The sequence below is a fragment of the Parasteatoda tepidariorum genome, chromosome 9 (genome assembly GCF_982258835.1).
Source record: "Parasteatoda tepidariorum strain Cologne lab strain chromosome 9, Ptep-v5.0, whole genome shotgun sequence".
In the NCBI taxonomy this organism is placed as follows: Eukaryota; Metazoa; Arthropoda; class Arachnida; order Araneae; family Theridiidae; genus Parasteatoda; species Parasteatoda tepidariorum.
In genome coordinates, this window is record NC_141763.1 from 99,656,637 (window position 1) to 99,720,131 (window position 63,495).

A 63,495-nucleotide genomic window follows, 5' to 3' on the forward strand; every position below is an offset into this window, starting at 1 on the left:
TTTTTTTGCTTTTTGTTTTATTCAAGATAATTTAGAACATGCCTAATTTTCAGATTTTGCAATGATAACAATTCTTATTGCCTAGCGCTCATTTTACATACTATTTATTTATTTATTTTACATTTTATTAATTTATTTATGTTTATAATTTAACTGTAAGATGTATTTGGGTAGTGAATTATACATAGATATTTAATCTATCACATAGCAAACTTAATACGAAGTCCATAGTCCTAAACTTTAGGGCAGCGGTTCCAATTTTTTTTCCGGTTGTGTAGCCCGTTGGTAGAGCACTGGGCCCATGTCCAAGAGGCTGTGGGTTCGATCCCCGCCGGCGGAAAACTCCACGTGTAGTAAAAGGTGATTGACGCACGTTAAATCTGTCGGTTCACAAAGTCCTCCATGTTCCCATAACAAATCATGCCCCTGGGGGTACTGATCCAGGAGTTTCCTTGTCCTCTGGATTGGTTCAAATTTACAAGGCAACGGAGTTGATCATTAGTAGTCGTAAACCCAAAATTGGGCCAGCTGTTCAACGGCTGTTATAAAATTATAAAATAAAATGATGATTCAAATTGAGCCATGGTGGCTCTGGGGGTAGAGCGTTCGCCTTACATAGAGGTGAACCCACTTCCAATCCCAGCGATGGCTGCTCGATACGAATTCTGTACCTGGTTCGCGCCAACCACAGTGCTGATGTAAAAAATATCCTCAGTGGTAGACGGATCATGGGATAGATTTCCTCTGCCTTCAGGCTGCCAGGGGGAGGTTTTCGTGGTTTTCCTCTCCGTGTAACTCAAAAGCGTGTTAGTTCCATCAAAAAGTACTCCATGAAAGCAAATTTCTCCCTCTACTTGCTCTAGAAGTTCTTTTGTCTTCTGGAGTAGGTTCAAAATTACAAGGATACGGAATTCAACATCTAATAACATTGAAAGTACTCCATGAAAGCAAATTTCTCCCTCTACTTGCTCCAGGAGTTCTTTTGTCTTCTGGAGTAGGTTCAAAATTACAAGGATACGGAATTCAACATTAGTAGTCGTAAATACAAAATTGAGTCGGCTGTTCAACTACGGTTTTAAAATAAAATGATTTAAATCTTCTTAATTATTTTAATGAGGAATGAAATTGTTTTATGAATATTGATCTTAAAATAAGGTTTTATGTCAAAGAGTTGAAACCACGGGTGCGGCATTCCAGCTTTTCATTTGATTTTAAGGTATGCATAAACTGACAATGAATTAGCCAAAATATGGTTTTCGTTAAAATATATAAATGAATGAGACCGGAAATAAAAGTTGATCATGGTAAAACGTTGAGAAAAATATTTCCTCAGTGTTGAATTCGGTTATTTTTATTCGATGCGAAATACTGATGTTCCTTTTATTATGAGTTCATTATAATGTTATTAGAAAAAAGATTGTTCTGAATTTTCATAAAAATAACGGAAATATTAAATAAATAGTGGATTATTAATTGGATCTAAATTTAATTGCAGGTTTCGAAAAATCACAAGAAGTAAAAAAAAATAGCCTTCATTCTGGGAACCCCTGTGCCCCCTTCCACGGAACACTATTCAGAAACCGCTGCTTTAAGGATTAATGCAATGGGGGGGGGGGGAGAAATCGAGTTTATGGTTCAATAATAATAGAAAAAAAGCATGTTGAAATGTTGATAAATTCCATTTTTTCCAATTTCAGAAAATATGTATTACTAAACAATGATTTTGAATGAAAATCCAAATATTAATTTGAACAGCTGGAAAGAAAAACAATTTCGCGCACAGGATATCTTTTGACAAGTGCACGCAATTTTTATCAGGAAGGTCATATCAAGTGTACTTTATCAGAACATTTTAACTGATTACCTGCAGCGCCGCTACAAAATGAAATAAAAAAATAGAGAATTTTGAGATGTAATTGTTTTAGATAAACATTTTTAGTTCGTTCGCTATCTAAAATTGGAACAGCGGAATTCTAATTTTTTTTTTTTAATTTAGCTTGTATCGTTTACTCTAGATTCATAATTTCTATTGTGAGTATTTTTAAATGACATTGTTAGAAAAAAATGGCTAAATAACAATTCATTTAATTGTTATTCTACCATATTCAAACAAAAAAGTCAAATAAACATAAATAAGACGGTATTAAGACTATCATCTGCGAAAAAAATTATTTATTATTGCATTCACCCAATACTGTTAAACAACCAGAATCTTATTGCACCAACTAGGCCCGCTTAATAAAGCCACTTATACATATTGTAGCCCGAGAGGGCTATTCTGTCAATCTCATGACTGATAATACGGGAGTTTCAGTTCCAGCTTTGACGCCACAACATTTCCTTCATTCCCCTCAACACATGACGAAATTCCAGTCCCCTCAATTTGTGACCCTGGACTTATCGAGTACGATTCTCCCATTTGCGAATAGATGGCAATGTCATAAAACTGCTTAATACAAAAAAGCTTAGTAGTTCCCATCTCTTTCGATAGGTGAAACAAGCAAATTAATTAATTAAACCGTATTCCACGGTTCATTTGATAAAACACAACTCACCACAACCTTGCTCCAATCTCCAGTTAAATTTCTTTTTAGCGGTTTCAAAACCATGCTATTTGTAAATGGCTAAGAAACCGTATAGTCTTGTAATCATGAGTTTTAATTATACTAGTTAAACGGTTTCATTAAACTGTTTGAAAACCGTATAATGGTAAAAAAAAACGTTCTTTACCGTGAACATTACGGTCGATTGGACTGGCAGACTGCTGCCGGTTGTTTTACCGTAATTTGGGCATGAAAATTCTAACAATGTAGTTTATAAAGTTTGCACAACAGATAAATAAGTTCTGAACTGTAATTTGTAACTACAAAACTGTGCTGATATGTTGCATTTTGTTAAAAATTGATAAACATATTCTAGAAAGAAAAAAATTATCAAGGAACTGTACTGATTTATCGCATTTTGTTAAAAACTTGCAAACAATATCAGAAGTATAATTTTTTGTCACTAAAAATCTGTAGGTAAAAATCTGTCTACTTATACACCGGGTATAGTTAAATTTTGATAAACAAATTCTGATGGAAAATGTATTATCGAAATAACTATACTAATACACCACATTTTGATTAAAAAAAAAAAAAAAAGAAAAGAAAAGAAAACTCGTAAAAAAAAATAGCTATATATAAAAATAGAAGTATAATTTGTTACGAAAAATCTGTAGTGATCCATTGATTTTGTGTAAAATTTTTAAACTAATTCCAGGGAAAAGTTTACAACCAAAAACCGTATTTGTTGAAAAATTTACAAACAATTTCTGAAGTATAATTAATTACCAAAAATTTGCACTAATTTACCACACTTTGTTAAATTTCGTTAAGCATATTTTTGGGCTAAATTTGTTACCAAACACTGTACTGATGTACCGCGTTTTGTTAAAAAAAAAGAAAACTGACCAACCATTCCTGAAGTACAATATGCTATAAAAGGCAAAATAACGCATTAGATGAGGTTATAAGTATTGAAAGATTCCTTTGAAGATAAAATTTCATAATCACTATCAATATTGATTTATATAAAAAAAAATTTATTCTGGAGTACTTATTTTCAAAAGTATATTTTAATTGAAACCTTTGCAATGAAAAATGTTATCTTTAGTTAACGTTAGTTATCTTTAGTTAACAATTAAACGTTGTTAAACTACCAGCAATATGTTATTAGTTTTTATATCATTAAATAAACTTTATTAAAAAATATCGCGATTATTTTTAATTGCGAATATTTCAATAGACGTAAAATGTTTAAATTTTGGATCTTTGATTTTATAAACTTTACTGCTGATCGATTTTTAATTGAAAAAAATCCTTTTTATGGTATATCTTCTTTAACAAAATATTAAATTTTTTTTGCCTTCGTACCTAGATAAAAAAAATCGAATATTTTATGGCAGGTACCCTGAAAAAAAAAGTTTTAGTTATAATTCTTCATTTTGCCTAATGATTTTAAAATTGGAACAGCGTTCCGCTGTCACCTTCCCCCCAGCATTTCGTTCCGGCATGTTTCCAGCATCTTATTTCGTAAAATTTTGCATGTAAATTAAAGTTTAATATGCTACGCTGTGAGAAGAAAAAAATATTTTTAACGAACAGAAGCATGGAAGCTTGCCCACACGCAGACGATTTTTATTAATGATAAGAAAGATAATGGTAAGAAACTTTTTTAGGAAATATTTGCAGCTGTTTCTGACTTATTAACTATGATAAAGGATTTTTGGGGAAAAAATTTAAGTTCATAAATCAATTATGATTTGGGATATCTTGATTAATTCCCCTTTAAATAATTTCTGTTAATAACTTCTACTAATAAATTTCTCTGTTGTTCTCCCTTTTTATTTAAAAAGTCACTGCTCTGTTAGAATGTTATAAATATTTTTAAGACCAAAAAATTAAACGGTGACGAATAACACTCAAACACTGGCGTTATTTCTTCGTATAAAGAACTATTCTTGATTTATAGATTATTAGATATAAGTTGTAACAATTTGCTCAAGTAACAGTTTATATGAAGAAGTAAATTAAAGTTCTGAAGTAGAATTATTTATTTAACAGAAAAAAAATTCAAGCTTAACACTTAAGGAACTTAATATAGTATTTGAAATGAAAAAAAAAACAATGAAGTGACAGAGAATTAGGAAAATAAGTAAGAGCAAAACATAGGGAGATCGAAATATAAGGATTGCTGCAATTTGCTTTGGAAACCAGTTACTTATTCTCACCAAATTTTTTAAATTAGTCACAAATCTCTTCTACAAGTGGTGCTACTTACTGTATAATATATTTAAAAAACAATTTGCTGCATAATAGCTCATTCCAACTTAAGAAAGCTGTTATTTATTCTTACCAAATTTTTTATTTAAATTAATTACAAATTTCTTCAACAAATGACGCTTCTGGTTTTACAAACTATAAAGCAATCTTTTCTACTATATAATAGATTATTTCAACTGAAAAATTTGCATGGTCGTCTGTATAATTTGTCCTCAGACTTTAAGACGTTTGATCTGAAAATAATGTAACACTTTTCTTCGGTTAGAAGCGCCATCTCTTCATGAACTTTTTTACTAATTGTGAAACTTCGAAAAAGAAGTAAAATCTCGTTTCCTATACAAAATGCAGTAAAGCTTACGTTTGGATCTTTTGTCCGTTTTCCTTTAATTAATTTTTAATGTCACTGGGCAATTTGTCCAATGTATAATAGATGTCCTAAAAATGTAATTGGACAATTTTTAAGACATCTAGTTATAAGAAAATATTATTTTGCTTTTTATTTCAAGTAAAAAACAATTCGCTAACGATTTCAAACAATGTGATACATAACATCAATATAGTTAAGTCGATAGAAGCTTAAATAAATTTTTGAAATCTAATGAATAAATCAAATGGCTGGATTTAATGTGAATTTAATGAGCTTTCGGCTTATCTCTGATTGTGATCTGTTCTCATGGAGTCCATTATCTTCAGCATGTGTTTAAGAAGACAAAAAGACGTTGAATTATCAGCCATTTTTGTGATGTTCGAGCTATTTTGTGTTAACAATTATTTAGGCAACGCGAGGTATGTTTTTTCTTATCTCTGGTGTACTTTTAATTTGATAAATATTATTTTTTCGATTTTGTAATTAACTACACTTTTATTGTCACGTAAGTTAAATTTGAATTTCTTATTAAAGGAACCCAATTTTATATATTATTTGTACGTGCTATCTACCAAATCAGATTGATTCGAAAAGACAACGTAATAATTTCGATCGTTTTTAACTATAGTTATTTGATATAATTCAATTGGGTACTTGCACTTCTAAAAGAAAAAGATCTCCCATACCCACACATGCGACCGATAACGTCGGCGCCAGCTTTTCTTAATCAAAAAAATGGCGTGTTACAGATAAGCTAAGTTACTCTGCATAAGTTAAAATGTTAATTAAGGATAAGTTAATTAAATACGGAGCAGTATCGCACATCGAATGAGTTGAAATATAATTCTTTCCCGTCTACTTATTTTACTTAGATTTATTACTTGTTTATGTATTTAATCGTAACCGTGATATATTTTTGTTTTGTGTACCTGGCAACTTCGATGCATAATTTTGTCGAAATTTATAGTGAAGAATTATTTATTCGATTCATTCGAATCATTTTCTCGGAAACGGTTTCATCAAAAACGAAAGAAAATTTACGAATTTTAATTATCCGTTTTTGTTTACTGCAATTTAATTTTGATGATTGTTTACTTTTAATTTTAAAAGCTTCCTTTCTGGAATAGCTTGCTTTCATATGGTAATTGCTAGCGTAAGCAAATGCAACATTTCAACAACCAATCAGGATCGAGATACCCACACTACGTCACTTGCAGGTATCCCATTGCTTTATTTATTATGTAACCAAGCATTATTTTTGAATTATTTTTTAGTCATTTTATTCATTAAAATTAGTTCCTTGGAACCTAATAACTACCAGATTTATATTTTAAGGTTGCAGTATTTTTGTCGCTTGAACAGATATGGCACTGCTGAAAAGTCTTTTTTTCCCCTTAATATACACATTATCCCCTTTGCAGAAAAGGAGTCCTATAAAAAGAAAACTATTATTTAAACTTTCTTCTGTTGTTTAAGGCACTATCCATAAACATAGAAAAAGAATTTTCGGGGATTGCAATTTTGGTATTCCTCTTAGAATTTCAATTCTTTTATTCATAAACATTGTTCGTATCGTTTTGGCGGTTTTAGAGGAAACAAAAAACAGGGCTGGAAGTCCAAACTATAAAAATTAAGAACCAAATTACCTCCAATTTTAGGGATGCTGATTCTCTAATGGGAGTCATTTCTAGAACACCAACATGGATTCACAGATATACAATTGGTAGCAGTTTCAGTAGTTCCTGCACTTATGCAAAAAAAAAAGAAAGAAAGGGAAACTCATATTCTTTTTTTTAAAGATACGCAAAAATTTCTTGTTTATATATATATATATATATATATATATATATATATATATATATATATATATATATATATATATATATATATATATATATATATATATATATATATATATATATGTAATAACAGGGCTACAACCCTGTTATCAGTGTTGTATTTAGTTTGAAATAATGCAGTCGTAGGCCATCAGACGTTCTAAACAGGTTTATTTAAATGTAGGCTGGTATTGATAACAGTTCACAACCACACTCCCTACGGGAGAGTAATGGACAAGACTTCTGACAATTCCGGAACAGCTTATCAGGATCACATCATGATGAAAAGGACACGCAAAACTATGTGTTCTTACGTTTTATACCAACACAGATTTGAGGTAAAAAGGCACACTTCGTACATTCCTTGTAACCTTACGCATTAAGGAAAATCATTTACTGCTTCCTAATATGGAAGTGACAGAGGGAAAGATTCTAAAAATAACTCTTCCTTTGAAATATAAATCTATTTAAACTGCTGTTTGTAGAAAATGCAACACCATGAAGGAATCATCAGAATCAAATGAAATTCGCAGCAAATGTCAATTATAGGATATTATGCAAATTAATAAAGTTTCAGAGCCATCGCGCGTGCGTGGCGCGCGCAGCGCCCTCTGAATTGATGCTGAAAGCGTATAAATAAAGTGCTGTAGCGGGACGTTGAAAATAGTCTATGATTATTTGTTAGTGGCAAACGTTTAGTGAGACCTGCGTATGCCTCCACGACGGAAGAATAAGAAATTCAAGCAACTTACGGAGTTTGAACGAGGGAGGATAATCGGCCTTCGAGAAGGAGGATTTTCCTATCGCGCAATAGCAGCTCGTATGCAGCGGAACAGTTCCACAGTGATGCGAGTTTGGAAGCAGTGGACCGACGAGCACCGAACAACTCGAAAAACAGGCACTGGACGACAGAAGGTGACGTCAGAGCGCGATGATCGACACCTGCTCCGCATGGCGGTGAATGATCGCACAGCTTCCTCCAGGCAGCTGGCAGCACATTGGTCTACTGCTACAGGTGTACAATTGTCGGCTTCGTCAATTCGTCGTCGTCTGCTGCGCCGTGGATTGCGTGCAAGGGTGCCATTATACAGGATTCCCCTCACGGCGGATCATCGACGGCTGCGTCGGCAGTGGGCTCTTGAGCACAGAGACTGGTGAGCTGATTGGCACCAAGTTGTCTTTTCAGATGAATCACGCTTCAATTTGTGGACCCATGATGGCCGTGTTCGTGTTAGACGTTATGCCGGTCAACGCTGCCTTCCTGAGTGTATTATTGAACGACATAGTGGTCGAACACCCGGAGTTATGGTCTGGGGTGCGATTTCGTATCATGGACGATCCAATTTGATACGAATTGAGGGTAATCTCAATAGCAACAGATACGTCCGTGAAGTGCTACAGCCCGAAGTCGTTCCTTTCCTTCAAGGCATCCCTGGAGCTATCTTTCAGCAGGATAATGCACGCCCACATGTTGCGCGGACTGTTAGAGACTTCTGTTCAGCACAACGCATGCAACTTCTTCCTTGGCCTGCTTATTCGCCGGATATGTCGCCTATTGAGCACGTGTGGGATATGGTTGGTCGGCGTCTCACTCGTGATCCGCGTCCTGCAGTTTCCAAAGACGAACTTTGGTTGCGCATACAAGCGATATGGAATTCTCTTCCTCAAGCAGATATTCAACATCTGTTTGACTCCATGCCACGTCGTATAGCAGCACTTATTGCAGCGCGTGGTGGCTGCACCAAATACTGATTTCGGACGCTTAATTTGTTTCTTTTGTTTTGAAAATTTCATCATTTATTTGTATCAGTACAAGTCGTTTCTGCATTAAATTTCATTTGATTCTGATGATTCTTTCATGGTGTTGCATTTTCTACAAACAGCAGTTTATATTTCAATGGTATGTTTTCAGCCTTGAATTCCCAAAATAGAATCTCTCTACGCTTATTCTTTAACAAAGACATTTTATGAAAACGAAAGAGTTTTAATTCTTTTATTAATACAAAAGTATTTAATTTTTGTATTACATATATATGTATGTATATATATATATATATATATATATATATATAAAAATATAGATATGAAAAAAAGTGGGAGAAAATAGTATAATCAGTATATTTATGATATAGTGATGGAGGGAGATAAAAGCTTTTTATATATTTCTTTCACATGGAATGTTCTATACCAGGGGTTTCCAACTGGCGGCCCGGGGGCCGCATCTGGCCCGCGAAGCCTTTTTTTGTGGCCCGCGAACTAAAATATATTAGTTGTCATTTTTTTGCGGATAATTTTCGTAAAAATTCTATATGGGTTTAAAATATTTTTCTCGTTAATCAAAACCTAATTTCTTCGTTTCTGTGAAATTTAACATACCAACGGTGCAAAAAAATTTATTTTTCAGGTTTTGCATCCAAAAAAATATTTATTCAAATACAAAAATAATCGTGTATGTTGCTCTTTTTTTATTTCATTTTTCTAAATTTTTTTTTGTATTTTGTGAGTATAATTTAACATGTGCGTATCAAAAATTATCTCGAAGAAATTCTCCGATTTAACTTTTTGAAACCACTCATTTTGGACGAAAATATTTACACACACATTTGGAAATTTTAAATTTAAAATGTAAATGTCGATTCTCTGTTGCTTGCAGCAGACAAACCTCAATTTTCTCATTGAATATTTTATGTGCTACTATGTAAGTTTTAATACCTTAGCAATTGGGTATCTGTTGCATATTAATTGTTTAATACATAGGTGCATTATTAAAGTTATTGTAGCCCGAATTTTTATTCTTTATTTATGTCTTTAAAATTATTATTAATAACAATTAAATATTTTTAAAAATCTACTTCTTATTTTAATTTGTAATTCAATACTTTTGTTTTGTACAACTTGGTAAAACTCTGACAGTAATATTTAACGTTTCTTCAAACATGAAAGAGTCCTACAAAAAATTTTGATAAAGTTGCGGCCCGCCATTTGATTTGTGTGTTTAATTGTGGCCCCTGGCCTCATGTAAGTTGGAAACCCCTGTTCTATACTATTAAGTCAATGGTAATTGTCTCCAACAAAGGAAATCAATTAATACCGTGTTTGAAATGCTATAGGCTTTCAAATTATTATATACTTTGTTTCAAGCCATAAAACATAATTTCTGAATTTTAAATTTCTTCAATTCCTTTTTTAGATAAATATTTATTTATGCTGTTAACTCCAACAAAAATTTGAAAAATACAAAGATGTCAGGACATTTATTGAAATTTTTAATAATGAAGGACAGTTAAGGACACTTTCTTTTTTCTTTAAAAAAAAGAGAGAAATTAAGAAATTTAAGGACAACATTTAAGTGAAATTCAAAAGAGGTTTCGTCATGATTTTTAAACTTGCGAATATAAACCTAAAATGATAATAAATAAATATATAAAATAAAAAATCATTCGGAAAAGCTAATAAAAATATTTTTATGGCTAGTCTTTGTTTTTCATTCGAAAAAATAAATTAATAATTGGTGAAATATTTATATCAATAATTCATAAAAAGTGAGCTCAGACCTTGAAATAGATTTTAATAGCGCACAAACTTGAAAATGAAGAATTCTATTCGTATTAAGTGGCGCAACTAAATTTTGTAAACATAATTAGATTATTCTTAAACTGCGTATTTGTCAAGATTTTGCTAAAAGTAACAAAAAATTGGGATACTTTTAAAATAGACAATGACATTGTTGAAAAATAACTCATAAAATTACTGGCATTGTCCCAATATATCAACTACTTGTGCAGTTACTTGACGGAACTATAAATGGCACTACTATAAAATAGTACGATAAAGTGTACCGAATATACCTTAAAATAACATCAGTGCGGGGTAAACTGGGCAATAGTATTTATTCTAAAAAAACATCAAATACGCCGGGCAGTGGCACTTAACCTTTTAAAAAAAAAATCAGTGTAGTGTATACCGGGCAGTGGTTCTGAGCCTTAAAAAACATCAGTGTAGGGTATACCGGGAAAATGTATGCCGAACAGTGGAACTTAACTTTTTAAAAAAACATCTGTGTAAGGTAAGGTATACCGGGTAGTGACACTAAAAGAAAAACTAAAGAAATCACATCTATTTTAAAAATAAAAAAAATTTCTATTATACAAGGGATCGTATATTGGGATGTTACTAAATTATCTTTTTTATTTATTTTTAATTTATGTATTGCTGCAATATTTAAGGTGCTAAAAAATAAACATTTTTCTGCGTAATTTTAAATTTTCCACTATTTGCGTCGAAGTTAAAGTAATTTTAAGTGACTTTTTCTTATCTTTTATTTAAGTAAGTGATTATTTAAGTATTGAGCATTAAAACTGAAATAAATGAAATTATCAATTGCGAAAAAACATAGAGAAAACATGGAAATATTTTTTTTAAAAAAAGAAAGAAAATAATTATTTAGAAAAAAAATATCTTAAAAAACTGGAAAACAAAATAACTAAATGATATAATCTCATCATCAGCTCACACGATTATATCCTCAAAAAAGAGTGCTTTCTAATATTGTATCCATATAACCAAAGTAAAATATATCAATACATTAATGTGAGGAGCACTCAAGAAAATTGAAACGAAAATAGGACACATTAAATAAAAAATTTAACATATCAAGCAAAAAACAGTAAATGTTTTGTTCTGTAATTTCTGTTTTTTGCTTGACATGTTTTATTTCGTACATATTGTTTACTTATTGTGTTCTATTTTCGTTTCAATTTTTTCGAGTGCTCCTCACACTATCGTATTGATATATTTGACTATATTGATACAATATTAGAAAGCACTCCTTTTTGCTGATATAATCGTGTGAGCTGATGATGTGATTACATCGTTTCATTATTTTGATTTACAGCCTTATATTTTTTTCAAACGCTTCTTAAAAATATTTTATTTTTCTTCTAGCAGCGAGCAAAAGGTTTAGTCTGTCTAAGACCTTTAGAACTAAAATTTCACGCCCTGCGATGATAATGCCTACAAATAAAGACATCAAGCTATATTTTATCAAGCCTTTAATTTAAAACAGTTTGGCTCTAATCGTTAGCAACTATTTATTCTAAATCTACAGTTGTTCAATTTTCTATTTTCATTACCAGGGTCATTTTCGTCCTAGAGGTTTATTCATTTATTTGTAACTTTCATAAAACTGAAAAGACAAGCAATATAATTATTTAAAAGGAAGCATGCCTAATCTCTATCTTTAATGTTAAATAGATTGATATCAGTCAATGCCGTAGCCATAAGTTGAAGTGCAGTCAATGGCACGTAGAGTAAGAGACTCAGGCATCATACAAGGAGGGCCTGCCAATCAATAATTTAAAAATACTGAAACTTTAAATCTGTCGTTAATATTATTATGAAAGAGAGAAACGAAAGAATTTTGAGAAAAAATAGACTTCCAACAAAATTAATAATGAAGTTTTAGGTCATTAAAAATTGAATTTCCTATGCATGTAAGAAAAAATTAAGAATACTTAGTTGGAAATAAATTTTTTACATGGAAACAATTTCCTCTCGTATCACATAAAGAGGCAAAATGAAAAAAAAAAGAATTTAAAATGCTTTTAAATTAAAAATTTGCTTTTTTCCCCTTTGCATTGCACTTCGGGGCATTTGCCCCAAACACTCCATCACGCCACTGAGTTTAGGGATTCAAGTTTCAAACCCCCAAGCTAAAGTAATTAATTTTTAAAAAAAAATTTCTAATATTTGTATTAAGTTATAATTTTAAACATTAATTTTAAATAAGAACTATATTCTTACTAAATGTAATGTAAGCTGGATTCATACTCATGTTAAGAAAAACTATGGCGTAATAATAAATCATACTCAACATTTTTCTAAAGAATGTAAATTATGGTTGGAACCTATCACCGGAATGAATTTCTGGTTACATCAACGAAGTGATTTCGTATTATGTAAGCAACTGAAAGAACATTAAAATTACAAAAGGACGAAAAAAATATCTGATCACAATTTAATGCATAACTTACTAAATTAATAGCAGATTTTCCTTAAATAAAGGTAATAGATTATTAATTTTTGTCCCCTAAAGTTAAGTATTCGCAAAACTTTTCGTTCATTGCTTTTCAATGTATTATTTAAACATCATCTCAAAGTTTTGACAAAATTTGTGCTCATTTTAACTTATTTTTTTAAAGAACAAGAAAATCCATTTTCGCAACAGTATGCTTCAGGAATTTAAGAAAATACCTAAGAATTTAAAAATTCGTAATGGTTATTTTTATAGCGAACCGCAAAATTATACGTTCACATTTAAGCAAGTGTATTTTGAATCTGAAGAAAAAGTCCTTTCTAGTCTAAAAATGGTAGCATACTACATAAATAAACTTACATTTATTTCACCGGTCAACACTATTCCAATATCTTTTAAACAACTATTACCTTACAAATATTTATTATCCTGTTGCTTTTGCAAACAGAAACAAAATAAATAAGCGAAAATTGTATATCATAGAAATGTTTACGATTGATCAACACATCATTCTATTCTAAAATCAAATTCCATTAGCGAAACAAAATTATTCTAAAAACAGAAAAATACTAGTTGGGGTTGAATCATCTTGCGTCTCTTCATAAACAACCGCTTGACAGCACTTGTGAAATAATACGACTCGAGTAGCACGTGATTTTCTACATGGTTGTAAACAACTAAAAAGAAAGTTGAATGTTAACAGAGAGCTTCCTCCACCTAATCGAATCTTAATTCATCTTATTCTGACTCATAGTTTACTCGATTCTATTCATTAAGGATTCTTACACTCTAGCCAGTCTCTAAATTCTATGCATCAGGGTGTCTTATAGATTTTCTAGAGTTTACAGCAAAATGGATAAATCAGTAAATATTTTGTGTCAGATTTACTTACAAAATCGCTTAAAAAACTCATATTCGCAGATCAAATTCCATTTATTAAAAAAAAGACACTATAAGCTATTCTGAAAACAGAAAAGAGATGAAGAAAAACTAAATGTCGCATGAAAAGTGCGGGAAAAGAACTTCTTTGAATTAATCTAATCTTAATTCGTCATCTTTTTCCGACTCATGGTTAACTAATTCCATTCATTATGGTTTCCTACAATCAAGCCAGGCCCTTGAGTTCTTAAATTTGATGCATTTTGCATCAGGGTGTCTACAGATCTTGTAGAGTTTACAAAAAAAAAACATTAAATTAGTAAACATTTTGATTCAGATTTATTTACACTATCGTTTGAACAAGTCATATTCTCAGATCCAATTCCACTCAAGAAACGAAGCTATTCTAAAAATAGAAAAAAGAATTGAATGTCAAGAAAAAAGTCCGGGAAAATAGCTTCCTTGAATGAATCAAATCCTAACTCGTCATCTTTTTCTGACTAACAGTTACCTGATCAGAGCCGTCTTAATAGCATGCAGGGGCCCCCGGGCACAGAAATGATTTTGCCAACTAAAACATATCATACTGATTAAAATCAAACTAAAAAACTTCACATAAAATAAAGCCGCACTATAGTTTAGGTTTCACATGGCTTCTTACCTGTCTTTGTGTTAAGTCTCGTCTCGGTGTAAATATATAGTGAAAGAATTGAACTCTTTGAGAAAGAATATTTGTGAAAGAATTTAGAATGTGTCACTTAAGAGAATCGATACTTTTCGGCCTTGGCTCACTCGAAATAGAATGAAAAGAACAGTTGCGAACGTAAACAAATGTCCCGTTTCAACAACCAATCAAGATTGAGATATCCACTCTACTTCAGTTGCAGGTATCCCATTATTATCATTACTTTTATTTTATTTTTTTCAGTTTTTATTTTTTTAGTTTTTATTTTAAATTGTATTTTTGTTTTTTTTAATTTACAAAAACTTAAAATATGTTGCTTTAAAATTATTAATTTGCTTATATGCACTATGATGTACCGAGCGCGTGTCATAAGAAAATAAAACGAGCTGGCGGTGGTAGCTCAGTATTTATGTGAATAGTATTGTACGGTATACATTAATTTAAACGAAGTGAATTTGTTGTCAGGGTGTGATATGACCAACAGACAACACAGAAGACGGCATCTGGATGAGTTTACACGAAGTCGAATCATTGGGAAGTTGGAAGAAGGTCGAAGCGTGACCAGTGTAGCTGCGGAGTTCGGGATCGCCCACAGCATATTTTCACGAGCTTGAAACACATTCCAGAGGACAGGAACAGCTGTCCGGAGGTGTAGTCGAGGTCGCGTAACCAAAGCAGCGGATGACCAGTATATAGTCCTACAGGCTACAAGGACTTGACAGCTGGTGAAATCGCTAGGCACATACAGCAAAGGTACTGCTGGAAAACCGATATCACGTTTCACCGTGGCCAGGAGTCTGAACAAAGGGTGGTCTATTTGCACTGCACGACGGCCAGTAGTATGTGTTTTATGAACGCCAGTTCACCTGAGACGCAGTTTAATGTGGTGCCGGAAACACAACAACTGGACAGATGCGCAATGGGGGCGAGTACTCCTTACAGATGAGAACAGATTTAGTCTGACTAGTGATTCTGGAGGCATGCACACATCTGGAGAGAGGGAGAAACACGCAATAACCCTTCTAACATAACAGAAAGAGACCGATTTGGAGGATGCGTAGTTCTTGTATGGGGCGGTATCATGATTGGTACACCGTACTGATCAACACGTCTTCCAAGGCGGTTCAGTCACTGGTGCTCGCTATTGTATCGAGATTCTCCTTTCTCGTGTGTGTCTTTTTAGAGGTGTTGTGGGTTCTGAGTGAATTCTGAGGCAGTAATGCCTCCGCCAAATCTACACCTCATCGTACAGTGGCTGTCGCAGAACTGTTGGAGAGTGAAGATATTGCACACATGAAATGGCCGACTTGGTCCCCGGATTTTAATCCGACAGAACGCTTGCGGGACACTCCAGGGAGACACTTGGCAGGCACATCCCCAGCCACCAGCATCCATTCCGCAGTTACGGTTACAACAGGAATGGGCAGCAATTCCTCAAGAGCTTCTTAACAACCTGGTCCTCAGCATGGACAGATGATGAGAGTCCTGCATAGCAGTCAGAAGTGATGCCATACTAAAGGCTGGAGTTTGTTGCCAATCCTATGTAACACTGATAATTTGTGCAATTGTGTTTTGAGCCTATATTTCAATAAAGCTCCTTACTGTACCTGTGGATTAATTTCTTCATTTTTTTTTTTTTTTTTTTTTTTTTTTTGCGCAAGTTGTTTACCTTTCCATTTTCAGGATGCTGTGGTATGATTTTTATGGATTTTCAACTCAGCTGTTCAAACTTACATTCGAAAACCACCTCGTCCTTAATTTTTGAACACCAGTGTATGCCTTGCCAATCAGCGACATCCCCTTCTCTTGAAGTTGCCCCTCTTACTATTTACACGTTCATCCATTAAATTTAGAGGGGGGTGATGTTGCCCGGAGGAAGGGGTGTATCTTCAAAAAGCAATGTTTTGGAGGTGCACACTTTTTCATTTATTAATCTTCATATAAATAGCCTCTTGGACTAGTATAATTTATAGCTGTGCTACTTTGATTACTTGCCAAATGGGGTTCCTAGGACTTCCTGATGTTTTTGAAAGCGAGAACAAGGTTCTTATGCATCTGAAAAAAATAAAAAAAACTGGTATAAAAAAAGTTTATATTGATATTACTATCACTTTTTATTTTTTTTCCAGCTGCGTATGAACCCTGCTGGCGCAAATTGAAGAGGAAGCGATAGTTGAGTACCTAAAAACCTCATCAAAAAGTAAAAAAATATATTTTGGTTGCCTTTTTAAGTTTTCCTGGTGATAGACTATTCAAATTATCGGTGTTTGCATAATAATCAATCACTATGTGTTGAAAGAAAAACAAAATGCACACTTTATACAATCGAACATATTTATTTTAAAAAAATATACAAGGCAATGTTGTTTATTCTTAATTTTTTTTTTTTAAATCATAGTAATTTACAAAAAGTTGGATTCTCAAGGGCCCCCGGTGGCTGCTTGGTTGTAAAGACGGTACTGTACGTGATTCTATTCATAAAGGATTCGTACACTCTAGCCAGTCTGTAAATTTGATAAATTTTACATCAGAGTGTCTACAGATTATTTTTGTAGAGATAACAGCAAAGACATTAAATAAGTAAAAAGTTTGTGTCAGATTTATTTACAATATCATTTAAACACCATTCCAGATCAAATTCCTATTCAAGAAACGAAACTATTCTAAAAACAGAGAAGAAAAATTTGAAAAAAAAATCACGTTAAGCTGAGTAGACTCCTCTCGATCAAAACAACGTGCCTCGTTTTAACAGCGCTTTCGAAATGTATACAATTATTCGACCCGCGAACCACGTGTTTTACAAGGTTGTAAACAACCAAAAAGAAAATTGAATGCCATGTCAAAAGCCCGGGAAACGAGCTTCCTTGAATTAATCGGACCTTAATTCGTCATCTTTTTCTGACTCAGATTTATCTGATTTCTTTCGCGAGGAAATGTGCGAGGTTGTTCAGTTTGGGTTCGTAAAATTGAGTCATTTAGTACTGATTGTCACTTGACTCATTACACTTTGGTGTTGTAAGACCTATTTACGAATTCCACTATTCTTCTTTAGTCGAGATTTCGCCTTATCTTATGACACAAGGTTTTCGGATATTCCTTGTATGTTCTAAGTAATGCAGACAATGATTTTATCTGTAGATTTCACAGGATAATCATGGCCGGTGCATGTCTTAAGTTTTCGGCTATTGTTTTTGATACAGGGTTATAATTTGAATGTCACTTCTTGCCGCGGAAGTAAGACATTTTAAAATGAGTGTTTTAATCATACTTCATATTTTTCATATGAATATAAAAATTAAAAAAAATTCTTTCCAAAAAAATATACAATTTTTTAATTTTTTGATAGTTTCCATAGCTCTTAAATCTATAAAAGGAGGCGACACTATTAAAATATACTTTAGTGATCACGACACATTTTTATAGCCTGTAAATTCTATTAGAAATAATAAATGAAGTAAAATTAAATAGTAAAATTGCAATACACAAAAAATAAGTTAAAACTAGGTTATTTACCTAGCAATTCTACTTTCCGAGTATATTTACTTTCCCAATACTTTAAAAGTAATTGAATTCTTTACTTTAAAAATTGAAATCTTTACTTTAATAGTAATTGAATTTACTTAAGAAAAAGTGAATTGAGGCAGAAATGAGAATCAATAATTGGATGATACCTTGCATGAAAATTAAGATGTCTTTCTTGTATAGAAAACCACTCTATTCATAAAACATTATAAGCAATCAAAAGATTTAATAATACCTAATTTAACAGAAAAAAAGAAACAAATCCAATGCTTCAAAATCCGGAACATTTAGTGCCAAATTAACAAATTTCAATTTCATAATTCTGAAAATATCAAATACTAGGGGGGGGGGGTTAAGCCCCCTGTTCGCTCATGCTCACCAACCTCGATGATTGCTTCGCGATAATTGCTGTTTCTTGGCATGAAACAGTTATTCAATTTAAACTATATGTACTCTCTTGTGTCTCCACTTACCACGTCCAAATATTTCCCTTATGATATTATTCAGATCTATAAACGAACATAAATCATTTTTGTAAGTAATCATTTTTTGAAATAACATTTAAAACTAAAAATACAGTGATAACAAATTTAGTGAGTTCACAACTGTCATTCAATATTTTTGTTTACGGATATATTTTAAATTCAATTTTCGCATGAAAATCACTTTGTGCATGAAGCTGTAAGTTAACTTCCAAATCTTTTAACGAATCTCTTTAACCATAATTCATAATTAATGTAGTTTGCACCAAAAAATAATAATTGTGAAATTTGGGTGGAACTAACCCACATTTGCGTTACACGGAGAGGAAAACCATTAAAGCATCCCACGGTTAGCCCGAAGGCAATGGGATTCCAACTCGTGATCTGCCTACCTCTGAGGATATTTTACGTCAGCACTGTAGTCGTTGCGAGTCGGGAGCAGAATTCGTTTAGACCAGTCATTGCTTAAATATGAACCTATGTCATCTCATTTTGAGTCGAGCGCTTTAACCCTTGACCCACCGCGGCTCATATTTTTAATGATGTGGGTAAGTTTCTAACTCTTGAAGAAGTTCGGGACTCCTGAAATTGAAGGGTATTGGGCCTGGTAGACCTTGACGATCATTACACCTTTCAAAAACCATATTTCATTTAGAAAATTTAATTCTGTGAGAAAGAAACTTCTTTTAATTCGGGAGCATGAAAGACTGAACGGTTTACCGCTCATTTTCTGCAAGAAAATATAATTGTAAAATTGGAATTTTATTCTGTAAATTAAGAATTCCCCCCCATCCAAAAAAATAAATAAATAAATAAATTAATAAAAAAATAATACAAGCTAGCGGCCTGCAAGGGTGCAAGAATTCTTTTCTTTTTTTTTATTTCCGAAAATATTTTTACAAGTGCTCGCTAGAAATTTTTTACAAGCAATTTCAACCTAAAGTTCAAATTTTTAACATTATTTGACTACAAAAAAGCCTTAAAAATCATGCTTCATTTAAACTCTTTTAATTAAATAGGGTCTTCTACATCTCAAATTCGCAAAAAAACTATCTTGATCAGTTTTTGCATTAAATTTGACAATTTGCTAAAAATTGAATGTAGCTTATGCTCTTAGGTGTAAATCGCGGTAGTTTCAATATGACACGCATTATTTTTATTTATTTAAAGTAAAAATTATAATATTAAGAACAAAACAAAATATTATATTTCTAGGGGGATGCAAATGCACCCTCTTAAACGCTATACTTGTGGACTCCCGCGGCAGTGCCCCCCCCCCCCACACCCAACTACTTCCTGACTAGGCTGGAAATAAGGCATGATATTATCTCTTTAACAGTTATGATATCTAAAAACAAAACTAAAACTAACGGATATTAGAAAGAAAAACTAAAATTGTTATGACCTAGAATAGAGAAGTAACTTTCACTTTTTCGAGGAATCGAAAATCTCTTCCTCTTCTAGCAACAAGTTGTATAATTCTTCCCCAATGGCTTCTCTTCACGCAATGAATCTCTCATTGGCAGATAAAAGAAATTCATTCTAAGAAATAAATAAAACCCTCTGTTGCTTCGTTCACAAAATAATGATGTTTTATTAAACTTTAAATACAATGTTACCAATAAATATTTAAATAATACATTCATTAAAGGCTGATTTCACAACATTTGATTCGTGTTAACTATTTTAAGCACTTTAATATTAAAAACAGAAGAACAAAATGATGATATTGGCGTGTATTAAAGCGATTAACTATTTTTGTTGTACAGCTTTCATTTCGTCTCTTATCTACGACACGCATAGCCTATATATAAAAATTCGCTACTGTCGGTTGCTCATTGTTTTATTTCATTATAGGATATATATACAATAATTATTTATGTGTAGTATTTTTTTATTCGACAGTAAGCTCTCGATTTAACGATTACGAGAAGATCTCTATAACAGTTTTCAAAACCCCCGTCAAAATTATGATATTAAGGATACAAGAATTTTATAGTTGCAAATTACTACAGACTTCCGCTATTGCAATCTGTCTTTTATTTAAGGAATTTCTGCTGCTTATTTGAGAAATACTATACGAAAAAGGGTATTCTGGAAGGCATTTGTTTTTAATTTGATGGTATGAATGTAAACAATAACAAGCTTCCTAAACCGGAAGAAATTTATAAGACTTCCGGTGTATTCCTCTGCTTATGTAATGCTTACGAGGCGATGTGTGAACAGGCTTAATATTCGAGGAAGTTTTATTGTGATCTGTCTTTAAATTTATCCGTAGTTTTACCATTCAAAAGAGTTTTACGTAATTTTTAAATTCTAACAGGCCGTGAGCTCAAAACAAATTTAACAAAATTTACAACACTGCATAAACTAAAGGTAAGGTTAGCCATATTTTGAGTATTATCTCTTATTTGGCTATATTTGTGTAAAATAACACAATTGGTTATTTTTCGGATAGAATCATAACAAGCTTGTGGAGTCTTCCAAATTCATTTGTTGTTTGTTTCGTTTGAAGTTAGATTAAAAGAACGCGTTATATTTACCGCACATTTCAAGAGAATACGCCTTTTTGTGTGCGTTGACCACCTATTTACCATAACCCCTAATTTCTCTTCTTGACAAATTATTGTTAAAATAATTATTTAGTGTTATTAATAACCCCAGTAGTTTCTTTCATTTGATTCATTAATTCATTTATTCGTTTTTTTTTGTTTTTTTTATTTAACTATTTTAACATTAATTATGTATATTTGCTTATAATGACCAGCTTCCTGCAAAGACAATGTTAATCGCGTAATAACGGACTTTTACTATAATTTAAAATTAAAGCTACTGATTAAATGTCTTTGGTTCAAGATTTTTTATGCATATATAAAACATTTTATTCATGAAAATTGCCCATTTAACTTATATATTAAAAGGCAAGCTTTCCCTTTATTGTTTTACTAAGAGAGCGCCAAACTACGCGAGAAACTTTTCATCACAAATTCTATTTCAACTCCATAAGTATTTTAAAATTACAGGAATGATGAATTCAGGTAAACCCATGAAACCATGAAATTTCAAATATTGAAAAGAAATTTTCAAAATATCAAAGGGAAAACAAATTATGAACTTCAGATCACACAATGGAGAAGTTCTTTTCCAAATTTTTTTGAAATTTCTATTTCAGCAATTGAAATTTTATAGCATACTCTAAATTTACCTGTACTCACTTTTACTACACTTTAAAATTTAAAATTAGATATTGGGGTGAAAGAGAATTCGGAATTAAAAGTTCCTCCCGCGGTATAGCGTCCCTCTTAAATTTTATAACTGCTGCCCATCCACCGAATGAAGACGATGGACTTTCAGAGCTGACTTCGTGCAATCGTCTAACAGAATATATGAAAACAGACAAGAATATATGCCCGCTTGTTGACGTCATTAAACCTAAGACGCTGATTGGTTAAGGGAGAAAATACTTGGATGGAAAGTAGAGCATGCTCTACTATCGTCCAAGAAGTTGGACCAAGTTCTTGGATGCTTGTTTACACGATCCAAGCTCAAAGCAAAACAAGTTTCCATCAATATCAATCAATCTCTGTCCAAGAAATTGGATCGTCTAAACAGGCCTTAAGGAGCGAAGCTTTTCCCCATCTTCTATTGTTTATTTTATTTGGTTTCAGTATCTACATGATCTCTGTTTTAACTAATGGGCTCGCAAAATAATTTCTCTAATCGTCTTGGAGGACTGACAGATCTAGAAGCCTTAACATCTACCTAGACTTTCAATATTTTCTTTTCCAAAGGTCTATTACATGCTTTTCCAAGTAAAAGCGGTGTAAAAAAATAATCTTAAGCAATGTTAAATTAATGTAGCATAATAAATTTTAAATATAAAATCATAAAAGTCTGTTCAAGAGAAAAATCAGTGAAATTTTAGAAATATTAAAATCTGATAATTTTAATGCTGATTCCTTGGTATGAAATATTTATATGAACTGATTGGATATGCATACAATTAAGGCAAAGAAAAAAAAATGTACGTAAAAAACACACAGTTGCACGAAATAAATAATGGTATGGTTATCTTTCATGTGAAATAAAATCTTGGTACACCATAATTAAAAAAATAATAATTTTTCAAACAATGATCAGTAATAATTAAACTAAAGCTTGCGGGGACATTCAATCCTTATAAATGATCTTTCTTGTCTTATGCGTCCCCAAAATTTATGTCCCATTATTTAAACTTTTTTCTTTCTTTCTTATCTAAGGGATATCTTGAGATTAATAAAATCTATCGAAAATAGGGAGAAGAAAAAACTGAAGAAAAGATAAAGCGTGGATTTAATTTTTCAATAATAATAATTATTATAAGCAAATAAAGAAAAAAAAAACAGTACCTATTATTGAAATCTTAACATAAAATATAGATACGAAATGTTGAAATTAAATCCACACGCTACAAGATTTTATTTTTCTTCATCTAATGCGAAGAACTGAGACTTATAATTAATGCCGAAATTAAAGTTTGCAGGTATTAAAATTTTGAATTTAAATTTTTGTTTGTAGTTTTCATGTCATTCTAGATGCAAATTTTATTTAACCAATTAATTAAATAAATATTAAAAACTGGGTACCGGGATTTTAAAGTTAAATTGATGGGTTAATCTAAGCTCTTTAATTACACAGACGACGTTTGCCTCAAACTTTATATTGGAGAATTATGTAGCAGTAGTAGCTAAGCTATGAAGTAGATGAAAAACTCCAATAATTAGAAGGTAAATTTTTTTATAGGCAGATCAAAAATTTCTTTAAATTTATAATCTGAAATTTAAAGTTCACTGTTATGCAAGAAGTCATTAATTCCAGGTTATTATTCGTGAAATATTATAAATATTTCGGTAAATAAAAAAACGAAACAAAGAACATTAAAGTGACTATCTGCCTTAATGGTATAATTACTTAATTTACTTTCTACATATTAGTTAACTTTCCTAATCTTTAGGTGATAAGTTAAGTATTGTTTAGTCTTAAATTCATATCTATCCATTTTATATCATTTCACTGAAATAATAAAAAAATATTTCTTATTCAAAACTTTGAGTGTGAATACAGCAGTTGTTTGGTTATTCTTATTGTTTAGTTGGTTTTTGTTTTTTTGGTTTAATATTTCTAGAGCGTATTTTTAATTATATATCTATTTTTCTGAGCATTGTAATTGAAAAACAGAGCGGATATTTATTAGAAATAAAAAAATAAATAAATAAAAAAGTAATTGGTTGGTTTCAGTAATTCAAATACCTAATTCTTTTCAACATGGTTTTTATTTTAAGCATTTATCAAGATGTTCTCTTACTATCTTTCATTTGTTATTGTTTTACAGCTTGTTTGTGAATACAAATCAAAAGCTGAACGGTGATAAAGAATATCGATTTACTGCTACTGGCGTGCCTCAAAATTTCCGACCGAAGTCTGATTGAAAAACAACAGGAAGTTTCATTTCGTCAGTTGGCAACTCTTTTCATTCCTATCCAGCGAAGGGGCTGGGACACCGAAATGGTGCGGGTTCTACTCTTTTACACTCTTTATGGATTTGCAATATTTATATTTGGTGGTTGGTGTTTTGTCTGGATGTTACATTTAATCGCAATATTAAACGGGTAAGTAGAAATGATTGAAATATTTCTGTTTGTTTGAGATCTTCTTATAATACCCTACCGATCACTACTGTTTATACTCGACGCTGGGCATGCCGGTTGAGTGCTGATCGCACCGGCGTTGGATTGGGGTTACAAGGTTTGGATGTTTAAAAGGTAAAGCGCTTAGGCTTAACGCGAAGTGGGCGAGGTCCCTGTCAATCTAATTCAAGTGCATATGTACCCGATTCCACATTGTGAAAAAAATTATTAAAATAATCTTAACACTGATCCTTCGTGAATAGATGTATAATTAGTTAGGGAATCAGTCAACATTTATTATTTCATCGCTTGATAGAATCAAAAATTTTTAAATATAACTTTCACCCGATCGGTCTGATCCATTACGCTACGTTAACTTTCACTTGTTTACTTTTTCTATTTCTTTGCGATACCAACTTTTTAATATTTGTTTCGATGAAATAAGTTTAATTAAATTAAATCTAGTCTTAAGGCTTTTTATTTTAATGGTGAATAAGAGAGCGTATGGATTAAATTTTCAATTAAATTGGCTTATGACAGTTAGTGGATTTAAAATAAAATGCTAAAATTGTAGTTATTGATTTTAACCGCATACTTTTTTATAATTGAATTTTATTTAACTATTACTAATGAAATAAAACTATAATTGATATTATTTATATAATTAACTACTTATTTCCAAATTGTTCGTCTTTGACGGAAAAAAAAGAGAACGTAATTAACTGGTCTGGTGATCATGTATTGATGTTTAAAATAAAATTCCTCCTTGTATAATCAAAGAAAAATTTATATTTTAATTGTTAAAATTTGTTATTGTATTTCTTAGAATTCAGAATAAGTACCTAATTGTAGGTGGGTACTGTATTATTAAAGTTCAACACTCTCCCATCCCCCCTCCTCCCAAAAAAAAGGAATAGTACCTAATTTTTATTTAACTTATTTCAATGAAGGTTGTGAAGGTTATGAAATATGAGATTTATTTGTTTGTATTTCATAAAATTTAAACGTACTAAAGAAGATTGAAGATTTGAAATATTAAAAGACAGTATATTATGGATAGGGCTGCAAGTTTGTCATGGGAAAAATGACCCGAAATTAACTGGAAATTTTAAAAATAATGCAAATTCTAAACACAAAAAAAAATTTATTATATAAATGACGTAAAAGTCAGAAATTGTGCAAATAAGAAAAACAAAAGCCTAAAAAATACTCAACAAAAGTATTTCTTTTCATTTCAGGCAATTTTAATATTTTTATTTAAAAGAACAGAATTTGCGTACCAAGTATTGTACATTGTCAGATTATTCTAATTTATGCTTCGTCGTTTATCACTTAATACTTTTTTATACTTTGAAAACGATCTTTCTGCGTCTACACTGTAGGCACTGACAAACATCAAATTGCCACTGTGGCCAATTTTGGATAGTGTTTGACCTTCGATTTCTAAACTGGAATAATATCAATGTGCAATTTCTTCACTGTTGCCTTGTAAGAATTAAATTCACTTATTAATTCTTTGTCTCCACAAACATCGGGATATGTTCACAAACTGAAGAATTGTCCTCTTCATTCAAAACACTGAAATGTTTATATTGATTGGGATAAAAAACGCAGCATCCTTTAAAAAAAAAAAAAAAATCTTGAGACTGGTTGGAAAAATCTCTGTTTATCACTGCTGCTTTAAAAAAAAAAAAATTTATTTTGAATTTTTTCTTGGCGCACTCTTAGAGCATTTAAGTGCTCACAGCATCCAATACGTTCGCGAAATCGAACACTTAATTGTAAACGACGTAAACTAATTCTTTGTTTTTCAAATAGGATGGTTCAAAATTAATGTTGCATATTTTTCAATTTCTTTTAAATCTGTATTCAAATCGGAATCGTGATATTCTTCACAAATTTTGCTTTAAACTGAGTTTCTACTACTTTCTTTCTCCTTATCTAAAGCTCAGCGTACATATCCAAATAATTTACATGGAATAAACAAGCTTCAAACCAGATATTCCATCTAGTTTGCACAGGAGCTGTTGGTAACGCAGCTTTTTTGTCTCTTTCCATCAAAATTAGATCGAAAGCGACCTTTACGTGAAGAACACTTTGTGAATGCACGCTTGATATGAACTGCAAAGCAATTCAGACTCATTTTGCCATATTTCTCGCAAGACATTTAAACGATGAGCATTGCAAGTAGCATGGACAGGATTTAAATAGACAGCTTTCCTTTCAGGCTTTGTTCATATAAGATGCGTTGTCAGTTACACAAGATGTAAATAGCATTAAAGTGAAGTTTGTAATTTTGGGAACACTGCGTAATTACTTAACTAACAGATTTAAAATTCACACTTTCTTGCACAATACTTGCAAAAAAAATGAAAACAAAGAAAGGTTCAGATCATCGTTTTGCATTTCTACTCATGGAACAGCTAATACGTTTAGAATATATCTGTTTTCAGAGTCTATTGTTTCATCTGTGACAATGCTAACACCAGTGGCAGATGTTAGAACATCTACAACTTGATTTTTGTGAAATTTGTGACTCTTTGGTAGATAGTGGCTTAGTAGGTGACTGGAGCTTGATATGACACCTATGTCTTTGAGTGAATTTTCTAGCGGATTGTTTGTTGCCTCAAAAACACCCGCCTAATCTAGAAATTTCCACAGCACAATGTTGCTCTTGAATTATTATTATTTTTTCAAACAAAGAAGTAATATTTGCTTGAATAACTCTCCATTCACCAGCAATCTATTTTTATCGAATCTTACTTCTAAAATGTTTATCGCAGCTATTTTTTCTTGAGAAATCAACAGGAACATTGCATGTGCTGCAAAATAAAAGGTTTTTCTAACTTCAAAAGTTCCTTTTTTAAACTGTTAGCATCACTCAAAAGCAGTTGCTTTACTCATATGGCCCATATTTTTAACTTGCAAACATGCATTAGCAGGGTTTGATAAAGAAGGGGACTAGCTTTAAAAGTACAAGCTAAGCTTATCCTAGAAAACGTTCTAACTTTCCTGCTATCAGATAAATGAATGAGAAAAGGCTCTAATTATTCCTTTTGTGACAAAGTCATGTGATTATAAACACAAAGGCTTTGTTTTAAAAATATTAAGGAATCCCCCCGTACTATGGTTGGAAAGCTATACCCACTATGCCTGCATTCTATATTCAAACTATTAGTTATAAAAAGCCTTATCTCCCTCTCATCTAAGAAACTTGCCCCTATTTAAGAAATGACAAGAAGCCATGGATGAAAAATTGGCTAGATATGTATAAACGCAGTAGAAATTTCATTGCCCAATGTTATAGCCTATGCAACAATTTTTAAGTCAAAGATTTGATTTATATAACATTTTCCTTTTTTTGTGATTCCAATTTCTTTTGTATTCTTGCTGACTTCAGGAAGGTAATCCTAAGCTGTCAATCACCCTCCCTAAGTGTAGAAAGACCCAGGGCTAAAGAGAATAGAAGGGCTGGTTCACTCCTTTGAGGAAACTCTCGCCGCGCCAATCCTCCGATTTTTTCTAGTGACGTCACTTTGGCGCAAAGCTCGCACTTTTACTTCAAGAACAGAGCGTTCGGCCTTACTAGCTCTAACTAATATTGGAGCATTTCTTTTTGTGACATATTCCAAGACATTTGTTATGTTCTATAATGACTTTCCTCAGATTTTGCAGTGAATTTATAAAATTTTAAAACTATTATCGAAATGCCAGTTTGCGCGATTGCAACTTGAAAAAATTCTGATAGATAAACAAAAGGAAAAAATATAATTTTCCGCGTGTTCCCTAAAGTAAATGAACAACTATGTAAAGAATGAATTCCGAAATGACACAGTTAATATAAAACAGCAATACGTTTTTTCTATCATTACGAACTTTTATAAAAATTCGTTATCTAAATAGAAACCGCCTCGTTACTTCAAAATGAAAGGCATGTAAAAAAAATTAAAAAATGGATAAAGTCAAAGAAAATTTAAACGTAAGTAAAAAGTATAAATAAAATATATAGTGTACAGTTGAAATTCTCCTAATTTCATAATTTATTTTTTTAATGTAGTTATTCTAAATATTTATAATTCTTTTAAAAATTATATTCTCTTGAATTTAAATATCTATAAATTATATAATCTTTAATTTCAATATCTATAAACAATTGTAAAATTTCTAATGTCATTATGAATGTAAATTATTATTTTGTTTCAGTAATTAGCATTTAAGGTTGATGTTTCCTAATGATTAAGTATGAACAAATTGCTATTAACGGCATATTTTAAAATCGGGGATTCTAAATTTAACTCAACTTATTGTTATAAAAGAATATGTAGATAAAAATGTGTCGATATATGCTTCCATTTTTCTTAATAATTAAAGTTAAAACTGAACTTTTTAAAATAAAGTATTTATAGAGTCATTTTCGCCAACTAGTAAAATAAGTTTAAACTGGTATTTTTTTTAATATAATGGCCAAGAAAAATTTTTTAAGCTATGTTTATGAATGGAAATAATGTGTTAATTACGTAAAGTTTGAGAGCTAATAACCAGAAAAAGTCTAACTTATTTTTACAAAGAGAAAGATGCAAAGTTATCATAATATCTTTGCGTACGATCTTCCGAGATCTGTGGACACAGTGACGTCATGAGGAGGGATATCGTAGCTCCAGCTCTAAGAGCAGAGTGAACTAGCCCTTCTATTCTCTTTAGCCCTGAGAAAGACCACCTTACTTGACAAGATTATCTCTAAACTATTTTCTTGTCATTTTTTATTAATTCTACTCCCATACATCAATTGTGAATGTTTCAGAAAAGTAAAAAATTGTGTTAAATAAGAATAATAAATTAAGGAATTCAAATTTTAAGCAGTTTTCACACAAATGAAAACATATTGAGAAATTCACAGATTTTGGACGGGGAAAGAACAATTTTGCGATGCGCCAGACCTGCAGCCCTAATTATGGAGATGGGGTTATGTAGTCATATAAAGGTTTATCTGAATTATGTTAAATTCGCAAATTTTAATACAGCTGAAAAGTTGTAGGTTCAAGATACTTAAAATGAAGTCAATAAAAACAAATTCATCATTTTTTAAAATCAACAGCAATTCATACTTGCCTATTCAGGACACAGAAACTTGTGCATGCCTTACTGTGTGTAAAAATTTTTATAATACCACTAGTTGAAAAAGAATGAATTAAACTATAAAAAATTTCTTTGTCAACTTTTTTCTCAAAATTCCAAATGTTCCTTTAGAATTTTTTAGGTGAGTAACAAAAAATTTTATAATGATATACAAAAATATCAAGTTTAGGAGTTGTGAATTTTAAAATAAAATTTATCAAATTATACATTGTATATGATAAGATTTTGACTTTTCTTATAAACAGGGACTGACAAAATTTGTAAAATTTTTGGGCCCAGTCTTAAGAACAAGAGTCTATAATTGTGATTTTATCTCATTTACTGCAAATTTTAAAAAAATATCCTCTCATAGACATATTAGACCATTTTTTAGTGATCTGGGTCGTATCTATCTTTTGACAGTGAAAATGTTAAATATTAAATTTAATAAAATCAAATAAATATCAATTCAGCATTAATTGTATAAACACAAACCAGTGTATTTCTATGACAGAATAGGTAAATCTTTCAAAGGTATTTGCACTCTATAACTCTCATTGAGAGTCTTATTCCTAATTTATCACTCTAAGTGACAGTGATCATAAAATATATTAACAGTTACGGTTATTAATTAAATTGATGTTATTTATTAATTCAGCAAGACTTAGTCTAAGCCTAGAATGAATATATAAGAAAAAACTAAATAAAATCCTGAATAAAAGACATTTTTATTTTGTATTTTACAACTCAGTCAGCATGCATCTCAAATGAAATAAAAATTGAGTTCATTTGTGATTTTTTCTTACCAAATATATTCTATATTAATATTTCTTAATCTGTTTTTAGGAAACTTAAGTTGCATAAAAAAAGCCAATTACCATCTCCTGAAGTTCCCTTACCAGGTGTTTCCATATTAAAGCCTTTGACTGGAGTAGACAATAATTTGTACACAAATTTGGAATCATTTTTTACAATGAACTATCCAAAAGTAAGTGGTTATTTAAAAAAATTAATATATAATTTTTTCTTTCTGGGTCATTCTACAGTATTTAACTAATATATATATATATATGTAAACTTAATTAAAAAGAAAATATTGACTTAACAATGTGTTAACATAATTTAATTCATAAATACACAACTTGTGGTTCATAAAGCTTATTGTGGCTCTTGAACTATCTTAAATGTTAATAAAATAAAAATGTTAAAGTAAAATTAAAAAAATGTATAGTAGTACAGTACAGAACCCGTTATCCGGAAATCGGAAAACCAGAAAACGGGAACAAAATTCGATAGATTTTCCCACCATTTTTTTTAAAAATATTTTTTCCTCATAAGATTTTAGAATTTTTCTTTCTTTTTTGAAAGATGTTTACCTTACCATCATCTTGGAAATAATCATTAGTGTATTACTTTATTGTTTTTTCTTTTCAAGATTATTTCCAAATATTTTTTTTTTAGTTGGGTTTAACAATAAAAAAAAAACAGCTTTCCGAAAAATCAGTCATCCGGAATAGAGATGGTCCCGATCGTTACGGATAATCAGTTCCCTACCAGTATTATCCAGAAAACTTAAAAATAAAAAATAAAAAAAAAAACGAAATCAATACATTTTCCCGCCACTTTTTTTAAAAAATGTTTTTTTCCTCATAAGATTTTAGGATTTTTCTTTCTTTTTTGAAAGCTGTTAACCTTGCCATCATATTGGAAATAATCATTAGTGTATTACTTCATCGTTTTTTCCTCTTTTTAAGATTATTTCCAAATATATATATATTTCTTTTAGTTGGGTTTAACAATAAAAGAAACTGCTTTTTGTAGCGATTCAGAAAACCGGAAAAATCAGTTATCCGGAATAGCGATGGTCCCGATCGTTCCGTATAATCGGTTCCCTACTGTATAATGATTTTCAACTGTAACATGTTATTGATTTTTATTTTTAGAAAAATATATATATATATATTTTAAAATTTAAATTGCAATGACAATTATCTCACCAGTCTGATACTGTTTAATAAATTTTGTTTTCTAAGTAATAGTTAAAATAAGCAGAGTTCTCTCCCTAGGAATGAAAAAGGGCAGGATGCTTCCCCTGTAAAAAAGGTGTTTTGAGCTTAAGAGCACTCACTTAACATTGTAAATATTTATCAAAATATTATGTGATAACTGAATTACCTTCTCATACTATTGAAAGAGTAATTCTCTCTCTCTCATCAAAATATTAGAAAAATTTGTAGTTTATAAAAATAGTTAAAGGCAATCTCTTCGAACATTTTTATTCCTTAAAAAAAAATAAAAGAATTCTCCTCCTTATATATAACAAATATTGAGTAATAGAATAATATGTTGAAAGAGTTAGTCCCCAAGGGAATTTTTGCATTTCCTGGATTTGTTGGTTTCTAAAAATCACTTAGGGTGACCCGGTGTAATTCATGATCACTCTGTTTCTGGGGTAAATAATGATCACCTAAGTTTTATTCAAAAAAAAAAAAATTATTTCTAAATTTGAGACATGTACAAGAATGCTTGTATGCTTTACTAAAGTATAACTACATTTACTTAATAATAGTTTTTTATTTAATCTAACAAAATAAGTACCTATATTTTAAACTGCTTTCTGTATTTTCCATTTCAAAGATGGGTTTCAAAATGTGCACATTTCTGCAAAGATCCCCCTCCTTCTCTTAATAATAAATATTTTGAGTTACTTTCTTTTTCTTTGATATAAAAATAGTGTAAGCTTTTGTTTAATTGTTTCACATCTACTGTAAGCATTATAATTGATTATAGGAAACTTGCCCCCCTACAGATGGGGTAATTATTGATCACTGGGGTAATTCCTGATCATTGTCATTTCTTCTTATAAATAGTATAAAAAATAGCTAATAAATAGCCAATTGTCTTTTCTTAAATAATAGTTCATATTTATTAAGTGGAACAACTATAAAATATATTCTAACTGTAATCATAAAATTTGTTTTTAACTGTATACAAGACAAATGTGTTCAGATTTGCACCATTTCTGGTTTGTCTTACCTTGCTTCGATCTTAATTTTATGTGTGTGCATTGTTACAATAGTTTTTAAGTTTATGAATTAGCCTAATATAAATATGGTGAGAAATTATAAGCCTAAAAAGGATACTAAGCTATAACAAAGGGAAGCAAAATGAGTGAATTTTCTGTAATGATTGAAAATGAAAATTTCAGTGTGACAGTTGCTGCCAGAGCTGTTGACATACTTTACTTAACTTTACACTCTCACATAATGAAGTTGAAAAATCCAGCAAAAGTAACCCGTGTGGGAACTCTTTGTTATATTCCAGCAGAACATAAGAATGAGTTGGATGCTTTCCTAAAATGTATGGCACGATGCGAAGATTTTTGGAAAATTTAAAGTGTTAATCTTTATTCCTGCTTTTAAATAAATCGTTTTATTAGCGGCTTAAACATATCTTTTTGGTTTATTTATTTGATCTTGATGTCTTATTTGTTAATTATCATTTTATAATTATTTTTGAACAGCCCCTTAACTACTGATCAGTAATTACCCCAGAAGTGATCAAGAGAAGGGGTACTTCCTGATCACTAAAAATTTAAAATCTTTTAAATTCTAATTAGATTTTCAAACAAACGAAGGTAGCATAGGATTCATCTCATATAGCCTCAAACTTCCTAGATGAAAACCATCATCCTAACATCTTTGCTTTTCTTCGCACTATTGGTATTTTAAACAGTATATAAGAAATTTATCAAGTTTTATCCACATATAAAAATACTTGCATTTTCACTGTTTTAAAATTCTCATCATTTTTACTATACTTATTGTGTAATTGTACTCTATTCTACCTTTTAATGTTTTTAAAACCGTGTGTCTGGCGCAGCATGTCCTCTCTGGACCTTGTGCCATTAAATCTTACATTCAATTCAATTCAATTCCTCAAACTTCCAGTAAATATTAAAATTCTATCTTGAATAGTTTTTTCACGAAATAGATGTTTGCATTTTTTGATCAGGAATTACCCCAGGTCACCCTATATCAACAAAAAAAATATCTTAGGTTATTTTTCTTTTCTTTCCGTGAACATTTTATGAATTTCACATTTATGAGAAGTGTTTTAATCTTTGTGCTTCTATGGGAAAAATGCAATCTTATTATTTTTTGGACAAATGCTAGTTTTAGCTTAGCAGTCGCATTTTGCAACAGTGTTGTAAGTTTGCTCTTGCCCCTTGTATAAATAACTAGTTAATAATGATTGATGTTTTGCCATATAATACACAATATTTATAGTGGTCAGAGGTGGTACTCTTAAATTTTTAAAGTTTATTTACATTTCATTAATTTTCATATTTGAAGTTAACAATTTAAATATTTTTAAGTTACAAAGACATAGCTGCCTACTCTACAAGTTTTTCCAGTAGACTACAGGATTTTATCAGTTTCTCTTGTGCTACTAGTTTAATAAAAATTCTCCTGGTTTTTGTAAATTTTTTAAAGTTCCCTAAAATTGAGTAAGCTTCCTAAAAAAAATCCCTATTGAAATAAAAATTTTACACAGATTATTACTTGCTTGAATATTTCAATAAGTGTTTATTAATACATTATGAAGCAAGCCTCATTTATAAAAATCAATTTAAAACTTTTTTGCTCTAAGCTCTAAAATTTTGACTTTTCAAAACTCCCTTTTTTAATTAATTAAAAATCTTTTAACTATTTTTGATGAATTAAATGTGTATCACTATTTAAAATTATGAGTAAACAAAAAGCTTAACATTTCAAGTTTATTCAATGTTAATCATGAAAAGAAAATGTTGCAACTATAAAATTCCTTATGTGTTCATTTTGCAACAATTATCCTGAGATTTATATTTTGTAAAATCTACTGGATTTTTCCCCATCCTTGTTGGCAGCTATGCAAAGAAAAACTTATGTAGCTTACACAGGGCCGGATTATACCTTTCGTAGGCCCTAGGCATAGCCGTTTTTGCCCCCCCCCCCATTCCTCCCCTCTTTCCCCGCTAAAATTTTCTTGCATATTTTTTTTTAAACATTTTTATTAATATGGGTTTTAATTTACGAATTTGTTTATCCAACTTTATCTGCAATACCGACATACTGCCGATATTGCAGTTGATATCGATAATACCATTTTTTGGTGAAAATTTACTCTTCCGATTTAGAGGAAAACTTTGTAGATGAATTTTTACTATTTTCAAATTTGTATGAGCATAAATCTGCACAAGAAATGTTGAAGGCTCAAATTAAAGATAAACTTCTGAATACTTTTCCTAACGTTCACATTGCATTAAGAATATATTTGTCGATTCTTGGATCAAATGCAGAAGGAGAAAGATCTTTCTCCAGATTAAAATTTATAAAAAATTATTTGCGTTCAACAATGAATCAAGATCGTTTGGCATCTCTCGCACTTATGTCTATTGAATACGACATTTTGCGTAGTTTGGAATTCGACATCATAATACAAGATTTCGTTGAATCCAAAAATCGCAAAAAAGTAATATATTAGATCATAAGATTCTGCAAAATAATTTATTACCGAAAAATATTATATTTTTATTTGTATCTTCATAATTTTGTGCAAAATACACTTGTTTTTAAACCTAAATTATTTTGGTCAATAAATTTTTTTCTCCCAAGTTTTTCGTAGGCCCCTGAATTTCGTAGGCCCTAGGCACGTGCCTAGTGTGCCTATAGGATAATCCGGCCGTGAGCTTACACATTAATGTCTTTATGCCACTGAAACAAAATTCAATCAAACTACTGGTTTCCTCTCAATTGATTAGAAAAAATGTCTGTTTCCTGACTCAAGTGAAACATTTTGAAGTTTTTTATATGATATGATAGTTTGGCTTTGAAACTATCATAGAAATAAGTTTGATAGACTTATTTCTGACCAATTAGATAATCTGTATAAAGGCAATTGTAAATAGAAACCAAGGGGAGAGAAACTTGGTTATATTTTTTAAGTATAAATAATATGCCGATTAAGCAATTAATATATTCTAGTTTTTATAAGGGATGCATATTTCTCATTTAGCATTTATGAAGTAATTTTGGGACTGAAATTCAAGATTATAATAAGATCTTCATTAGTAGTAACTTTTGATTCATGTGTTATTTATTACTTATAAAAATAGATTGCAAATATTCTATTTATTATTAGGTTTTACGTATAGAATATTATGTATTTCTACAGGAAAATTGCTACTATATTGTCTCATTACAGTTCTTGATATGAACTTAATGTTTTGTGATCTGGTTAGCAGGGTGGCTACAGGTGACTAAAATGCAACTATTTTTGGCCTGAAAATGCTTATAAAAAAGGCAACTATTTTCAGGAAAGGGAGGACTTTTCTGTACTCCTAGTGATGTTTCTTTTAGCGTAAATTGGGTTGACAACTTGCAGCCCGTAAGAGATTCTAATCACAAGTACATAAATAAAAGAAGCATTGTCATGTTATGAGTAGAATGCAAGCAAAGTAGCACTATTTCGAACAAGCTAACATGGAAGGGGGAAGTTAGCAAATTTTTTTGGGGGGGATGAATGCACCCAAGAGCTTGGGGGGGCACTGTCTAAATCAAACTATTCAATTCAATTTTTAAAAAAATATTTAAACAGTTTTAAGTTATATTTCAGATGATTACAGGCGCAAATATCTATGATAAGATTGAAACTTAACAACCACAGTCTAATTCGAAAAATCACACTTAAAAATTCTCCCTCTACCTTTAACTGAGTAAACAAGCCTGAATTTTTTCATTTTCATTGGGGGGGGATTTACTATACAGCATCGTAAGATTTAAAAAAAAAATAATAATAATAATAATTAAGTATCTGCACACACAATCCAAAAGTATCTACAGGCTCATTATATTTTTTGAGTTCTGAATAAATGACAAAAAACACCTAACTATTTAACATATTTATTTATTCCTGACTGAAAAAAAAAACAATATATGCATGCACATTAACATAAAAAACATTGAAGGAAAATTAATATAAATAGTTATAAGCAAAATAAAAATTAGAAGTACTGCATTGATATTAACACGCCACAACTGGTCAAAAGACCGGTTATTATATGTTGTATTGTATTGTAAAGTGTTGGCACGTTTAGTGTTAAGTAATTATATTAAATAATATTAATATGATAGTTAACTAATTTTGCTCCCGTAATTCTTCACAGCGAAGTCCATTTTTAACTATGTTTCAATTTTTATTAATAAACGGAATTACTCAAAAAGGATTTCCTACTGCCACCGTAATTGTTTATTTTCGTTGTGAAGTGATAGTCATGTCCAGTTATTTGCTCATCCGCTAATCATGGAATCACTTTGGGGCTAAATTAACAGTTTTATCTTCTCAGTAGCAGCACGCACACAGCTAAACAACCTATTATTGTATATTGTTTATAGGGTGACCTGGGGTAATTCCTGATCAAAAAACGCAAACATCTATTTTGCGAAAAAAACTATTCAAAATAGAATTTTAATATTTACTGGAAGTTTGAGGCTATATGAGATGAGTCCAATGCCACCTTCTTTTGTTTGAAAATCTAATTAGAATTTAAAAGATTTTAAATTTTTAGGGATCAGGAATTACCCCTGGTCTTGATCATTTCTGGGGTAATTACTGATCACCAGTTTTTATTGTAAAGGGGCTGTTTAAAAATAATTATATAATGGTAATTAACAAATAAGACATCAAGATCAAACAAATAAACCAAAAAGATATGTTTAAGCAGCTAATAAAATGATTTATTTAAAAGCAAGAAGAAGGATTAACACTTTAAATTTTCAAAAATCTTTGCATCGTGCCATACATTTCAGGCAATCAGCCAACTCATTCTCAAGTTCTTCTGAAATATAAGAGTTCCCACATGGGTTACTTTTGCTGCATTTTTTATCTTCATTAAGGGAAAGTGTAAAGTTAAGTAAGCCATGTCAACAGCTCTGGCAGCAGCTTTTACACTGAAATTTTCATTTTCAATCATTAAAAGAAATTCACTAATTTTGTTTTCTAGAAGCTTAGTATCCTTTTTAGGCTTATAATTTCTCACCATATTTATACTAGGCTAATTTATAGACTTAAAAATTATTCTAACAATTATACTAGGCTAATTTATAAACTTAAAAATTATTCTAACGATGTACACACATAAAATTAAGATAGAAGCAAGGTAAGACAAACCAGAAATGGTGCAAATCAGAATACAGTCTTGTATACAGTTTAAAACAAATTTTGTGATGACAGTTAAAATATATTTTATAGTTGTTCCACTTAATAAATATGAACTGATATTTAAGAAAAGACAATTAGGTATTTATAAGCTATTTTATATACTGTTTATAAGAAATGACAATGATCAGGAATCACCCCAGTGATCAATAATTACCCCATCTGTAGGGGGAAACATTTGATATAGTTTCCCATAATCAATAACAATGTTTACAGTAGATGTGAAACAATTAAACAAGAGCTTACACTATTTTCATATCAAAGAAAAAGAAAGTGACTCAAAATATTTATTATTAAGAGAAGGAGGGGGATCTTTGCAGAAATGTGCACATTTTGAAACTCATCTTTGAAATGGAAAATACAGAAAGCAGTTTAAAAGATACTTATTTTGTTAGATTAAACAAAAAATTATTATTAAGTAAATGTAGTTATACTTCAGTAAAGTGTACAAGCATTTTTGTCCATTTCTTAAATTTAAAAAAAAAAAAAAAAATTTAATAAAACTTAGGTGATCATTATTCACCCCAGAAACAGAGTGATCGTGAATTACCCCGGGTCACCCTACCTTGCAGAAGTATCTGCACCCAATGTGCGTGTATGTACCTATATTATCTAACTGTACCTGCCCAAAGAAGTCTTCGCCAGACAATCTTTTTACTTTGGTAGTGCCCTGATGTTACAGTTGAGTTAGTTGTCCTCGAAATTGTAACGTTTTCCGTTTAAACTTCGTCTTCACTTTTGTGTATGCACCATATAATATGCATAAATTTTTATCGTTGCTTACGGCAATTAGGACAATTAATCTCAGAATTTATTTAATGCTGATTATTTTTATATTAAGACCATGCATTTAAGTATGCAAATCAACGTTCAACAATGAAAAAACTTTTTTAAAAAAAAATTTAGTGTCAGTTTTAATTTGTAATTTCAGGAGAAAAAGCGAATACAATAATTTAAAACCAAAATTTTTGTTTTAAAATGTGTTGTTGACATGCACAATAATTACAAAACAAATGTTGTTTGTTTTACATTTTAAAATATAATATGTTTGCTTCATCTATTATATTGTTTATTCTGTATCTATTATATTGTTAGAAATTGGCTTACATAAAAACTTAATAAAATCAAAATTATAATATTCAGGTATTAATCTTGTTAAAATTTAAAACAGATGAGTTTTCACTCGCTCGTGTTTTTCATGAACATCAATTTCGTGTGAGCGTCATGTAATTTGGGAACTGCATATGAGTATGAGTCTAAAATCTTTGTTCCATTATGTACTGGCGAAAACCAAAATACTACTGAGTTCAAAGTAGCTCGTTGAGTATGGAAGCATTTTATACTGCTGAGAAATGAAGGCCTTGCATTCAAAAAAATGCAACAATTGGTTAAATAATTCCAACAAGTGTGAGAAAATAGAAATAATCATTTCCAAAAGACATACAAAAACAGATATCAAAAGAAGAATTCTACCACAGCCAGCCAAATCCATTTCCCAAACCTGTTAAAAACTATTAAAATTATAATATATTAAATGTGTTTAGTATCTATCACTTTCTAAAATATCATTCCTATTTGTATCATTCCTCACTTTTTAAAGTGTGGAATTAATTAATTTGTTTTTTAAGTATTAAATATAATTTGAAGGATATGTATCTTTCTTACAATGCCATTGCATACATCTATCAATGTAAAAAGTTTCAAAGCTTTTCATACACTTTTTGGGATTTTAAGAACTGAAAATGACAGTTTTCATGAGGATGACCCAGATATGCAATAACATAACCAGATGAATCGGGCACGTTAAAAGTTTTTACAAAACAAGTTTTTTTCCAAGTAGATGAAAAACTAATTAATTTCTTTAATTAAACTATCCATATTTTATAAAAGTAAGTTGTTACATTTTGTACAAATCAATTTTTTTTTTTTTTTTACTTGCGTGCAATTTCCTAGATGAAAATTAGGGGGGCAGTAATAACATTCAATAAAGTCATCCATGGATATTTTACAGTAAAATTAAGCTTATTGACCCTAAAATAAATTCTATAGCAATTAAACTTTAATTTTCTGTAGAGAAGATTGTTCTTTTATAGCCTGGAAGTTATGTTTTATTCAACTAGTGCCATCTACGGTATTTTATTGGCACTTTTCATACATGGGACAGTAGTTGCACAAAAGTTGGTCACACAAAATAATGTTGAATAAAAGATACCAATTACTCTATTATAAGAATATTGATTACACACATTCCAGTAGACAGTCATGCTATATCAGAATCTGTCTGCATTATCTCTGTAGCACTTTCACAATATAATAAATTACTTAAGAAATTTCAAGAATGTTGTTAGGATCACAGGACAATAATGACATTTTTACCTATGTGTATATATATATATATATATATATATATATATATATATATATATATATTTAAAATGTAATTAAGGTACAAAATATGTCTGGTACATATTTTTTCTATTCATTGTGAGTATTTTAGGCACACACAAAAAAAATACCATTAAATGACAAAATTAAACGTTTTAATGAAAAATTTTGCTTCAGCACATAAAATTTATTGAATTGAGAAAATAACCCATTTCTTAGAGCCAAACATTTGGGTAAACTTCTTATAATTTCTTTTGGGGCTTGCAGCAAAAAGCATAGTGTATCAAACATTGTTATAAAATAATAAATTTAGCTAAAAATTTTACTTTTGATGTACTGAAAGAGTGAGTGATTCATTAATATTTATTAATTTCTGAGTTTTGTGTTTTGTCTGAACTCTTTTTCTCTCCTGATAAAACCTGATGTATTAAATTTTTTGCCATGTTATATTTGTAAGATAGTACAATATTATGTTGTGTCAGTTCAACTTTTAAAATATTAATTTTTTCTCATTTTAGTATGAATTGCTGTTTTGTATTGAAGATGAAAGTGATCCTTCCATAATGCTTGTTAATAGTTTAATTGAAAAACACCCTGAAATAGATGCCAGTATATTCATTGGTAAGTGTAAGTGACATTTAAATTTACAAATCTTGAATTGAAAATATTTTTCTGATTATTGTTGTTTCTTATATTATGTACACTAATAAACGTAATTATTGAATTAGAAGTCTTTTTTTTTTCTAAGTTGCTAGCATGTTGAAAAAGGTCTTAATATTTTTACTTAAAGTAAAAAAAGCACAATTTATTGGACAATGTACTTTAGTTTAACAACTAAATGATTTAGTGAAACTTAAAAATATGTGTAAAAGCAATTTCTAATCAAGTTTGATAAAAAAGAAAATTTTAGATTATTCCTTATTAAATCTATTCAAATTTCCACTTAAAAAAACAGTCGAAACCACCTAAAAAAAACTGTCGAACTTTGTACAGGTTTACGACTACTAAAGTGGACTCCGAGGGATGAGATTTTTCCGACTTTTTTGCTTTTGTCTCTTGAATTTCAGCCTTTTTATCAAAAACTCTGATTCTCTAAAAAAAAATTTCTTTTCTTTTTTTTAAATAAATATTCTGCTTTTTCTGAAAATTCAGCCATTGAAAAAAAATAATTATAATTATTTCCGATTTGATATATAGATATAATATATCGAAAGACATATAGAAAATTCAAACTACGTATCTTCTAACCCTTCGGCATATCTTCTTATTTTAGCTATTAGCTTTTACGAGCAGAAAATAAAAATTTTCTCATTTTTACTCGTCCACTAGATGGCTCGTATTTTCGTATTTACCTGATTTAAAAGTTGTGTATTGCGATCCTTATCCGCACGATTTCAATATCGTTCATTGTAATTCTTATTTACGAGATTTAAAAATTCGATGTCGCGATTTGTATTGAGGCGTTTTTAAAATTCTGTGTAACAATTCGTGTTCACGCGAGTTTATCCAATGTCATGATTCGTTTTTGCGGTTGTAATAACCCACATTTATTTTCGTATTCACGCCATCTGAAGATTACGCATCATGATTTGTATTTTCAAATTTTCGAAATCCAATATCGAGTTTCATTCCCGCGATTTCAATATCATGATTTATATTCACACGATTTTAAAATCCTTTATCGCGATTCTTGTAAAAAGTATATTTTTTTCCTTGTATTAGTTACTATAAATGTGCCCGTTTTTCTATCTACGATTATTGCTATATATAGGCATTACAACATCAGCGAAACTGGATGAAAATATGTTACTGATATTTTCGCTACAAATCATGTAAGATTTACTCACATGAAAATTCAGCTATTTTGCTTTTTGGCCAATCTCATCCCTGAACTCTGTAGCCTTGTAATTTTGAACCCAATCCAGAAGACAAGGGAACTCCTGGATCGAATATTGGGAGAAATTTGCCTTCGTGGAGGACTTTTTTTGATGGAGCTAACCAGCATTTGCGTTACATGGTGAGGAAGACCACGAGAACCTCCCACGATTAGCCCGGCGGCGAGGGGGCTCTAACCCATGATCCGTCTACCACTAGGTTATTTTACGTCAGTGCAAGCCGGATTCGTATCGATCAGCCATCACTGGGATTCGAACCCAGTTCACCTCATTGAATGGCAAAGCGCTCTATACCCTGAGCCATCGCGGCTGCCAATTTTATTGATAATTTTAATTATATTTGTTTCAATGTAATGTTAAATGTTGTTTTCCTGACCTGAATTGAATCTTTATTATTTTCTGTAGGCGCTCCAAAAGTAGGTGTCAATCCAAAGATTAATAATATGAATCCTGGTTATGAAGCAGCCAAGTATGATCTTATTCTAGTCTCTGATAGTGGAATTAAAAGTGAGTTCTTTTTTTGTTGTTGTTGTTGCTTAAATGTAATTTTATTTTCATGAAAGTCATGTTGTTATGTCATCAGTATGTTATCTTGCGTTGGTATAAACATGCATAGCTGTTCACTCTTCTGTATATATCATCTATTTTCTGTCTTTTTGCTTTGTATGTACTGGGATGAAAAATATGTCAGTGCACGAATGAGGTTTAGAGGGAATTCAGGCTAACCTGGCAGAAATTTTTGTCTGATTGAAAATGATGAAAAGTGTTTCTACATAAAGTGTTGACAGTACAATTGATTTGTTGAATAAAGAATAAAATTTAAAAATACAGATTTGTAGTTATGCATATGTTTTGCCCAGAGTTGGCAGGTCTGTTTTGTTGAAACTTAAATTGAAAGAAAATGCAATACATGTATAATATACAGTGTATAATACACTACAAGTTTAATAATGTGGGATGGGATGAAACGCTTTTTCAAGCTTATGCGTAAAAAATCAGTCAGAAGAAGTGACCCAGGATTCTTGCAGCGCATTTTAACCCACAGCACAATCTGTGCTTGGCTTTACAAGCTCAACTGTTCATAAAGGAAGGAGTTTAGGTAAATAGGACTACTATAATATTGTACTTATGTACATTTAAATTCGTGGAGACTCCTTTCATTGTTTGTTTTTTTAAATTGAAAACCGACTGGACTGGTTTTCATTGGCACATTCGTTTTCATTAGTGCCAATCGCATTTGATAAATTAATCTTTAAAAAAAAAATTTATTTCATACCAACTGCAGCAACTAACTGGCTAGAAATTTTTGTCAGATAATATATTAGATACAGTGTATCGTTGATTTATTCTTTATCTTAGTAAACTAAACCTTATTTTAAATACATTTCTTAGATGAAATCTGAATGCAAAGAAATCTTGATTCAAACACCTTTACCCATTTTACTTGATTTAAGAACGCAAGCTAAAGGAAGCGACATCATTTCAAGAGTTGATATATGTTTGATCTGGGCATCCATTTTGCGTGATGCTCTCTCTATAGGGATTCTTAACTTGCAACAGAGTATAGTATTAAAATATTAAAAGACATTATTTTTGTTGATAGTGAAAGAAGATACTTTGCTTGAAATGGTTTGTTTGATGACTGAGAATGTAGCTCTCGTTCACCAGATGCCATTCACTTGTGATCGAAATAATTTTCCTGCTGTCATGGAAAAGGTATGTCTTACTAATTATACATCTTAAAAGTGATTTATAATCACAATCTTTATTTTTTTTTCCTACCTTTCCATTATTATATTTTTTAGGATATTATAAAAAGGCCTTTCTGGTGAAAGTTCTGTGTGGTGCACTTGCTTAAATGTATAAAAACTAATCGCAGAGTTTGTATGCGTCGGAAATATCAGAAAAATTAGTCATTGTCAGTGGAAAATGTAATTTTACCCGAAACTGGAAATTGTTAGGGATCTTAAAAATATGTTGTTTTTCTATTTAAATAAATATTGCTCAATTAAGTTTTGCAATCTTATTGGTGCTTACTGTTTCGTGATTATTATTTATTTTTTTGATCCATGCGTATAATGGGTTTTAATTTTTTATTGCATTCTCGTTTATACGAAATGCTCTTATATTGATTAAGTGCAATTTTACCTCAATTACACAATTATTTATTATTATTTTATGCACAACTTTAGACTTGCGCTTTTATTTCTAGTTAATAATTGAATCCTGAATAGTTTTAAATTTTGTTGAATTTTTAAACAAGGGAACGTTACTTTTAAAAGGTAACTGGTAAAGGTACAAGTGTTTTAAGCAAAATTAACATGTTAAAAGTTTTGAAATGAAAAAGTAATGAGTCAAGTTCAAAAAGAAAAATATAATGATTTTAAAGTATCTTTCGTGGAAATTTAAAATTCAAAGTAACCTCAAATTTCATTTTTAAAAAAAATGTAAGAAAGTTTTATTTATTATTTTTTTAAAATTTAAATGCATGAAATTGTTACTAAATTCATTGAAGTAGTGAACGTTGAAAATATCCTGAAACCAAAAAAGATATCAAAATTCAATGTTTGCTTATAAAAAGGAATTTTAAGTAATGTTAATTTTGAAATTACCAAACCTTTAGAAATTTTGTTTTTTGCTTATGGAATTTGTAGCAACAAATTAATTTGTTAAATTAATTCAATAGCATAATTTTTTTAATTTTGAATTATGAATATATAATATCAAGAAGTTTTAACTATTGAGAAGATCTATTGATGTGCCTAGCTTAAATGATTTTTATTTTGTGTGTCATTTGCAAAGGGAAAAAAAATTCATTAGAAAAATCTTTATCATTGGAAAATAAATTTAAAATAATGGTTAACTATTTGTGAATCGTTTGTGTATATCTTAATATCAAGCTTTTGTCTATAAAAATTTCAGGGCATTATGTTGTAATAAAGTAGCATAACTAAAGTGTTTGATTTATTGTAGGTATATTTTGGAACATCCCATGCTAGAATATATCTTGCAGCCGATATGTTTCATATAAATTGCCCAACTGGCATGTCAGCCTTAATGAGGAAAAAACTTCTTGATGAAGTGGGAGGTATGAAAGCATTTGGCCAGTATTTAGCTGAAGACTTCTTTTTTGCCAAATCCTTCACAGATAGGTACTCTCTCTTTTCTGTTGATCTGATTTAATATTTATCTATCAAGTCTGTTTCTTGTTTAATTCTGGTCATTGTTAAATTTTTCATTGACTCTTAATTAGCGTACATTAATTGCCTAGTTTATGTGGTAATTATATTTTCTCATCTTGTCAAGAAGTTGATGGTTTGTATTTATTTGTATTGTCATATGTCACTTAAGGAAGGTGGTTGTGTTTGGTTTGTGAATTGATGTTTAGCATAAGCCGGCTATATATGAGATTTACAGTGAAACCCCGATTTTACGTTTTCTGTCGGACTAGCGATAAAAAACGCTCGAAGCGGAATAACGTAAAATCGGGGTAAAGAAAAATCTACGCATATTTTTAAAAATTGACACCTACCAGTTAAATTAATGAAAAAAATGAGTAATCTTTACTTGCTTTTCGCTTTTAGCTACAATTTCGTGTGCAGCTCGTTCAATACTAACAATTTTTTGCAAATTTGCTTCTTGATTTACATTTGCAAGTAAAAATTGTTTTAGAGTTTTTATGCTTTGTATTGCTTGATCAGCTGTTGGCACGTCTTCTGTTATTTCAACTTCATCGTCATCAGCTCTATCGTCAGAATCAGGTATTAAATCACTTATGGAAGGGATTTCTGAAGTAATGATGTCTGTGTCACAGTCGATGTATGCATCATCGACTTCCAGAAGATCCTCAACTTCAGACACGGAACTTTCTTCTTCTTCCAAAACAACAGCGCTCTCCTCCTCCGATATTGAAAATCCTGCTTTATTGAATCCATTGATGATGCACTTTCGGTCGACACTGTCCCAAGTTGAAGATATCAAATAAAGAGCCTCAAGAACCTAAGTTTTTGCCTTAGAAGCATCCTGAAAGTCACCAGAATCTAGAAACATTAAGAGATTTCCTAACCAGTTGCTTCCGGTAACTCTCTTTAAATGATCGTATAGTTCCTAAATCCAGTGGTTGAAGTTTGCTCGTACAGTTAGCTGAAAAAAACTCTATTTGCAAGTTTTTCAATTTAAGGTTTAAATGAGCAGTGCATTGGTCTAGGAATAAAATTATGCTGCCCTTTTGAAAACTCATTTTCTTATCCAGTTTTTGAAGAAAATTTTTAAATAATGTCATCCATGCTTTTTTGTTTGAATTGGTAGGAAAACTTTTGATGTTTTTGAAACACCATGGTTTGTCTGCTCTACCGAACAAAAGAGACATTAACTTTTGGCTTCCATCGGCATTTGCACAGAGCAAAACAGTTAAGCGCATTTTTGAAAGCGTTATTCCATGGCAATTTGCACATTTAATTGTCAATGTCTTCTTTGGCAATAGGTTGAAAAACAATCCCGTTTCGTCATTAAATATGTCACTTGGATTATAGCCCTTTAATAAATTTGGCAGAGTTTCTTCTTTCCACTGTTGCACAATTGTCATATCCACACTATCGGATTCGCAACCGATAGATTTGAAGCATAAATTGTTCCTTTTTTTTTTTTAATCGATCGATCCAGCCATTTGATGCACTGAAGCCTTGGAGTTTAAGCCTTTCAACAATTTCAAGCCCCTTTTCTCTCAGGATGGATCCATTTATAGGAATCTTTGCTGCTCTGTCTTCCTTGAACCAGTTCATTAAAAAAATTTCTAACTCATCATATGGAGATGTTTTTAAGGTTTTTCTCTTCTTGGCAATTTTCCGAGTTTTTCAGCGTTTAGTTCTACTGAAGCTACTTGCTTTAAAATCATTTGCAAAGTTGAATAAGGAATACCCAAAGATTTAGCAAGATCAACTTTAGTGCCATGAAATTCTTTAGCTTTTTCAACGATTTCAGTCTTTTCGACCAGAGAAAAGCATTTTCGTTTCGACATCTTGTTTCGAGAAAAGAACACGATGACTGGGGTTTCGAAAATGAGAAAAAATGCTATAGCTTTCAAACTCAAACAAAACCGACTGAAAATCTCATTTGGTATGCTAGCACGGAAAAATTAGTAAAACCATTTTGAATCGAATAAAAATATTTTTTTGATCTGTTTGTAGAAAAACGCATCAAGCGGGATTTTCATAAAAGGTGTAACGCAAAATCCGTGGCTTTTTAACATTATCGGTATAGGCAATTTTCACGGATCAGCAGAAAATGACGTAAGAAGCGGGATAACGTACGAAACGGACAACGTAAAATCGGGGTTCCACTGTATATGATACTTGAAAGATTCCAAATTTCCTAATAGTAGCTTATAATTTAACTTACAAATGTTCATGTAAAACAAAGCAATTCATTATAATTTTATGGAAATTTGTCATGATGGTTGTTATTTTCCTTGATAGTTACAGCATTTTTTGAAAAATATGTTTTAAGTAGGCTATAACATTTCCTATTAGAAATATTTTAAAATTTTCATATTAAATTTTGAATAATGTGTAACTGTGCCAGGGTTTTCACAGTGGTAGCAGTTTTTGAAATCTGCTTAAAAAAAACTCATCACAATTGCTGAAATAAAATAACAAGTTTTCTCTTTTTTGTTAAAACATCTTAAAGTTTTTTTCTTAAGAAAAAAAAAACAGTGAGGTGCTTCATTCACAAAAAAAAATAATAATTATCTTGAATTAAGATGCAATTAACAAAGATAGTCATAATATCAGATATCAGTCCGTTATAAAGAAATGAGAAAAAGTGAAAATGAAGGGAAAAGCAATTTTTTTCCCCTCCCTATTTTATGAAGAACAGAAAAAGCTGCCAAAAAAAAAAAAAAAAAAAAAAGTTGAGATAGAAATAAATAATTTAGATTTTTTTATTGGGATTATGAACTTTACAGCTCTCAAACAATATTTTATCAAAATTTCACGAAAGTGTGAAGTCATTCCTATTGTATTGAAAAACCAACATATATGTGTGTGTGAAAGTTTACTTACCATATATTTATTACTTTATTTTGCTTACCATATATTTATTACTTTATTTTGTAAAACAGCATTATCAATGGATTTATTGTCCTGATTCTGAAGAAATATGTGTATATATTTTCAGGGGTTGGTCTTTAAGAATTAGTTCTCAACCAGCGTGGCAAAACTCTGGTATCTGTGAAGTAGCTAATTTCAATAGTCGTGTTTCTAGGTAATTATTTTTTTCCTATGCATAAAATTACAATACTACAAAGTATGCTTAAATTTGTTATTTAGATTATAGAAGGGTTCCCATTGATGCAATTAGCATAGTGATCAGTTGCTAATTGTTTTCTTTTTTTTCAGGTGGGCAAAGCTAAGATTTGCAATGGTTCCCTATACAATAGTACTAGAACCTCTGTCTGAATGCATGGTTCTTGGAGCTTGTGCAGCTTTCTCTGTCAATGTTCTATTTGGCTGGGACCCATTTGTTGTATATTTAGTCCATATCTTGGCATGGTTAATTTTAGATTGGATTCTTTTAAATGTCATACAGGTAATGCACATAACGCTGTTGCTTAATTTTTTAAAATATATAGATTTGCATACTTTTATACAAGGTTTTCTCTTTAATGATTTATGTGTTATTTATTTATCAGTGTTCATTTTATTCTTATGTCTTTTTTATCACTTATTAAAATAAAGTGAATGAAATGTGTCCTATTTCAATGACTGAAAGTTCTTAGTTGAAATTGTTGTGTGTAATGACGTATAATTATATAATAAGCTATATTATGTGAGATCGCCATCTGTGTGTGTAAATTCCTGGTTGTCCCAAATATGCATAATCGTGCTCATAGTCATGAGTCTAACTGCGCTTCCAAATCAGAAGGTGGGAAATATTGGTTCCAGAGTTTAACAGGAGTATGGCCTCTATTTATTGCTATGCTGGTCTTACATCATAAATTCTTTTTGGACTTCCTGTAAAACGGTTAACAAAGAGGGCTCTATGTTGTCATTCAGTAAAATAATATTGGGGTCGACTACAATCCTGAAAAGTTGAGCTTTAAATCTCACATCAGTGAACGTACCTCTTTCAAAAAAATGTAGGGTCTACAGTAGGGATGTAACGAATATTCGGCCCTTTTGCCGAATATTTGGCCTAGCCGAATACTGAAGTTATTCGGCCGAATAATGAATATTTATATTTTAATGTAAATAACTTAACATCCTGAATTAAAGAAAATTAATCTGTTAAATGATTTTAAAAAATTGACATATAAGTTTTTAGTTTTCTGGGTTTTAATAATTTTTCGTGCAAAAAAAAAAAAATACATTTAACAGCAGTAATGAGTTCTTATTTTAAATAAAATATATAAATTGCAAGTATAATTAGTTAAAATATGCTATTATTAATTATTTAGATTTGTAAAAGCCTTATGGTTGGCATCAAGATATTTAAAATATAACAAAAAATACATCAAGTTGTTAATTTTTTTTTAAAATATAGAAAGTTTAAAAAAGCAAATTTGTTAATATTTATTTCATTTTTAATTTAAAATTTGAAAATTATTTAATTACAAAATTAAAATTTCAAAAGTGAAACTTTTTAAAAAATAAGTTTAACTTTTAAAAGTTTTTTTTCTGGGTTTTAATAATTTTTCTGACAAAAAAGAAAGTTAAGAATACATTTAACAGTAGTAATGAGTTCTTATTTTAAATAAAATAGCATATAAATTACAAGTATAACTATAACTAAAATATGCTATTATTAATTATTTAGATTTATGAAAGCCATATTGCCTTGTTATTGGCATCAAGAAATCTAAATTATTACAAAAAATAAATCAGGTTGTTAAAAATTTTTTTAAATATACAAAGATTAAAAAAGCAATTTTGTTAATATTTATTTCATTTTTAATTTAAAATTTGAAAATTACTTTAATTACAATTAAAAGAGAAATTTTTAAAAAGTAAGTATTCGGCCACCGAATATTCGGTATTCGGCCCCATCACTATTCGTTACATCACTAGTCTACAGTCATTCAACATAATGCCTGCATACACCATCAAATGTCTGCTGTCGTGTTTGTAGATGTAGCAGGTGATGTGCTTCTAGTTTAGAATGAGCAATACCTTTTGGGCAACCATCCGCTGTTTCGACCAACTTCCACAATCTTTTACCTTGTCATCAGTAAAAGCCTGACTGATATAATGCTAATTGAACAGTCACTACGGATCTCAGGATGACTACATATAAAAAATGATTTTAAGAAAAAAGTTCTTTGTTAATAAATTTTTTTCTCCCAAAAATGCACTTTTTATTTCTCATATCTTTTATTACCCAGAAAACTAATCATCCTAAGATCATTCCATGTTATTGTATGCTATCTATTCTAAAATATTAGGAGGGTTGAATTTGGTTATCAAATTTTTCATTCAAGTTAATTTCATTACTTTATTTATTTATTATTATTTTTTTAATTTATGGTTGATAATATTTAAAAGTCATCTAATAATTTTATGTTTCAGCGTTATTTGGTACAAGAACTCAAACCCTGGGTTTTATAAATTTGAAACTTTAAATTCAGTATTTAAATTTCACATTAACCAAAGTGGCACACTATTAAATATGTTACTACTGCCGCTAGCCTGTTTTATCATTTCCTTATTTAGCCTTATACTGAATACTGTAAGAATGGACACCACTGTTAAACCTTTTTATTCTTTTGTCCCTATAACCACAGCTGTATGCTTTCTAACTCTAATGAGATACCATTTAGAATATTTATTTATTTTATATTGTATCAACCTATATTTAGATCAGATTTAAGTAATATTTGTCTAATAGTTCTTGAGGTAATATATATCAATTCTATGTTTTCTTTTAATTTTTAACACCAGTGTAATTATATTTCATTGATGTCGTTGTTATTTGTGAGCATCTCTCAATACGTGAATGCAGGACTCTGTTTTCATGTCGCAATGGTGCAAAAGAAATACCTCAAGCAATAATTTAAACCATAACCTTGAGTTGGGTTTTCAACATTGCTTGGTACATTTGTAGTTTTTTTTTTTTTTTTTTTTCGTGCTAGCTTGTATATGTTGTGATATATTCAAAGGTACCACTCTTCAGTCCTGGGGACTGAAATCAGTCTTAAAAAAAATAAGTAAACTGAATTTCATAAAATTGAGATCTCTTTTTCCTTTGTTTTATAAATTAAAGTGTCCGCTGTTCCTTAAAAATTTAGTTTAACTGAAAAAGGGTATCTTCCACTTACGTTGTAAAAAACTAGGTATCCCTGATATTAATACATTTGTATCAAGAGTGATATTAATTGAACATTTTTAATTGTATGTAGGGATGAGATTCATTTTCCTGTACTGAATATAACTTAAGATTAATATGAATATAACTTAAGATTATGTTTTTTTTTTTCTGTCCAATTTTTAGAATTAGCTTGGCCTTAGCCTCAAGTGCAAGATACTTAAAGTGAAAATTTTTGTTTCCCTAGAAGAAATTAAACTGAATTTAAAGAGAAAATGTGTATTCATAACAGAAGGGGAAGAAATAGAAATAATTTAAAGCCAAATTGATGTAAAAATTTTGGTTATAATTCTTTTGGGGTTATTATTGCTAAATCAATTACTAATTGCAATTTTCATAAGTATTTATTTAAAAAGACCTCGAAATTCTGAAATCTAGATCTTTAGAACCCTTCATTTCAAGAGTGCAGTGATTACTGCATGTATACTTAAGATGTCTATTTAATTTTTATTTATTTTTTGGTTTTCTTCACAGAATAACACTTTGCCATTCACGAAGATGGATTTTGTAATAGCCTGGTCATTCAGGGAGATTGGTGCTTTTTTCCATTTCATGCATGCGCTTTTCAATCCAAAAATACAATGGAGGACTCGTACATTTTACCTGAAATGGGGAGGCCTTGCTGAAGAAGTTTCTAACCCAAAAGTCTAAATAATATCTCATAACTCTTTTCGTGATATTCAAAATACAAAGCGCCTGCATGTACTGCCACGAGTGGGGCCACTCACTCATTGGTTATGCTGGTCAAGCTGTATTAAAATAAATGACTTTTTCCCCCGACTGCTGGTCAGTGAAAATAAAAAAAAAAAGAAATTGTGGCTTGTGTAAATTATAGAACAATTTTTTGTACAAAGTTCCTTCAAAGGAGTCCAATTACTGTGATTTATTTTTACCTCCTCCAAAAGGGGCTGCTCTTTGCTCAAATAATCGTGTCTCGCAGTTGTTTTCTTCCTTTCTCTCTCTCTCTCCGACCCCTTCCATCAACCTATGCAAAAGATATCAAAAAGCAATGAATATGCAAATGGAAATGTCTAAACCATAGTTGTAACTGGTAAGAAATTGCTGTAATTTTCCTGAATTATTAAAATTTTTAATTACTTCTTTCAAGTAAATTTTTTAAAAGTTGTTTGCAAGTATGATGCTTACCAATAAAACATAAGAGATTAGAGTGCCATTTGTTGGGATTGAAAAGTTCCCTCTAAGAATAAAAAAGGGCAGGGCACTTTTGAGTTTTGAAAGGGCACTCACTTACACCGTAAAAATTTATCAAATTGTTAAATATTGTGTAATAACTAAATTTGATCCTCAACAATTTTTAAATTACCCTCTTATGTTTTGTGTCTATATTTAAAAAAGTAATTCTCACGCGTTATCAAAACAAGAGAAATATTCACAGTATATTAAAAAAGTATACAGTTTAAGTCATGCTAAAAGACAATCTTTGAACATAAATTTTTTTCAGAAAAAGTAAATTTAAAAAAAAAAATATTTATTGATAAACATCTTGCAAACTTTTTTCTGAAAATTATTTTTTAAAAAAAGCATTTAAAGATGCATTTTTTTTTTAAAAGGAAATAGTATTTATTTAAAAAGTTCTTAAAATTGCTTAAAAAATTCTGTAGTATACCCCTCTAAAAAACTTTTAACCAGTTGAGAATGATCCAAACAAAGTAAATGTTTGATATTTGTTATAGTAATCAGAGTTAAACCTATAAATACAAATAATTTTGCCAGTGTGTAATTATTATTTAAACAGTGAATTGTTTATTTTTTTAAAATAGAATATAAATAAAAAGACAAGTGTTTTTAAGTAGAGGCGCGTTTAAAAAACGTTTTCATGCGGATGTTTCTTGTGCTAGTTTTTTTTCTTCTTGAAACTAAGATGGAATTTGCTGAAGTCACGATTCATATTCGCATGATTTTAATATCAAATATCGATTTTAGTATTTACCTAATTTACAAGTTACGCATTCTAAGTCATATTCACTGGATTTAAATTAATCTTTGTGTCGTATCTTATTTTTTAAATTACGCGACCACCTTTATATAAGTTCGTGCCTACATCTTGTAATAAATTCAAAATGTTCTTTAGTTGATAATAGGATTGAAGTTTCTTACTGATACTATTTTATTTGTAGGTTTTGTACTTGCAAATAATCACTCCCCTGTTTTAAATATTTAATAATTGGTAATAAAATTTAAATATACAATGCTTCTAGGTAATTTGTTTTTGTATAAACGTTTACCCTATGTTTAATTCATTTCCTAAATGCCCAATGTTTATTGTGATATTTTCTTTAATTTACTATGAAACTACTAAATCATCTTGAACTAGTGATTTTTCTGTGTTTTATTATAATTTTTTTTTTTTTTTCAATTTGATTCTTGACTTTTAATTCATTATTTTAAGCAAATGAGCATCAAACAGTACTTTCATTGTAAATAATTAATTTTTTGTTACTTTATTTTTATATATTCTTTTTATTTGATTATAAGTTGAAAGCTAATCTTTAATACCAGATTTATAGCAGTTTTCTTTAAAAAAAGGTTTAAATATTGATTAAAGTTTTTACTAAAATTGTATTATTTGCCCCATGAGCAAAATCCTTTATTCCGTAAGTCATTTTATTTGTAAGTTTTTTCTTTTTTTTTTCTGTCTGTACATTATCTGTATAATGCATTGTGATGGATTCATCGAATTTTTCCCATTGTAATTGTGCTGTGTTTCTTTTCTTTTTTTTCTTTTTCCCTAATTTTGTGAGAATTATTTTTTAATTGTTGAATAAATTTTTGTCTGAAAGAAAAGAAAAAAAACCGACTCTTTGTAAATGTACAAATGTTGATGATGTATAAATAGATTTTTATATGTGTGTAAAGTGTGACTCTAAATTTGATGAGTTGTTATTGGTATATTACATTCTACTTAAAACATCAGTATTTGTTTCAAAAATTCTTATACTTTTTTTTTCTTAAATTTTGAAAAAAAGTTTTTTAATGTTACATAGTACTTGGATTTAAAATTAAAATGTACTAATTTTATTATTCCAATGTTTACGTAATGATAAAGCTTATGATAATAATTCCAATATTTTAAATTTTTTGTTACTGCTTTAGCTTTTTGTCTCTGTGATAATGATCTAGTTTATGACTTCCGCAAAATGTTACATTTGTGGGTTGATCTATAAAATATTTGAATTTTTTTTTAAAATTTATATATCGATTTTAATTTATACAGAAGAATAGGACTGATCAAAGGCCTCCTCTTTTTATAGAAATAAATTAATCTTCATTCATTTTATCCTGTTCAATATATGATAAGAGAAAATATCCATTAAAAAATTTGAGAGATGCAGAAAATAGATACTTGTCATAAAAAAATTTGTTTTTTATTTAACATAAGATAATCATATGTCACAAACATGATTTGCTAGTCTAAATTTTGTTACCTTTATTCTAAAAAATCAATATTTGAAAGTAAATGTTGTGTATTGAAAAAGTCAATGTTGTCAACCAAGATATTTTAAAGTCTTTAGAGAAAACATAAATATCTTTATTTTAAGTCATTAAATATTCCATATAATAACTTGTAAGCTGTAATATAAAATGGAAAGCTGATCAAAGGCTAAAATTTTGACCGAAATCTTTATTCGGAGGTTGTTATTATTCCCAACTAAAAGCAATTGTATATAATTTTTTTCCTGGACGTTTTCATTTTGAACTGAATTAGTTACTACAAAAACTTAAAAATAAATTTTTTAATGAATAAAAAAATGGTTTTATGTTGTAGCTGTTGCAAGGAAACTGAAAAATTAATAAATATTAGCAAAAAGACTGTTGTTTCTTCACCAGACTTATTAGCTATAATTTTTTTTACCAAAAATGATTTTTTTTTTTTTTTTTAGTAAGAATAGGAGTTGTAAAATTTCATTTTCTAACAATATACTCTTGATTTATAATAACATCGAAAGATCATATATTCCTCTGCTTTAAATTCAGGGTTATATTTCAATTAATTACTTTCGCATTCAAAATTTTATATTTGTTTTCATCATAACTCATTTAAATTAAGATTTTTAGAAATTCTAAATTTTATTTTTCTGAAAATTTGATGTATTGGGCTAATAATGAAAAATATAAAGATTAAAAGTTGATTTTGAATCTACATATTTATGCTTACCAAATGTTTATTTTAGTCGTGAATATCATATGCTAGTGACTCTATGAAACAGAAATAAAAATGGTGTTTAATCAATTAGAGCTTAAGGCAAATATGAAAGAGTAAACAATAAAACCTTTAGGTCAATATTTCTATTTTTGTTTACAAGTCAAATAATTTATGCCTGTACATAAGGTTTTGTATGTTCCTTTTCAATGTTTTTCTGGTTTCAATGTTTTCACATTTTTAAAAATGCCAAGAGGTAAGAATTGAAATCATTTGTAAAGACAATTCAATATTGATAAAAATAGATGCTATTTAAAAGATTGTAATTTTATAAGTATTTCTAATTTCTATATTTTAAATCTACATTCCTGTCAGTTTTATTAAACTTGAATTTGTTATCGCAATGAAATATCAATTAAAATTTTACTTGAGCTAATTGATTTAAATGTAAAATTTATTTTTTTTAAATTTTTTTTTTTTAATACTCAACTCTTAAGCACAGCATCAACAGAGGGATGCATTTTAAGAGTATTATATGTAGTCGCCCATATTAACATAATAGGAGTTATACGAATCCCCTAAGTCACTAATTAATAATTTGGAAAATTTATTTTATTGTAACCGAATTTCAATTTCCAAGTATTTTTTAAACCTTGTCAAACTTTACCAAAGATACTAAATAGCTTTGAGATTTTTTAAAAATGCTAAGCTAAATTCCATGAAATAAATTTTAATGGATAAAACAAAATATTAATTAGTGACTTAGTAATTTGGTAATTGTTATCCATATAACTCTCCATATGTTAACATGAAGGGATTGGATATGGGATTTGACTCCTCCTTGCAGAATAAATTTTATCAAGGAAGAGGAACAATTGTCCTAGGGTCTGACGTTGCTGCTGGCCCTGTTTTGTAGGAGGAAAAATGTAAAATTTTGCATAAAAGAGACTGGAGAATCTCATTTAAAGGACGCTATACCGTCTGAAAAACTTGCCTTGTCAAATTCTTACACCTACATAAGTAATTTAAAGTGACTTCTGGTAAAAGTATAAGATATGAAGTTTCAAATACTCGTAAAAACACTTTCAAAATGCAAAATTGCGACAGAATTACTTGCCACATTGTTGACTGATAAAGAGTTGGCCTTACATTATCTATTTTAATTCATGAAACCAGTGGCACAATAGAAACTTTTCACATCGAATCCAAAGTTTAATTTCCTTTCATTCAGTATAAATAAAATTTTTTGGAGTTTATTTTATTTTCGTATTCGAATAATTTTTTTTAAAAAAAGCCGATGTCGTGACATAGTTTCTATGTGGAATTGCCAATCAACAAAGTGTTAAGATTACGCTATGGAGAAGTTCTTCAATAATTTGTTTGCATTTTAATACTTAGAAAGTCAATCGTTACTCCTAGTTTTGCATAGTTTAATATACCAATGGATATGGAACAGAATTTGAGAAGAAAAGTTTCTCACCCATTAAACCGTCGGCTTAAGTATCTAGAAAAACTACAATTTTGAATAAAGACTTCAAAAATTCTAAAAAATGTGAAAATGAAATTTTTTTTTATGAGTTTTGATTTAGGGGCCTGTTGGTAAATGTTGTCTTTTGATGCTCATAAAACATTTGTTTAACCTTAAATCTAATATATATACAAAAAAAAATTTAATTTTTCCCAAAAATAGTTTTTTTAATTTTTAAAAGAATTAGAATATATGATCTTTAGATGTCAACACTTGCATTCATTTATTTGCTTTTTTTTTCCGCCAAATTCATTTTTATTATTTTTCTGTATTTGTCTAAAATTATTGTTGCATATGCTCCTTTAATTCAATATGTGTGAAGACTTTTCCTTTTTTATGTACAGTGTGTGTCAATTTGTTTGTCCAACTCAAGATGTCTGTCAAGTTATTTATTTTTCATTTGTAATAATCCATTATCAGTTTTACTGTTAGCCTTTTTGTAGACATTCCACTTCACTTGTTAAGGCATATAAAAGGTTTTAATCTTAAAAGTTGTCTTAAATTTAATTATGTAACAGAACTTGAATCGAAATTTTCCATAAAAATATTAAAAAGGTTGTCTTTAAAAAAAAATGTTTTTTGATGAAATTCTGTGTATTTGTATAAATGCATTTAAACATTTAGAATAAAAGGATTGTTTTTATATATGCAATGGCAAAACATAACACAATAGACATAGGAAATTTTCTACTGTAGGTTGACTTGGTTAAAAAAAGTTTTAAACTAAGTTGTGCTGGCCTATGTTAATATTTTACAATGCGTTGATATTTTCTTTTGCAAATTTGCATTGTTGATTATTTTTGACACAGTATTTTTCCCTAATTATAAAAAAATAATAATAATCATAATTTCAAAATATCTTCAGAGATGATTGTGCTCTGGAAAAAATCTGGATTAATCGCTAACCACGATCTTGAAGTTTCCGAAAGTCCGAGGTTCAGAAATTTCAAAAAATTATCAATCACATTTATGTATAAAAATTCTTGTATATTTTATTTAAAAATATTAGAACTAGAATTTATCATTTGCATCTCTTTCGTTTGTAAATATTTTTTCGGGTAGAATAATAAATGAAATTAGAGATAAAAGTAAACTTATACATAATTATTCATTTAAATTATGCTGCATATAATTTATTTAGAATTTCATTTTTTGAAAACATCAGTGACATTAATTTTTCGAAATGCGTCATTAATGATTTTACTTGAGAAATTTTCAGGTTTTTTGAGCTGGGATCACAATTACCCTTGATAAATAGAATATAACAATAAATTTGAGATGGAGTCCACACTCATTGTTGTCTATATTTATACGGATGTTGTCATTCAGTTCTAGATAAATGTCAGCATAATATATATATATTTTTTTAATTTTCGCTATTTTTATCCTTTACTATTTCGTGACGATATATTTTAAAACATCATTATCACAATACTTTACGGTACTCAATTTAAATCCATGTGTTGCTCAATTTTAAGATAACAATATTCAATCAGCCTTTTTGTAGTTGCAATTTGATTTGTCACTTCCGAACTAATTTCTAAAGACTGGAATTGCGTTGCATAAACTAAGATCTTCATTTTTTAAACGCTCCTTTCGCAACTTAAATAAGTGAAGATTTTCACACAATATTTTGTCTGCGTGTCTTATGTTAAGAGATATCAGGTTCAATAATACCTGTGAAAAAATAACTCTTTCTTAGAGAGCTTGATTTAAATGCTAGTATAGTTATTGTACCTAGTTTTTAATGCTGAATATTTCACAAAATACGCAACATACTTATTTTTGCATATGGATGGTGGACCATGTAAAGCTGTGCACAGATAAGGGGTTGCTACTTCCTATTTGATTTTTGCGCCTAAGCTAGGAAAATCGCGCTATTCAATATTATTTAGTGTTAACCATATTATACATTCTAATAATTCAATTTTCAGCGAAACAAATAAAATGAATTCGGAAGACCCCACAAGCATGCTATGTTGCTTCCCAATAAACAACAACCGGCGATATTTTACACGATTATAAGCAAATAAGGGATAACTCTTAAAACGTAGCAAACCATACACTTTATTTATATTGTGATATTAATTTTCTTAAATATGTTTGAGGCTTACGACTTGCTAGAATTTATAAATTGGAGAATGAATTGTAAAATTATGCAGAACTCTCTACCTATGGCAACACTTTGCATGCTTTCACCATTAGCGTATGGAGAGTCGTAGAAGAAAGTACGCTAATTTCTGTCTTGATTTTCAAATAGATAAAAATATTTTAAGTTTGGAAACTATATGGATCTGAAATTTTTCGTAGTTCTAAAAGAAAGCGTCATGGGAATATTTTTAAAAAAGTGATAAATATCGTAGTACTCCTATACAACTGAAAAGAGGAGGGGGGGTGCCAAAGGCATTGAACCGGTATTCTCAGATAGCGTATTCGAGCGTTACGATTGTCTATAATAAATCTTCCTAGAATATTATGCTTGTTTACACATCTCGTAAACATAACATAAGCGGGGAGATACTACGAAAGGTTTCGTGTTTTAGAAAACTTGTCAATCATCCATAATGATTAGTATATATTGTAAAAATTAATTTTAAAAGTAAGAAAGAACACCTATCTATAATTCTGAGATTCTCCAAGTTACATCTATTTGAAAAATCAAAACAAAAACTAAAGAACTTCATTCTCCTATGACTCTCCACACGCTAATGGTGAAAGCATGCTTAGTGTTGCCATAGGTAGAGAGTTCTGCTCTAAGTCACCTGTAGCCCAATTCGATAGAGAACTCGGTTTAGCAGTATAAAGAAAAGATAAATAATTTAAGCATTATATATGATTTTCAGTGTTTGCAAGTGAAAGAATTTAAGGCAAAATGGCAATTTTTTCTATTGGCGATTGAAATGGGCTACAGTGACGTAGAGCAGAACTCTACCTATGGCAACACTAAGCATGCTTTCACCATTAGCGTGTGGAGAGTCATAGGAGAATGAAGTTCTTTAGTTTCTGTTTTGATTTTTCAAATAGATCTTTTAATTTAAGAAACTATATGGAACTCAGGAGTGCATTAAACACAATTCTTAAAGAAAGCGTCGTAGAAATTTTAGAAGATATTTTTGGCAAATACGAAAGAGGAAAATATTGTAGTACATTCCTATACAACTGAAGAGGAAGGTTAAGACCCGTTTTCTTTCCCGATGGCGTATTCCAGCTTTGCGATCGCGAACAATTGGTGTGCACAAATAGATTTCTTTTATTTATGAGCTATTTACAATTTTTTTTACCATAATTCCTTAGGGGTGAAACCTTAAAGGATTCTCCCCTCTTTCCTTAAGGATCATTATGTGTATTGTACTTTATAAAGTGCTAGTATTTGTAATACATTTTTCCAGTGAGAATAGCCTTAAAACACAGCATTGCAAAGTTTTAGAGAGCATTTTTACCACCTGCGATTCTCACATGCATAAATTCGATTCGTTGCATTCTAAAACTATGATCTTGACTGTAAGCAAGTCTTCGGAAGAGGGAAAACTTTGAGTTCATTTTATTAAAGAGGGAGCTACGCTAATATAGCTATGTTAGGTTAATAGTTTTCATTCATAAGTCCTTTTGAATAAAAAAGGTTAAAATAGTTTCATATAAAGTGTTATAAATATTTCAAGATATATCTGTCCTCAATCACCGTCACTCATTAAAAAAAAGTTTTAACACATTATTTTGCATTCTGAAACTATAATCTTGACTGAAGGTAAATCTTTGAATGGAAGAGGGAAAACTTAGTTCATTTTCTAAAGGAAGGAGAGACGCTGGTATGATAAAATAGGTTGGATAAGTAAAGTTAATAAATTTTATTCAAAAGTCCTCTTGAATAGAATAGGATAAAAACAGTTTCATAGAAAGTAGGACTAACATTTGAGGATATGCATGGCCTAAGTCATCGTCACTCTTCCAAAAGAGAATTTTTTGAGAAAAAAGAATTGTTTTTGCACTTTATTTTACATTTTGAAGCTATATATGACAGAAAGTAAGTATTTGAAAGAGGGAAAACTTTTAGTTTACTTTCTAAAAGAGGGAGCAACACTGATATGGTAAAATAGGTTGGTTTAGTTTGGTTAATAGTTTATTAATTCATAAGTCCTGTTCGAATAGAAAAGGTTGAAAACAGCTTCATAGAAAATGAGACTAACATTTAAAAATATGTTTGGCCTCCTGATGCAATTCTGTATCAGTTACCTTAACCGTCACTCTTCCAAAAGAATTTTTTTTTAGAGTTTTAGCATATTTTGCATTCTGAATCTGTAATCTTGACTGAAGTCAACTCTTTGGAAGAAGGAAATCTTATTGTTCTTTCTTTCAAAACATCTTTTGGAAGAGTAGCAGTGACTGACAAAGAGTTGCGTCTGGAGGCTACACATACATATTTTCAATTGTTATTCGCATCTCATATGAGAGTATTTTTTAAGTGTTCCCATTCAAAAAATTCACCATATTTCATCAACTGAAACATTAATATCAAATATAATATTTGAGGCATTTTTCCCTAGCTGTAATAAATACTCATTTTCTTTCTTTATCATTAGCATCAGTAGGTTAGTTCAGTTCTAGTTAGTTGCTGTTTTTCTTCTGAAAACAAAATAGCTTACTTTTTTTTTCAAGTGTCGGTAAAATTTCTGAACGATGGAGGTAAGAATCTTCTAGTTTAAAAAAGTGATCTAAACTGGTATTACTTTTAACATTATAAGAATAGCATTATTGAGGGGACTGTTAAGACAGGATTATGGATAATTGACTGTGTATAGCTAAGCACAGCTCAGGGTTTAAAATTCGTCGTAAGACTTCCGGGTTACTACTTGATTGATTTTTAGCTTAAGCTTGAAAAAGAAAAAAAGCGCACCATCCAATATTATTATAATTCTACAATTATATGTTTACAAAATAACGCGTACTTTCAATTTAAATTTCAACGAAACAGGCAACAAATGTATTCGGAAGACTTCACAGGCATGCTTATGATGCAATCCAAAAAATTACTGTGCACAGCTATAGCCAAATAAGAGATAACGCTCAGCAAACCTTACACTTTATTTATGCTTTGATATTAATTTTCTTGAATTTGTTTTAGGCTCACAACCTGTTAGAATTTATAAATTAGAAAATAACTCTTATGAATGGTAAAATTACACGTAAATTTAAACACAAATCACTATAAAACTTCCTAGAATATTCAGCCTGTTCACGCATCGCCTCGTAAGCAATAATCGCGATCGAAATGGGCTTATAAGGTTCACCATTAGCATGTGGAGAGTCATAGGCGAAGGGAGCACGTCAGTTTCCCTCTTGATTTTCAAATGGATTAAAAACATTCAAGTTGGTAAACTATATGGGACTGAAAACTACATTGAACATACTTCTGTAAGAAAGTGTTGCGGAAATTTATGCAAAATATTAGGGACAATTAAGTACGGAAAATATTAAGAAAATGGAAAATACCGTACTATAGTACATTAATATACAACTGAGAAGAGGAGGAGGGGAAGGATCAAGAAATGGAACAGGTCTTCTCTCGAGATGGCGTATTCATGCATTGCGATCGGAAATAACATAAGCGTTGGAATACATCAGGAGTTTTCTAAATTTCTTCCGGTTTTAGGCAGCTTGTTATTATTTGCATTCAGTCAACCATCCATGGATGGTGTTTTCAATAGAAATGTAAGCAATATCAATCTCGAGCTCGGCACCTACTCTAGTTCCGGTTAAAAAGTTTGTAGCTGCTTACTACATGTTATTCTGATATGCGTTGTTTTCAAACTGATACTTTTGTTTTCAATAAAAGAAATAAATTAGATAATTTCTGAGCTCAAATCTGCCATATTTCTTAAGATATTAATGTTAATATAATATGTAATTCTGGTGAGTTTGAAGTGAAAATGTGTTTCAGTTTTTAGAGATATATTGTTAAAAAAGGTGACATGGTTGCTAGATTTTGAATAACTCGCTTTTTTGGCAGTGTTGATATGGCCTCTTTCCATAAGTTTATTACTATTTGTTCTTGTTGCAAGCTGTGCACCATCTTACGTTAGTGTTAACACTTTTAGCATTGTAAACACCAGTATTGTTAGCATTGTAAACACAAGTAGTAAGTAATCAAATACATTGTTTGCAAGAATCTCAAAACACAATGATGCCAAATGGCTTTAAAATACAACGGAAACAGTAACCCGAAAATTTAGGCGGTACCGAGCTTGCAGCGTTCCCTAGTGTAGAAAACACCATCCATACAGCTGAGGAGAGAGGAGGGTCAAGACATGGATCCCGTCTTCTCTCCAGCGTCGTATTCGAGCGTTGCGATCGCAAATAACACATATATGTGCACAAATAATAGTTTACTTACATTCATTCTAGCATCAATAAATACGATAAAATGGAAGATGCGGGAATGATTGATTAAGGTTTACTGTATTTCGTTTCGAAAAAGTGTTTTTTTCACTTGGGTTAGAAGAA

At 30.2% G+C, this 63,495-nt stretch overlaps 1 protein-coding gene across 3 annotated transcripts; it reads left to right on the forward strand.

Moving 5' to 3' along the window:
• The first annotated feature begins 5,521 nt into the window (after nt 1–5,521).
• Nucleotides 5,522–52,120, forward strand: GlcT (ceramide glucosyltransferase). Of its 3 annotated transcripts, none has more exons than XM_016067260.4 (10): nt 5,522–5,609; nt 24,002–24,278; nt 30,258–30,399; nt 40,574–40,682; nt 42,356–42,457; nt 43,554–43,666; nt 44,924–45,102; nt 48,125–48,211; nt 48,346–48,535; nt 51,782–52,120. In XM_016067260.4, the coding sequence occupies exons 2-10, from the start codon at nt 24,175–24,177 to the stop codon at nt 51,956–51,958; spliced, it is 1,203 nt and encodes a 400-aa protein (XP_015922746.1). In that variant the 5' UTR covers nt 5,522–5,609; nt 24,002–24,174; the 3' UTR covers nt 51,959–52,120. The 3 variants fall into 3 exon arrangements, with proteins under 3 accessions (XP_015922746.1, XP_015922747.1, XP_087008622.1); XM_016067261.4 differs by having other exon boundaries at nt 40,574–40,676; XM_087152496.1 differs by lacking the exon at nt 5,522–5,609 and adding an exon at nt 23,322–23,396 and having other exon boundaries at nt 40,574–40,676.
• The last annotated feature ends 11,375 nt before the right edge of the window (nt 52,121–63,495 follow it).

What these genes read in the sequence shown, in the direction of transcription:
- GlcT (XM_016067260.4), top strand. Translation starts at nt 24,175, where the DNA reads ATGGTGCGGGTTCTACTCTTTTACACTCTTTATGGATTTGCAATATTT. An exon ending in TTAATCGCAATATTAAACGG is followed by an intron (nt 24,279 to 30,257) that starts GTAAGTAGAAAT and finishes ATCTGTTTTTAG; the next exon opens with GAAACTTAAGTTGCATAAAA. An exon ending in TTCTTTTAAATGTCATACAG is followed by an intron (nt 48,536 to 51,781) that starts GTAATGCACATA and finishes TTTTCTTCACAG; the next exon opens with AATAACACTTTGCCATTCAC.